Raw genomic sequence first — 72,089 nt, forward strand, 5'->3', positions numbered from 1 at the left:
TACATTTTTAAATGATAGGTAGGGAGTGAGGGCAGCAGCAGTCTGAATACAAAATATAGATGTCTGACTACACCACTAAGTAAACAGACCATGAATTATATCAATAAAAGGCAATAATTGTGCATTGAAAGTTAGTGATAAAGTATAATAATTAGTATACAAATGTAATCAGAGTAGACATGTGTCATCAAGAATCACACTCAGATCATGAACAAAGGACACAACTTCTAGTTTGTTACCCCAATAAGTTATTAAAGGAGAAAGCAAAGAAAACACAGCAAATGAACAGTGGCATGAATTACCATGTCTGCCGCCTTTGCCACGTTGAGTTTAAGGTTATTAAACCTTAACCAATGCAATGTCAGTCTCAGAAAGTAATATAGAGAAATAAGATCAGGCATAGATTCCAGAGAAAAGGAAAGATGAAGCTGCAGACCATCAGTGTATAACTGGTAGTAAGTATTCTTTCCATAATGACCTCCTTCAGTATATAGATCATAAAGTATGGGGAGCCAGAATAGAACCCTGAAGCACTCCACAGTCTGGGGGGAATTGGGAGGGGGGAATAACCCCAGATACTACCCACTGGAAATAGATCAAGAGGTAGGAGGTAAACCACTCATATACAATGCCTATAAAACCACAATAACAATGTGAACAAAAAGGACTCTGTGGTTCACAGTGGTCAAAGCTGTTGAGATATGAAGAAGGACTAAGATTAAATATAACCATTGGTCCTTCATCAAGACCAAGTCATTAACCACTTGAATGAATGTTGTCTCATTATTGTGCCTAAGTGTAAAACAAACTGACATGGATCTAGGTGATCGTGAAAGGTAAGAAAAGCATACATTACTTGCTCATTGACCTTTCTTATAAACAGGAGACTAGAAAGTAAGCCATAACTAGACAGTGTCAAGTGTTGGCTCCTTCAAGGAAATCGGTGCAACAGCTAGAAATCTCTAGTGCTTTTCATGTAAATATAATTTTGTTGTCTGGTTAGTTAGATGCACTGAATGTGCATCATTTTATACAGGCACAACCACCCAGGTACTTCATTTTAGAATTTATGAGCACCTCTATGTAACACAAAAAAGCAACTTTTCCATTGCCTTGTCCAAGCATTCTAGTCAATGCAAACCTAAATTAGGATTTTTTTTTTAGTTATGAGTCAGGTAAAAGGCTTTAATCACAAATTTAATGCAGAATGTAAACTTGATTGGAAAGACTACTGATGGTAATTAAGGTTAGATGTATGTAGCCACCCTGGACTAAATGACAAAGAAAATGTTAAAGTGTATTTAAAAAGAAGAAGTTTGAATCATTGAATCACGGGATCAATCATGTGTCTTTATGATTATGGTATTTAAGCTTCTTTTTAGTTTATTCCATAGGTTCATAGGTAGGTACTAGGCTATCGGCCCAAGAGCCTACATAAGACTAGCCAACAAGGTTCCCTGGCTTTCGCCACCCAAGAAAGTTATTTTTCTGTGCCACTGTTGAGCAGAGACACAGAAGTGATCCCCGGGGTGTATTTCCTATTTCCCATCCACTCATCAAGATTTTTCTTGAAGAGTGCTAATGAAGAACTTTGCTTGACATAGATAGGTAGCCTGTTCCAGAGTATGGGAAGTCTCTGGGAGAGGAATCTATCCCTCCAGCATGTCCTATTTATTGTGGTGACAAGTTTAGTTCCCTAGAGCATGTAGCTCGGAGGGATTGGGATTTCTTTAGGTGTAGCATGTCCAACAGCTCTGGGTTTGACATAGCTTTATATGTTAGGCAGAGATCACCTCGGAGTAGGCGATATGCTTCGGAGTGAAGCTGGAGTTTTTTGAGGCGGTCAGTATAGGGCATTTGTTTGAGGCCAGTAATCCTCTTTGTGAGGTACTTCTGTGGCCTTTCCAGCTGCTGCAGATGTCTTGTGAGGTACATTCCAAAAGGGGTGTTGTACTCTATAATGGGTCTAATGAGTGTCAAGTAGAGGGGAGCAATGACCTCTTTTTTCCTGGATGAGAACCCTTTTATGATGAGGTGTGCCACATAGAAGGACTTCCTGACTACTGTGGCGATGTGGCTATCAAAGGAGAGACTACTGTCCACCTGGGTCCTAAGGTCTCTTATCACACATTCCATGTTAAGTAGATTGCTGCCTATGTGGTAGCTCATGGGTACAGAGTTTTTACCAAAGGAGATGACATTGCACTTTTTGCATTGAACTTGAGGCCATGGCTCTGACACCAGGCATCTGTCTCAGCGAGGCCCTTCTGTAGGATGTCCACATCATTTGGGGACTTGACTATGGCTCCCAGTTTGCAGTCATCTGTGAACTTCATTAGCCAGAGGCCTTCTGTGTTAGCCTGTACTTCAGAGAAGTAGATACCAAACAGGAGAGGTCCCAGGACGGAACCCTGTGGTACTCCATTTGTCACTGCTTTGAGGTCAGATTTAGTGTCTGCAACTTTTACAGTGTGGGTTCTGTTGGTGAGCCAGTTGGCAACCCATCTTGTGACGTAGGGATTTATACCTAGTTTAGTGAGTTTAGCTTTAATTCCAGAATGGGGGATGGTGTTGAAAGCCTTGGCGAGGTCAAGATAGGCTGTGTCAACCACCTTACCCTCATCTACGGCTTTGGTGACTGCCACAAAGAAGTCGATCAGGTTCAGGAGGCATGATCTGCCTTTCACAAACCCGAACTGGGTGGGATCCAGGCAATTGGCAGTTACCAATGTTTTTGTTTATGAGTTCCATGATGATACGTTCCATGGCCCTGCAGACCAGGCTCGTCAGGCTAATAGGTCAATAGTTCCTGGGATCAGTGGTGGCTCCCCCTTTGTGGAGTGGGATAACTGTTGCTGTGCACCATTCAGTGGGCACAAAGCCTGATGTGAGGCTATTATTGAACATGGTGCTTAAGTGGGGAGCCAGTTCGTTCTGAAGTTCATGTAAAACGCAGCCTGGGATGTTGTCCAGTCCCATGGATGCTGTGTTTTTGGCTTTAGAGAGTGCAGCTTTTACCTGTGTAGTTGTGATTACAGGGACTCTGCATTCTTCCTCTATAGATATGGGCCCTTTAGGGGGTGAGAGCGGGGTAAAGTTAGCACTGAACCTATCTGCCAGGATGTTGGCAATATCAGTTGGTTCTGTAATTTTCATGCTGTTGTGCTGTAAGTCAGATCAGATCTGGATGTTGCCATTGAGATTCTTGACATAGCTATAGAATGCTTTGTGGTTGTCCTTAGAAGTAGTGGCGATTTTGTTTTCATAGCTAGCTTTGGAGGATCTTATAAGGGATCTCAGCTTCTTACTGAGGCTGACCAGGGAGCTCCTCCACTCATGGGATTTTACTCTCTTTTGCAACAGTTTCTTCCTTCTGTTGTACAGTTTGTTTATGGTAGGGGACCACCAGATTGGCTTCCTTTTTTTGGAGGATAGCGTCTTGGTTCTGTTTGGGATAGCATGACCCATGCACTCATGTAAGTGCTTATAGAGTGCATTTGTGTAGGATTCAGCAGTTGTAACTGTATTGTCCATTTGCATGGGTGTCATAAAGTTCACCACTTCTGTCTTAAGAAGCATGAAGTTTGCTTTGTAGAAATTTTTTACCATGGTTTCCTTAATGGGGGGTGGGGGCGGGATGTGGATATCAAGGGTGATTAGCTTATGGTCAGATTGGACCAATGAGGAGTTGACTTCAGGTGTGGAACACCAGTCACTCATGTTGGTAATGACTAGGTCTAGGATATTGTTGCCCCTGGTGGGGGTGTGGATAGGTTGATCCAGGGCACTGGAGTTTATGAATTTCAGAAAGCATTTGGTGTTTTGGTCCAGGTTACATGGACAAAAAGTGTGGTATGAGTTATAGCCTGGTAGTGCAGGGATGCTCTCTGGAGCCTTGAACCAGGTCTCAGTCACTGCACAGATATCGATTTTCTCCATTTTAAGGAGTGCCTTGAGTGAGGCACTTGCTGAGATGAAAGTTGTAACTTCACTGAATTATTTAATAAATCATGTTTTATTATTTGTTTTTATCATTGTTATGATTTGATTTGAAGTTGGAAATATCCCAGTCCTTAATGAAGACCTCACAATCTAAAAAAAACATTCAGTCCTAGCGACTAACGACAAAAAATAATCAGCCTCATGGGGTAAAAATCAACTCTACAATAAGTAGATCTCAGGCCAGCAAAAGTCTGGAAGACCAATGAATAAACCACTGAAACTCCAACTAGAAGAATCCATGAAAAAGGATTACCATATCTTGGTAATCTTATCATCAGATAATTATGTGTCTCACAAAAAAGGGGATAATGCCTTCCAAGCACTAAAACAGGATGGGTTGTACAATATCTCAACCACTCATAAGTTCAGCCAGATGATTTGATGTAGCAGAAATCAGACTGGAAACAAAATATAACTCCTTTCATGCCAGTTCTATCAGGAAACAGCATAATGCTACCCTAGAATAATCCTATCCTTGAGAAGACATCCTCCACCATTTATGCTCCAGCATCTGTCCAAGCATGCACAATGATCATAACTCATGGTCAAACCATTATTCTTTCCATTTAACAGTTATGAGACACACAAAAATGATGCAGTAGTATCCAAAGCACCCCTAACTCAATGGTTCTGAACCAAGTGAATCTGGTTCTTCTCTACTGACCATCTCTAAGAGCTGGTCAAGTAAAATAAGAATAGTCATCCAGTTTACCACCCAGGTATCCTAACATATGGCCAACAGCATTAGGAGTTGATGATTTTCGGAGGGCAAGCTTTAAAAGAACTACACAATAGCCTACCAGGGAGAGTGATTCCACCCAAAAAATCCCTGGTTTCAAAGATAAACTAGAATATCAAGTCCATTGAGAGACAAGATTTATGGGAAGCAAGCAGAGTAAATTCAAACCTCTCTTAAAGACCAAAAAGCTCTATGATAAGTTTGCTGATCTCTTCACTGATCCAGTCATTAAGGTAACTCAGGATCAGACACCTAAAGAATGCATGAATTATGCAGTGGAGAAAATAAGATAACTCCTTCAGAAATGCCCCAAGGTAACTTGGTGGATGGTACACCAAGAAGCATACATAGATCACTCTTGCTCCAAGGATGTACTCAAAGAAATAAGGTATAGTATCCCCAACCTGGGTCAGTTCCAAGACTGAAGAAAAAATAAAAGGGCACCCTATCCCCAACTATGTTATTCTTGTCCTGCCTAGGGAGACCTGGAGGGATAAAAACATCAAGATGCAGATAGAAGTTGCAATAAAAGCCAGGTCACACCCATGAAACACATCAGAAAGAATTCCCAACTTGCTTTGCTTTGATATGGTATTAAAAAGAAGATCTGTGGTCAAGGCTATGTTGAGACAGGTCTTGCCTATCAATCAAAGATTTTAACTCATTTCCAGATGTATTGTCACTAGGTAGGGGAACCCACTAACCTAATGATATTTTACTCTTTGGTGGTGCTAAGATATCATATCAATGATCCTACATCTCAGCTAAAGGCACGCAATAAGTGAAAGCCTAACTTCCCTATTCAATGACTCCATGCGATCTTGGACCTCCTACATAAAGTTGAAAAGATGACAGGACAACACTTAATATAAGTTAATAGACAGAAGGAACTGTCAGCTGAATTTGATCCATTGTTTAATGTGTGGTATTACCAGTAGATCACAGTTTACTTGGACTTTACCAAGATCTTTGATTCTGTTCTACACAAGGGGATGGGGAACTGGACTGGTGCATGATTAGAATAGTAGGACATGTAGAATTCTGGTGAGGAAGACAATGTCAGGAATAAAAGAAAAGACCATTGGTGTACCACAGAGATTGGGTCTGGGTCCAGCACTCTTCGGTATATTTTGTTTCTGACATACCTGAATAAGCAGAAAATAGGATTATCATCTTTGCTGGTGTCACAAAGATAGGTATATCAGTGAAGAATGAGGTCAAGAGTCCAGGAAAGAATTTGGAACTGCTAAGTAAGCAGGAAGGTATCATTGATGTTTAATGCAAACAAATTCAAAGTACTGCACTTAGATCACAAAAACCTTACTGTGAAGTATCAACTAGAGGAGTGGAAGTGATGGCAAAAGGACACATAAAGGCTGTGAGACTGCTGGCCACACCTAGACTGGACCACTGTAAAAAGACTGGGAAGGCAGTTACAATAGCAAATAGAATAATAGTGTGTACCCTCAGCTGAATAGACCCCAGAAATAAAGAAGTAATGTTTGCACTCCACTGGGCTTTGGCCAAGCCATACCTTGACTGGTGTGTGTAGTTAATTTTGGATCCCACACAAAGAGGGATGTCAAGCTTTTGGAAGCAGTTGCACATGAAAAGCTGCTAGAAGAGAGCTTGAGACAGAGGTGAAAGGATAAACTCAAAGACTAGAGGACTTGGGCATACTCTCATTAGAGACCAGAAGAGTTGGAGTTATGGTATGGGTTCATAGGATTATTTTAGGGAGATATGAAGGTGTTACCCTGAACAAGAAGGTTGGTGGGAGGAGGAGGGACACACAGGATTGTAGGGATCAGCTAATATTGGGATCTCTTAAACTATGCCTTCACAGATGTGATTATACCACTGTGGAATGATCTTACAGAATAAGTTGTGAAGACAGAATCCACACAGGCACTCAAGAAAGCATAGGACAAAGGGGCATGGCTAGCATGGTCATGGTGTAGCAGCAGATTTCACAAGTTCCACTAAGGAAAATATATCTTCACTGGAAATGTGTTTCATATCAAGAAAAAGTGGATTTATTTTTGCAGAATTTGATAGCATTCAACATTCTCTTCAGGAATATCTACTTATAAATTGAAATTAGTTATAATTTCCAGTCAAAACCTTCATCTGAACAAATACTTCACTTCTGGGAGATTTTCAACATGAGTTATACTAAGGCAAACAGCCAGGACTCCAGTATAAAAAAGGAACTACAGACTTTAATAACAACTACTCAAGACCTCACAACTAAGATTGATATAATTGACTGTAAAATAGACAACTTTAAAGAAAAAGCAACCAAGCAGATGGATATGCTTCATGAGGATCTAAAACAGCAAAAAATTCAAATTACTAGTATTGAGGAATCATTAACAGACTTTGATGGAAGATTGCTAGAAAATGAAAACAACATAGAATTTTTGCTTAAACAAAATACTTTATTACAACATAAACTGGATGATCTAGAGAATAGATCACGCTGGAATAATATAAGGATTTTTGGTCTTCAGGAAAATATAGAAGGAAACAATATGTCAAGTTTCCTTAACTCATGGCTGCCAAAATTTCTAGATTTACCAGATGCTTTATCATTCGGTATAGAGAGAGCACATCGGTCTCTCACATCAGGAAACAGTACCAACAGGAAACAACCTAGATCTGCCATAGTAAAATTCCTATCATCTTCAGATAAAGACTTAATTCTAAAAACAGCCTGGTCAAAATCACCTTTAAAATACAATGACTCTATCATTTGCTTCGATAATGACTATTCAACAATGGTAATTACCAAAAGAAAGTTTTTTTTACCTCTAATTAAAGAACTGAAAAAGGTACAGATTAAGACTTGCCTCTTGTTTCCAGCAAGGCTGAAGATTTTTCTTCCTGATGGACCTTCATTATTTGAGGATCTTGATTCTGCTGTGACATATGTTAAAAAACCACAAATTACTGGAAAAAATAGAAGAGATGGAGTGGGCTAACCCTTCTCTTAAAATAATGGCTCCTAAAACTACATGGAAATCTACTGAAAAACAAAAGAGGCTAAAGAATAAATGAGAAATACAGACTATTTATAAAACAAACTATTATTGTGGACTATGCTTTTATTAACAAGTCTGTTTTGATATGTTATAAATACAAGGTAAGATCTACACTGCTTTTCAAATGTTGCATATATATATATATATATATATATATATATATATATATATATATATATAATGTTTCATTCAAAACTTAATTTGATATAATATAACATACTTAATCTACCATCAACATATTTATAATTAACACTTTAAGTATTCATTTTATATAAGTAAGCATACCATATAAAAATGCATTACCTCAGTATCTGCTTCATCGTATAGGATACTACTTAGCTGTATATTACACTTTAATTTCACACAGCTATAATATATATACAGTTATAAATATTTAATATTCTATGTAAGATAAAATGAAGGGATACATTGGAAAATATAAAGTAAAGAAAAAGGGAGGGTGGGGGGAATTTTTTTTTATATACATATAATTTCCTGTATAGATAGCATATTATACATAAGTCTCTCTAAACTCAAAGTAATAACAATGCATAACATATTCAAAGCCTTCTTCTCTCTTCTAATGCACTTTATTTAAGTCATAGAGAATAACATATTCACATAACAGTTTTCATCTCACTTCTAATCATACAGTACTGGTCAGCACTGAGCATAAACTGTGTTACACCCTCAGAGTAGAACAAGAATTCACAATATAATTATTAAATATGTACATGATATACATTTATTCAGGATAGGTAAATGTTGGAAAGGTAGTGTAGTATCTGTGGGTTTAAAAGCCAGTGCATACATTAGCTCTGAGAAGCTGGGAGATGTTATTGTTTGTATTACAAGGCTTATTATTTATATATTAATCTAAACTCTAGGGAATATATATAGCTAAAAATAAACATAGTGCTTTTAAATGACAAAATAGAGCAGTAGGAAAAGTTACAACATTACTTTCATGCTTTGTTTGAAAACTTTTTTATTGATGACAGTTTTGCAGTTTCTAGTATGGGAAACAGATATACGCTGATTCACATGTATAAAAACGTTTTTTTTTTTTTACTGAAATTCGGCTGTTTCCTGCTGAAAAAATAAGGGAGACAACTTTGAATATTCTCCTTACCCCATGCAGTGCTCTCATGAGCTAATTATTCATTTGGAAAACTTTCTACAGTTTGTGGAATCATCTCTTCTCTCTCTGAACTCCCTCGAAGATGTGAAGCAGCTGGATGATGTCATCACCCTGCGATGAACATTTCCAGGAAGTGTAGAACTGTATTTTAACTGTAACTTGGTTTAACAGTCTTTTTTGTTTTAAATCAACTGTTATTTACTTAAATGATCATTTATGGTCGATGACAAGATTACATATTACAATAACATAATATCTTCATCTTTTGTGACTTGAAGTAAGGATTACAGAACAGATAAAGGAAGAAAATGTAAAAAGAAAAGAGGTGAGAGAAGAGATGGTTATGAGAGATCTGTGTGAGTATTAAAATGTAAATATCTATGTGCTTTATTCTTAGACCCTACAAGTTTAAATACTGATGGCAACATTCATTTATATATATATATATATATATATATATATATATATATATATATATATATATATATATATAAAATATTTTTCTTCTCTCCCTCATCTTTCTTTGAAGTATCACTGCATACTATGATTATGGTTACCATACTCAAAGTTAATATCTTCACAAATTTGTGCAATCTTTATATTTAACTGTCATAAGTAAGGTTATGCATATCATTTCAGAATGAATAACAAAAGTGGTATACTAAAAAGAACTTTGCAAATAAGGTATCTTATTCTGCCACTAGTAAAAGCGGTTGTATACACATGTGTTTATAGTGACTACATCCCATTTGGGGATGATACAATGTTTATTTAAATGACATACTGTTTATAATTACACTTACGTCTTCTAAACAGTCACTCTAACTATAACAATTTACAAGGGAGCCTAACTATGTTAGCCTTGTTTTGCTTTTTTTTCTCTCTCTCTTCCCTCTTGTGTTCATGTATGTAAGTTAAATAAAGGGAAGAGATATAACGAGAGTTACAAACATGTTAATACAAAATAGAATTACATTTAAACAAACCATGGTTTGAACAATAACATTGTGTCCTGGATAACGTATTATGTCTGATAACCTAACAGAAATGTTGTTTATACAAACAACCTGTTATCTATGTTAATAGTAAGGTAGTGGACTAAATTACTTAGTCCTTTTAAATAATCTGTTAGACATTTGCCTTATTTTGGAATGTAAATCATATTTTGAATTTATTAGGTTACACAGGTTTCTTATTAGATATAATATCTATGAACGTATAAACCTTCAGATAACACTATATTAGGACAATTAATGATTTCATAAGAATTTGGTTATCTTAATGTTTTTAACTTAAAGTATATAAAGTATGTTATTAGTTGAGTTTGTACTCTGTTTTTACAGTTTAGGGGTTGATCTCAGTGACAGATGTCATTGGGTTTATTAGGAGGTTATAACTCCAGGCGGGGAGCATTGGGGTGTTTGTTTTTATCAAGTGTATATAATAATTTTTTTTAAATAAGAGTTTTTTGACATCCAGAGTAGCTTATTTACAGAAAATATAGAGAATAAAGCTCAAGGAATACATTTTTTTCCTAAAGACATGAGATTTAATATTTTTACTAGGTACAAATTCATTTTTTGCAAAAATTTTCACATTATACATATGATATTGATATGTTACTAACATATCTTTCAGGTACAATTACATAATATGACTATGTTGAAAGGTATGTCACTTAACATAAATGGTTTGAACAATCCGTATAAAATAATTAATTTATTTAAAAATCTAGCTTTTCATAAACCTAATATAGTATTCTTACAAAAAAACATTTAACAAAAGGTACTATTAAATTTCTAGATACAAATAAATACACAAATATAGTAAGCTCAGAGTGTACAAAAAAAAAGAGGTGTAGCAATATTGTGGAACAAAACATTACCATTACCCAGAATAATCAAAACATAGCAAGACAATAAAGGTTTACTTTGCTTGGCTGTAATTGAGATGGGTAAGAAACTATATACATTAATAAACAACTATTGGTCACCTGGTATTGGTACTAATAGTATTAGACACATATTGAATCAAATAGTTTCACTATCTGAGGGACATATCATTATGGCAAGTGACTACAACTGTATCTTAGACCTTAAAGATACAACCACTTCAGGAAAAAGAAAAATTACAGCACAAGCTAAACAACTTAGAAATTTCATAGACGTATACCTACTCAAAGACATATATAATTTTGAGGATCATAACTCATTACAATACACGTTCTGTTCTAATAGATACAAAAAATATTCTAGAATTGATAGAATATTTCTTTCCACACATATAATGAATAACCTGACCAATAGCAAAATTATATCCTGCCCAATCTCGGACCATAATACTATCATATTTGAACTTAATATTAATAACACCCATAGTGTCCAAATTAAAAGGATTCCAGCATACCTCACACAACTTAAGGATTTTCAATTATTCATAACAGAACAGACACAAAACTTCATTAATATAAACTCAGCATCAGACGCACATGATATATTTATTTGGGATGCCCTAAAAGCATATTTATGTTATTCTTGTCCTGCCTAGGGAGACCTGGAGGGATAAAAACATCAAGATGCAGATAGAAGTTGCAATAAAAGCTAGGTCACACCCATGAAACACATCAGAAAGAATTCCCAACTTGCTTTGCTTTGAAATGGTATTAAAAAGAAGATCTGTGGTCAAGGCTATGTTGAGACATATATGGACAAATAAACAAATGGTTTCATAATAAGATGAAAATATGGGATAATGATATAAGAATAATACAGGATAAACTGGACTCATTATACATAAGTAATAACGACAACTTGTCTTCAAAGAATATAAGGATGAGATATACAAACTAAATGAGGAATATAGATCTATCCTACATCATAAAACAAAGATAACACTAGAAAAATATAGGTTTCTTGCTTATTCCGTAAATCATAAACATCTATCAAACCTTAAGAATAAGACCAAAAGATTAAATAAATATAATTATATTAAAGAAATACATTCCGCAAAAAAGAAAAGAGAAGTACATAGTATACAAGATATATTAGAAGAGTTTAGATGACACTTTCATGAAATTAATAAATCCACACAACAAATTCAAACACAGGATAACATAAGAGATTATATTAACAAGCATATATATAATAAACTAAACAAACAACAAATAGAAGTTATTGATAAACAAATTACTCTATCAGATATACAAAGTCAAATAAGTAAGCTTAAACAAAACAAAGCTCCAGGTAACGATGGAATTATTCCTGAAATATATAAGATAATGCCCAAAATGGCTATTTCTTTACTACACAAACTATATAATTTGGCCCAAAATGATAATATTACACCCCTATCCTGGAAATATACATTTATATCCCCTATTTTAAAATCAAATAAAGACCCAAAATTCTGTTCCTCATACAGACAGATATCTTTACTGAATATCAATTATAAGATGTTTATGAATATATTCTCAGAAAGATTGAAGAAATTCTTACCCCACTTAATAGACAAAGACCAGACAGGATTTATAACTAACAGAAGTACTTTTGATAATATAAAACGAACCCTAGCTATTATAGACTTCTCACAAAGGAAGAAAAGGAACTTATCATTAATTAGTCTTGATATTAATGCGGCCTTTGATTCTATTAACTGGATCTATCTATTTACTCTTTTGGAATGCTTACATTTTTCACATAATTTTACTAATCTTCTAAAACATTTATATGAAGAAACGTATGAATATATCAAAATAGGGTCATATATTTCCAATAAAATATCTATTATAAAAGGCACCAAACAAGGATTTTCTCTCTCTCCTTTACTATTTACTTTGATCATGAAACCCTGGGCAAATGAAATAAGAAACAATAAAGAAATAGAGGGTTTGGAGATGGATAAAGACAATATAGCCAAAATCCAGCTGTTTGTGGATGATGTTCTTATCACCACAAAGGGAAATGACTCCTCATTCATGTCATTATATGAATCAATTAAAACATTTCAAATGATGTCCGGTCTATCATTCAGTGACGATAAAACAAAAATTCTACCCATATATCCTAATAATAAAAAAATTTAAAAAAGGATGATAGGAAATAATACATATCACATTGCTAATGCAGATCAAATCACATATCTTGGAATCATCCTTGCCAAAGACATTAAATCAATAATTCGCTTTCATCTCCTGTTTTGGTAATAATTCAATTAAACTATAACAAATATTTACAAAATATCCAATAATTATTTTCAAAATAGAATGCAATAATATTTACTACTGAAGAAAGACTAACCCTAACTGCGGTGGTGGTGCTGCGGTAGCGTTGTCGCCTCACAGTTAGATGTTGCCTGTTCGATTCTCAGTTAGAGCGTCTTCTGTGTGGCGACATACGTGAATGGGCGTTCCTTCATTGAAGGTTGTGTGTTAGGCCCGGCAAGCCAGTATGTAAAAATCTACTGCCAATCATAAGCAGACCGGAGTTCCGCTGTGGCGACCCCTAAAGACTAAGACTGAAGAAAGACTAACCATTATAAAAATGATAATTCTACCTAAAATCTTGTACATAATACAATCCATTCAAATTCTACCCTCAAAAAGGTTTATAAATAAACTAAACACTTTAATACTAAGATTCTTTTGATCACAAAAAAAAATTAGAATTACTATTAATCAACATACTAACATAGGTTCATAGGTAGGTACTAGGCTATCTGCCTGAAGGCATTTATAAGCCTAGCCAGAATGTGTTGGTTTTCGCTGCCCCCTTAGATTAGTTCCCTGTGCCCTGTCCAGCAGAGCCAATGAAGTGATCCCTGGGGTAAACTTTCTGTTTCCCATCCACTCGTCAAGGTTTCTCTTGAAGAGGGTTAGCAAGGAGCTCTGCCTAATATAGATTGGAATCTTGTTCCAGAGCATGGGAAGTCTCTGGGACAGGAATCTATCCCTCCAGCACATCCTATTTATTGTTGTGGTGAGGTTTAGATCCCTGGAGCATGTGGCTTGAGGGGATATGGTTTTCTTTAGGTGGAGCATGTCCATCAATTCTAGATTGGACATGACCTTGTATGTCAGGCAGAGATCACCTCTGAGTAGGTTTTATGCAACTGAGTACAGCTGGAGTTTCTTCAGTTGAGCTGCATAGGGCATCTGCTTGAGGCCAGTGATCCTCTTGATGAGGAACGTCTGTGGTCTTTCCAGTTGTTGCAGGTGTCTTGTAAGATACATCCCAAATGGGGCATTGTACTCTATGATGGGTCTGATGAGTGATATGTAGAGGGGCCCACTGACCTCTTTCGATCTGGATGCAAACCCTTTTATGATTAGGTGGGCCACATAGAAGGATTTTCTACCCACTTTGGCAATGTGATTATCAAAGGAGAGATTACTATCTACTTGGGTCCCCAGATCCCTTATTACATCGTCTGTATTTAGGTGGCTACCACCTATGTGGTAGTTTGTAGGTACTTTGTTTTTTCCAAAGGGGATGACTATGCACTTTTTGGCATTTAGCTTGAGACCATGGTTTTGACACCAGGTATCTTGTCTCAGTGAGACCCTTTTGGAGGATATCTGTGTCAGCCGGAGAGTCAATTATAGCCCCTAGTTTGCAGTTGTCTGCGAACTTGGTGAGCCATAGTCCTCCTGTACTTGCCTGTACCTCTGAGAAGTATATGCCGAACAGGAGGGGTCCTAGGACTGAGCACTGGGGAACACCATTTGTAACCGGTTTAGAGTCAGACCTAGCTCCTGCAACTCTTACCATGTGGGTTCTGTCCATGAGCCAGTTGGCAACCCATCTAGTGACATAGGGGTTTATGTTCAGGATGGTGAGCTTGTCTATAATACTTGAGTGGGGAATGGTGTCAAAGGCCTTTGCAAGGTCTAGGTAGGCTGTGTGGACCAGCTTTCCCTCATCTATCACCTTGGTAACTGTCTCAAAGAAGTCCACCAGGTTTAGGAGGCATGATCTGCCCTTAACAAAGCCGAACTGGGTTGGGTCCAGTGTTTGGAGGTTTCCAATGTCTCTGTTAATGAGATCCATGATGATGCGCTCCATAGCTTTGCAGACCAAGCTAGTCAGGCTTATAGGGCGATAGTTCCCGGAGTCCGTTGTGGCTCCACCTTTGTGGAGCAGAATAACCATTACTGTGCACCACTCTGTGGGCACCTAGCCTGTGGAGAGGCTGAGTTTAAACAGTGTGTTTAGGTGAGGGGTTAGTTCATCTTTGAGCTTGTGGAGGACGCAGCCTGGGACACTGTCTGGTCCCATTGATGCTATGTTTTTGGCTTTGGAGAAAGCTGTTTTAACCTGAGTGTCTGTGATTTCAGGGGCACTACATTCTTCTGGTATAGTTATGGGCCCTTTTGGGGGTGAGAGGGGGGTGAAGTTTGCACTGAACCTGTCTGCCAGGATGTTGGCTATATCGGTCATTTCAGTGTATTTTGTGCCATTCTGCACTAACTCAGAGCAGATCTGAGAATTGTCACTTAGATTCTTGACATAGCTAAAGAATGCCTTGTGGTTATCTTTGGAATCCATGGCAATTTTTCTTTCAAAGCTCACCTTGAATGATTTTATGAGGGATCGTAGTTTCTTGCTGATACTGATCAGGGATGTCTTCCCTTCTTGGGATTTTACTCTTTTCTGTACTAGTTTCCTCCTTCAATTGTATAGCTTGTTTATGGCAGGGGTCCACCAGACTGGTTAACTTTTCTTGGAGGAGTGAGTCTTGGTTTTGTTTGGGATAGCACAATCCATGCATTCTTGTAGGTGCCCTTAGAGTGCATTAGTAAAGGATTTTGCAGCTTGGACAGTGTTATCCTTTAGCATGGGGGCTTTGATACTTCCCACCTCGGTCTTAAGTAACATGAAGTTTGCTTTTGAAAAGTTTTTCATGGTGATTTCTTTGACCAGGGGTGGTGGCGGAATGTGGATATGTGGATATCCAGAGTGATTAGTTTATGGTCAGATCTAACCAGCGAGGGGTTGACCTCCAGTGTGGAACACTGGTTGCCCATGCTGGTGATGACCAGGTCCAATATGTTGTCTCCTCTGGTGGGGGTGTTAACCAGTTGATAAAGGGCACTTGAGTTTATAAATTCTAGGAAATGTTGGGCCAGGGAGTTCGTACTTGAGTAGTTCTCCCAGTTAATGTTTGGATAATTGAAATCACCCAATATCAGGGTGTTTGGTAGGACCTTTATGTTTCCCAGTGTTTCCAGGAATGTGGAGTGGGGGACCTGGGACATGGTGGGTGAGCTGTAGCAAGCAATAATTTGAATAGCTGTTTTTCCCATTGTTAGTTGCACGTGGATGATCTCTGTAGCATCGTGCTGTGCCACTAACCTGGAAGAGTGGGTATCCTTGATGAATATGGATACTCCCTCGTATGGTATGAGTTGTAGCCTGGTAGTGCTGGGGTGCTCTCTGGACCCTTAAACCAGGTTTCTGTTACTGCACATATATCGATTTTCTCCATACTGAGGAGTGCCTTGAGTGTGTGCATTTTGAGGTTTAGACTTCTGGCATTGAGCAGCATTACCCTCAGTTTTTTGTTACTTGTGCTATTTATGGCGGTGGGTTTGTCTTTTGAGCCTTGCCTAAAAAAGGCACTATGGGGGTGGCAAGAGCCTTGGCCAGTATTCAAAAGCCTAAGGGTGACAGGTGCAAGCCATCTCTAGCAAAGCAGCATGGCTTGTCGAGCATGTCATCCCAAGCTGACAGACACTGGATCCCCTTTGAATGACACCAGAAGCTTAGCCAATTGTTGAAATTGATAATTTTTTCTCTATTGCGTGGTATAATTCTTGGTGAGGGCAGGATGCAACTCAGGGTCAGGGTCATACCAGCCTGGGCTACATGATCAGAGAGCTCCTCCATGTCTCTTTTCATGTAGTCCAGGGAGGTATGGCTCAGATCATTCACACCAACATGGACAATGACAGAGTCATATTTGTACTTGTTCTAGAGTGACCTGAGTACTTGTGTTATGTGGCGGATCCTGGCACCCGACAGGCAACTAACAGTAACCTTCTCCTTGTTCAGCCTAGTGAGTGGGACATCAGTGTGCCTGACTATAGAGTCACCTATTATTAGTGTGCTGGGTATGTTATTTTGCCTTAAGGGCTGTGATTGTGTGGCACACTGGTTTTGAGAAGTATGTTTCATGGTTTGTGTTGGGGAGTGGAGGTTGCTTGGAGGCCTGATTTGGAGGTCTCTGTTGCTTTTCCAGATTTTTATTTAGAGCCTCCAAGTATGTTTTTGTGTATTTATGTGTGTTTTTTGCCAGTGCTGGTTTCATAGGTCTATATGAGACTGGTGGTGTGATGCAAGTAATTCCCTTCTCCTCTTGACTGCCTCGTCCACTCTTGGGTTGAGAGAGCTTAGCCTCCAGTTTGTCTGTATAATTGCATCTCTCGCATGTATTAGTGTTTGGTGGAAGGAGGAGAGGGTTGTCTGTGTACATGAGGCAATTGTAACATTGCCTCAAAATGCCCAGATTCACCAGTTGGGTTGGAGAGTACACCTGAAACTGTCCTTTGGACATGCCTGGATAGGTACAGTGAACTGGTTTACTGATTGGCTGGTAAGGTCGAATAGAGAGCCTTGTCCTTCTCTACAGTATAGGGGGGTCTAGTGCTAAGGTTTATTAGTGCTTGCTATGAGTTTTGGGCAAGTGCAGGGATGAGAAGAATGATTTGAGTGCTTAATTTGAAAAGTTTGTCTAGATCAAAGGGAAAAATTGAAGAGTAGACTTTGTGGAGCCGGAAATACTTATACCCTAGCTAACCGGCGCTGCCCAGCGTTCAAAACCACGCAAATGCGGGTTTTATAGCAGGGAAATAAAAGAGAGAGAAATTAGCCCAAAATGGCCAATAAACTACTAATTACTGGGCTGAAACCACTCCTCCAGGGACAGATAGGCTGCTCAAAGCTCCCTCTCTCACAGTGAACAGAGAAACGTCCTTCTATCCAAGTAAGGTATGGGCAAATACAGAAACTTGTAACACAGCCCTGAATTCAGCACTAACCTGAAAACTGGACTAAACTAGCTTAGAAAGGCAGGAAAACAAGTATATTTTTTTGTTTTTTTGTTTTCAGAAAATAAAGCAGATACAATAAAAAAAACACTTTAAATGCACAGAAATGGCTATCACAGTTAAACAGGTAATTTAAACACAAAAACAATTTTGTTAAAGTGCAGGCAGTAAGTACAATATGTAGCTGAAACAAGCGTTTTAAATCACAGAAACTCTAGAAAATCAGTGTTTTAGGTGGAATTAGCTAAAGGCAGCAAGAAAATGCAGAAAAATGATACTTAATCACTCCAAAGTCTCTCTTTTGTATCTCTGCTGCTGTAGAACTCTGCAGGGCACCAGGCAGGAGCTTGCTGAACAGCTGGAAGAATGGTGGAATAGCCTTCCCAGATCTAAATCTCTATTCAATTTCCGCTATAACCAGATCAATTTCTCAGCTCTTAGATATAACGTATTTAGCTAAATGGAAATCTTTATGGGAAGTATCAGCCATGGAACTTATAACGAGACCAACAACATATCAACTAGAATTCATAAACACACCTTTTATATGGATCTTAAAAGAATATTTTATCACGCATAGTAATCCTAATCATACTGCCAGTTACATACATAATATTATAATTAAATTTAGAAACTTTATATGTAAACATGTTAACAGCTTAAATATAAACCCCTATGTCACTAGATGGGTTGCAAACTGGCTCAAGGACAGAACCCACATGGTTAGAATTGCTGGAGCCATGTCAGACTCCAAACCAGTTACAAGTGGTGTCCCACAAGGCTCAGTCCTGGGACCTCTCTTGTTCGGTATATATTTCTCGGAGGTACAGGCCAACATGGAAGGAATGTGGCTGACCAAGTTCGCAGATGACTGCAAACTGGGCGCCATAATCGACTCTCCAGCTGACACAAGCATCCTCCAAAAGGGCCTCATAGAAACAGACAAACTGGTGCCAGAGCCATGGCCTCAAGCTAAACGCCAAAAAGTGTATAGTCATCCCCTTTGGCAAAAACAAAGTGCCCACAAATTACCACATAGGTGGTAATCCATTAAGTACAGAAGAAGTAATTAGGGACCTGGGGACCCAAGGTGATAGCAATCTCTCATTTGACAACCACATGGCCAAAGTGGTTAGAAAAACATTTTATATAGCCCACCTAATCATGAAGGGATTCACATCTAGATCAGGGGAGGTCATCGTGCCTCTTTACTCATCCCTCATCAGGCCCATAATTGAGTACAATGCCCCTTTTGGGATGTACCTTACCAGACACCTGCAGCAACTGGAAAGACCCCAAAAGTACCTCACCAAGAGGATCAAAGGGCTCAAACAGATGCCATATGCTGCCCGGTTAAAGAAACTCCAGCTCTACTCAGTGGCATACCGCCTGCTCAGAGGCGATCTGTGCCTGACGTATAAAGCCATGTCCAACCCGGAATTAATGGACATGCTGCACCTCAGAAAATCCAAATCCCATTGAGCTAACGCTTGAGAGACTTGAACCTCAGCACTGAAATAAATAGGACATGCTGGAGGGACAGATTCATAACCCAGAGGCTCCCTTCACTCTGGAATAAAATCCCAGTCCAGGTTAGGCAGAGTCCCTCATTGACTCTCTTCAAGAGGAATCTTGATGAGTGGATGGGAGATCATAGGTTTACCCCGGGTATCACTTCTGTGTCACTGTTAGACAGAGGCACAGTATACTAACCTCGAAAAAGGGCATAGCAAAATTAATTTAAAATGGGTGGCGAAAGCCAAACACACTCTGGCAAGGCTTATAAATGCCCTAGGGCAGATAGCCTAGTATGAACCTATGAAATATAAAGACTACTTTTTTATTTCCTATAGCATATACACAAGAGACTTTTGTTACCTCAGATATTAACAAAATTTTCTCAACTGAAAAACAATGAACTTTCAGCTAACTTATGAATACAAGACTAGTTCAATAGATCATATTATACAGGAATATACACTGAATAAATCCTCATGGTTAGATATACAAATACTTATACTATATCTTGATAGTAAGCTAAAACTAGCTTCACCAACTAGCAAACATGACACCAAGATATTATTACAATTTCTTCAATCAACATTATTACACCAGCATACATATTCAAGTAGTCTCTCCTTTATTTATAGACTTTTAAGAGAAGAAACATTTTCTTGCACACATAACTACTGGAGTTATTATAGTTTAATTACTCATAATTACTCATAATTCCCCAAGTGAGCAAGATAAGGTTAATATGCTACAATCAGCTGGGGAAACATCATTTTCTGTGAAATGGAAGATTTACACATGGAGATTCATGAATAGATCCTTTTATACACCACAAATAATGGACAAAATTAATAAAAAACAGAACATCTGTAATAGATGCAACTCTAATGTAGATATTAACTGGGGACATATGTTTTTTGACTGTCCATCCTTAAATATCTTTTGGAATAAAGTAAATGACTTTTTACAAGCACTATTTTCAGACAACTTCATATTGAATAAATTATTAATCATATTTAATACACCTGTTCCACAATGTGTTAGGAAAACCAAATACTCATTACTATGGACTATATTGGCAGTGGCTAGAAAGATCATAACAAAAAATTGGATTTCAAAACATCCTCCTACATTCTCTGAGTTTACTATTTACTAAAATATTAAAATAAGTTAGTAATTTACAGATAAGAACCATAACCTCTAGAACATCTAGAAAGACATATGAACATCATTTATGGGTTAACTTACAAAATATGTTGGAAAAAATGATCATTTTGCATAAAGGTAATTGACTTTCCTTGTCATTCATGGGAACAAGTTACAAAAGGAAGGTTATAGTGTATGTTAATATATAAATACTGGATGTTTATGTACATTAGTTTGCTTGCTTTGTTATTCATATATTCATATTTAAATGCTATAAATACATGTTATCAATTTGTAAATCTATAATGTAAATTATCTTATATATGTCTATGTGATTGTTTTCATTATAATCAAAATCAATAAAACTGTTTAAAAAAAGCATAGGACATGGGGAGAAAGGGTTAATGGGAAAAGAGGGACTGACAAGAGGTGCAGTTTTGTAAAGGGTAGAGTACATAGGTTAGTTATCTTGTTCTGCCATCAGGAAAATGTGAAATGCCTTGCTTCTGCTGATAACTCACCTGCATTTGGCACATTATCCTCTCTCATTAAAGAAAACACTAGCTAAGAAGTCAAAAGTAATTCAGGCATTTCCTATAAAAGCTGACCTTCTAAGAGTTTACAAAACTGAAATCTAAAAAGAAAAAAATGGAAGCACAAATGCATCAGGATGACAACTGCTGATTCACTACTGCTTTGGTTTATGGACTAAGTCCAAACCAATCACTGTCTAAGGAACTCCGACTTACGTGAGTCAGTTAATGTTAAAGCAGTAGAAGTTTAGTACTTAATAAATAAGCACCTATTCAGGCATGTCTAAAAGTCAGCTCCCGGTGTTTTCTCCTGTCTACCTGATGAATCTGGGCATCTTGGGACAATACAGCAATTGCCTCATGTACACAGACAACCCTCTCCTCCTACCACCCAACACTACGACCTGTGAGAGATACACTTATATAGCCAAACTGGAAGCAAAGCTCTCTTTATCAAAGACAGGCCTAAACAGTCAAGAGGAGAAAGTAAACACTTGCACCGCACCACACTCATTACATAGTCCCTCAAAACCTATACCACCAAAACACACACACAGAACCACAAAACACAAACCTACATTCGCGGAGGCTCTCTGTACTAATCTGCCCAAACAACAGAGACCTCCAAAGCAGAAATGCAAGCAATCTCCACTCCCACAACACAACCCAAATGACACATAGTCCACATACTCAGTGTGCCACTCAACTATAGCCCATATGGTATAACGTACCCAACACTCTAGTCATAGGTGACTCTATAGTCAGGCACACTGATGTTCCACTCACCAGGCTAAACAAGGAAAAGGTTACTGTCAGCTGCCTGTCAGGTGCCAGGATCTGCCCCATAATGCACGCACTCAGGTCACTCCACAACAAGTACAAATATGACTCTGTCATTGTCCATGTTGGTGTGAATGACCTGAGATGTACCTCCCTGGACTACATGAAAAGAGACATGGAGGAGCTCTCTGATCTTGTAGCCCAGGCCGGTATGACCCTAGCCCTGAGCAGCATCCTGCCATCACCCAGACTGACACCACAGTACAAGGACAAAATGATTGACTAACAATTGGCTAAGCTTCTGGTGTCATTCTAAGGGAATCCAGTATCTGTCTGCCTGGGATGACATGATCGACAGACCACGCTGCTTTGCCAGAGATGGCCTGCACCTGGCACCCTTGGGATTCCAAATACTGGCAAAGGCTTTTGCCACCCCTATAGTGCCTTTTTTAGGCAAGGTTCAAATGACAAATTCACCACCATAACAGGTACAAGCAAGCAATATCTGAGGGTAATGCTACTCAGTGCTAGAAGTCTAAACCTCAAAATGCACTCACTCGAGGCACTCCTTAAAATGGGGAACATTGACATCTGTGCAGTGACAGAGACCTGATTTAAAGCTCCAGAGAGCACCCCTGCATTACCAGGCTATAATTCATACCACACCTTTTGGCCCCCAAACCCAGACTGAAACACTAAAGGTGGAGGCGTGTCCATATTCATTAAGGATATCCACACCTCCAAGCTAGTTGCTCAGCATAATGCATCCGAGATTATCCAAGTTCAACTAACTCTGGGCAAAACCGCAATCCAGATTGTAGCTTGCTACAGACCCCCCACCATGCCCCAGGATTCCCACTCCTCTTTTCTTGATACACTGGAAAATATTAAGGTACAACCCAACACTCTAAAAATGGGTGATTTCAACTACCCTACCATTAACTGGGAAAACTACTCATGTACCAACTCTTTTGCTCAACGTTTTCTGGAAATCATCAATTCCAACACTTTGGATCAACTTATCCACACCCCCACCAGAGGCAGCAATATCCTAGACCTGGTCATCACCAACATGGGTGACTGGTGTTCCACACCAGAGGTCAGCTCCTCGTTCGTCAGATCCGACCACAAGCTAATCACCCTAGACAGCCACATCCAGCTCCCACCCCCCATTAGGAAAACAACCGTAAAAAATTTCTCCAAAGCCAACTTCACGCTTCTTAAGACAGAAGTGGCAAACTTCGTGACACCCATGCAGATGGACAATAGAGGAACGACTGCTGAATCCTACACAAATGCACTTTATAAGCACTTACACAATTGCATGGATCGTGCTATCCCTAACAGAACCAAGATGCTATCCTCCAAAAAAAGGAAGCCAATCTGGTGGTCTTCTGCCATAAACAAACTCTATAACAGAAGAAAGAAACTGTTGCAAAAAAGAGTAAAATCCCGCGATTGGAGGAACTCCCTGGTCAGCCTCAGTAAGAAGCTGAGATCCCTCATAAAATCCTCCAAAGCAAGTTATGAAAACAAAATTGCCATTGATTCTAAAAACAACCACAAAGCATTCTATAGCTATGTCAAAAATCTCAATGGCAACACTCAGATCTGCTCTGAGTTACAGCACAATGACACTAAATATACAGAACCAACTGATATTGCCAACATCCTGGCATATAGGTTCAGTGCTAACTTTACCCCCCTCTCACCCCAGAAGGGCCCATCTTTATACCGGAAGAATGCAAAGTTTCTGTAATCACGGTTGCACAGGTAAAAACTTCACTCTCCAAAGCCAAGAACACACCATCCATGGGACCTGACAACATCCCAGGCTGCCTTCTACATGAACTACAGAATGAACTGGCACCCCACCTAAGTACCATGTTCAATCATAGCCTCACCTCAGGCTTTGTGCCCATTGAATGGCGCACTGCGACAATTATCCCACTCCACAAAGGGGGGGGCCACAACAGACCCCGGGAACTACTGCCCCATTAGCCTGACGAGCCTCGTCTGCAAGGCCATGGAACGTATCATCATGGAACTCATAAACAAAGACATTGGAGATCTCCAAACCCTGGACCCCGCACAGTTTGGGTTTGTAAAAGGCAGATCATGTCTCCTAAACCTGATAGACTTCTTTGAAGTAGTCACCAAAGCCATAGATGAGGGTAAGGTGGTTCACACAGCCTATCAAGATCTCGCCAAGACGTTCAACACCATCCCCCACTCTGGAATTATAGATAAACTCACTAAACTAGGTATAAATCCCTATGTCACAAGATGGGTTGCCAACTGGCTTACTGAAAGAACCCACACTGTGAAACTAGCAGACTCCAAATCAGACTTCAGACCAGTGACAAGTGGAGTACCGCAGAGTTCAGTCCTGGGTCCTCTCCTGTTTGGTATCTACTTCTCTGAAGTACAGGCTAACACAGAAGGTCTTTGGCTAACTAAATTCGCAGATGACTGCAAACTAGGAGCCATAATTGAAACTCCTAATGATGTGGACATCCTACAAAAGGGCCTCACTGAGGCAGATGCCTGGTGTCAAAGACATGGTCTCAAGCTCAATACCAAAAAGTGCATTGTCATCCCCTTTGGTAAAAATTCTGTACCCATGAACTACCACATAGGCAGTAGTTTACTTAACACCGAAAGTATGATAAGAGACATTGGGACACAGTGGTCAGGACATCCTTCTACGTGGCACACCTCATCACAAAAGGTTTCTCATCCAGAAAAAAAGAGGTCATTGTTCCGCTCTACTCATCACTCATTAGACCCATTATAGAGCACAACACCCCTTTTGGTATGTACCTTACAAGACATCTACAACAACTGGAAAGGCCGCAAAAATACCTCACAAAGAGGATTACTGGCCTCAAACAGATGCCTTACGCAGACCGTCTCAAAAAACTCCAGCTTTACTCCGTCTCATATCACCTACTCAGAGGCGATCTCTGCCTAACATACAAAGCTATGTCAAACCCAGAGCTGTTGGACATGCTCCACTTAAATAAATCCCAATCCCTCCGAGCTACACGCTCTAGGGACCTAAACCTTGTCACCGCAATAAACAGAACATGCTGGAGGGATAGATTCCTGTCCCAGAGACTTCCCATACTCTGGAACAGACTACCTATCTATGTCAAACAGAGCTCCTCATTAGCACTCTTCAAGAAAAATCTTGATGATTGGATGGGTAATAGGAAATTCACCCCGGGGATCACTTCTGTGGTTCTGCTTGACAGGGGCACAGGAAAATAATTTTCTTGGGTGGCGAAAACCAGGGTACATTTTTGGCTAGGCTTGTATAGGCCCTAGGGCCAATAGCCTAGTACCTACCTATGAACCTATGAACCTAAGTAGTAGTTCACCCTGAAAAGGGTCACATTCAGGTATTTGTGATTACAGTTACCGTTCTCCATAAAAGGTCAGAGGAAGATGTCTAGGACTTAAGAAAATTGGGATGGAGTGATTAGGAGAATCAATGAATTATAAAGCAGAAAACAGACCTGGCAAATCAAGGAAAGATAACCCAACAGTTAAAGAAAGGAATGAGTACTCAGAATTCCAAATGCATATTCCTTTCTCTGGGTGGGCAAATTCTCTTCTGTGAGGAATATATAAAGAACATAACAAATCCAGTTGCATTCTGTATGATATGAAACCGGCCGAGGTATAATGAGCTGTCACATGTAACAAATGTCTATTTTATAGGAATGGAAAACAGAGGTAATCCAGAAGGCTTGAATCAAGTCTGGTATCCCCTTGTGACCCAGAGGGTGACATGACTAACAAGAAACAGAGTACAAAGGATTAGTCCAGATAAAATCACTTTTTACTAGCAGATCTAGGAGACTCTCTCTCTCCCTATTGGAGGAATAGACACCTTGTTGAAGTTCCATATAATTTATTCAATTAAGTTGGTAGATGCAGAGTAAGGATACTCATCCATCTACCTACTTAGTTGCATAAACTACTTGGAACTTGTGAAGAAAGGAGATACTGCCAGCACAGCTAGCTGGAAATTTGCAAATAATTATATGTCATTGGTGAATATCAAAATGATTTATACAAGATGCTTGGGTTACAAATGTATTAGAACTGCATGTCATGTGTATATCAAACTTCTTGTACAGACGTGAGTGTTGAAAAGTTATTTGTAGAGTGATGTGTTTGAAATGTAACCATAATGTGCCCTACTGAAGAGAACAGAAATGTACCTGCACTACTGTAACTGTTTACATGTATATGCATAACAGAGGAAACTGGAGGGTTAACCTCAGTCCAGCAAACTTTAGAAAAATATCTGAAATTAAATTACTTTATAGGCTATGCAATAAAGAGGATATCTCTCAAGTTTCAATGCAATTAGAGACACAAAGTCTGTACTAAGAAGCTTTCTGTATTGTCCTTGGAGGGAACTAATTGCTACTTTTGAAGCATGAAGGAATGCAATTGTTTTATAACTTCCTGCATCAGGCAAAGATCTGAGCAAATGCTCTTGTCTGTTTATTTTCACAGGTAGATGCTAAATGCTGCCAGCTTCTAGCAATGGGGGTTTTGGCCTGGGAACTAGAAGTCAGATGACCAGAAATAATGACATTCTGCAAGATATCCCAGCAGTAATATTTTAGATATTAATTTCAGAAGTCTCTTAGTGAGATGGAGCATTCTGCATTCTGTCTTGAACCTAACAACAACAAGAAAAAACATTCAACACATCTGCCTTGTTCTAATGAAGTAAGTTTCTAGGGAACAGTATAATTCTCTTAGATACAGTCGGTAATATAGTGAAGTTTAGTTTAAATGTTTTTCTTTATTTGTGTGAGCCTGTACTGCAATGTTATTTTAAATATTTCCTGCGGTTTTGAACTCTGATTTCACTGTGAATACATATTTAGTATTGTCTTGTTCTTTTATTATGTATTATTAAAGATATTTAAACCTTTCATTGTGGCTGATCTGTATAGATATTTAAGTTTTGGGAGTACTTGCATATTTATTTGGTGACACAGTGGGCCACTCCTAATAGCCTTGCTCTTTGTCAAACTACCATCTGTATGTATTAATATTACACAGTAAAACTGGAGACCCTTTGTTAAAGACCTCAAAGTAGCTAATAAGGAGTGACTGGTGGCAGTGGAAACTACCTTATAGTCTGGGCAGAAGGGGGCATAGCTAGTAAACCTGTGCCAGCCTTTCCCATGTGTGTGTGTGTGTGTGTGTGTGTGTGTGTGTGTGTGTGTGTGTGTGTGTGTGTCAGCTACTTGGACAGTGACACAAAGCACTGGTTGGACAGAGAGGGTACTGGAGTTCTTGGCTTGTCCACTCAGCTGAGATCACAACTCTACAGCTGTGCCAGTGAGAGTCTTATTGGGGATCAGGAGGAAGGTAAAGGAATCAGCACCAGACTGACTATGGTCTCTGTGTGCTCCTAAGGGAAATTGCACTTGATGCAGAGAGCTGCATCTGGAAATACTATGTGTGTACTTGTCATCCTCCATCCTCTCAGTGAACATTCCTCAGAGTGGCCAGTTGTTAGGACTGAGTCTCCTTGATTACTGGTCCAGTGGTGGGTCATCACAGAACTTCAACAAGGTGTCTTTTATTCCTTCCACAGGGAGGGTATCAGAGAGAATCTCCTAGATCTGATAGCTAAAGTGATTTTATCTGGACAAATCATTTGTACTCTGTTATTTTATAGGAATGGAGAGTCACCTTTAAGAAAACTGGTCTTATAAACTTGTATTGGTAATAAAGGCAACAATACATTTTAAGTAATAGTGATATAAAAAAATAAGTTCTAGAGCCTGCTCATTATGAGTCTTTGCAAAATAGCAGTTTAAGCTCATATCAGCACAAGCAGGAAGGTTTCACCAAAGTGAATGCACTCATATTGTTAAGTTGTCAAAATATCAAATACTCTTACTTGTAGCAAGCCCACTAACCCAGAAAATATGAGTCTGTGATGTTGATTTGTCAGATTCTGGGATGGGATCAGACATCAGCTTGGCTGTCGGCAAGGGGGAGATGGACTTAATAACCTCAGAGCAGTTTCTTTCTGTGGAGAAGGTGAGTGCTGACTGTCAGGCATTCCAGGACCAATAACTCCCCTTAAGCCAAGCACCATTTTTTTTCTTGGCATACAGGAAAATTCTAAAGCACTGAAAACTACACATATTAATGCAGGAAATATCTGAAAAAAGTAATTTAATTCATAAACAGAAACAAATCTACCAGCAGATATCCTTGTACTCTTAGAAACTTACTTAGACCATCTGATTCTTGTAATGGTATCACTCTTTCTTATTATGCCATTCTTATGTGTGATAAAACACATAAAGGCACAGAAGGAGTTGCGATAATGTATAAAGACAACTAAATATACTTTGCCTCCAGCAAACAAATCCTAGCCTCTCATCATGATTCCATTGTAACTCACATTAAAATCAGTGAAAGAGCACCCCACCATTGTTCGCATCTATATTCCACCAATAAAAATTACACAGTAAATCAGGAAGCCTTGCACTGGCTAATCTTGAATCAGAACTCAGAAGTCATCAGTCTAAGAAATTTTATATTTGGTTACTTGCCAAGAGATTACCTAGATTTTCCTTATGACATCTTTACAGTTTCTCTAAAATGATGTCAGAATCAACTAGAAAGGATAAGGGCAGTGGTAGGGAAAGTCTACTTGAATGGCTTTTAGTTTCCTCGTCTCCTATAAAGGTGTCCTATCTGACTAGCAGTGATCTTCTTCCCATATTTGCAAATTGGAATCACAAAAAAATTAAAAAAAAAAATCAGAAGTTTCAGTTTTTAAGCAACATCACTAAATGTGACAGTCAATTTCTAAACTAATGTGGTCTTCCTTAAATGCTTTCCCATCACATAAAGCTGTGTTTTACTTTAATCAGGTCTTCCTATCCAGTCTCATCAAATTTGCACCTTTCCACAAAAAATGTATTTGCATAAAATCACTTTCATGAATAATACTAGAAATTAAATTAAAAAAACTTTATGTCTAACAAGGATCATTTGAGGAATTCAGGTTGTGCCCAACTGGAATTAATGTAAAAACAGCCACCCTACTTGGTAAAAAATTCTATTTTGCTGAACAAAAGTGACAGTATATGTCTAATCCCTAAAAATTATATTATCTTTAACACTCTGACTGCTCAGATACACCATTGCCTTTCCCATAACTAGATAATTACACTACTTTAGAAAAATTTTCTGAACATTTCTTTAATTCCATCCCAAAGCTCATTGCCAAATCCTCTTCTTCCCTCAATACACAACCCACAGATGACAAGTACCCCACATTTCCCTATCCTAACAGTTTTTACCTCCATAATCTATAAGCGTCTCATGAAAATGAAACCAGGATCCCCTGCCATTGCTAACCTCCCACTAGAACTTAAGGTTTGCTCCTTCCACATCATTAACACATCTGCCATGCAGGGTATTGTGTCTCCCTGCTTGAAGCCATATTTTGTGGTTCCCTTTCATACAGGTGGCCCCTCCACTTTCTTAAAAAAATTACCATCCCACTTGCTTTACATCCTTTGCTTTGAAAAACAATGGAAAATGTGTCCATAAACAAATCATTGATTACCTCCAAGATAATGGTCAAGGTCTACTGTCACTCATTCATTATGGTTTTGGATCTAATAAAGATCCACAAAGCACTTCTTAGCTTGGTTAAGCATATATGTTCTGAACTACACTCTAGAAAATATGTTGGAGGAATACTTTTGGACTTGTCAAAAGTTTTTTATGCTGTCTCACATGGCAGAAGTATTCTAACACTAGATAACATTGGCTTCTTAATAGGTGCCATTAGACAGTTCACCAGTTACCTAGACAACATATTACAGTTGGTAAAACAGAAATCCACTACTTCAGTTCAAATGACCCACTGCCATTGGTGTCCCACTTGGGACAGTGCTTATTTTTACCATCTTTTTCAGTGAGCTAGAACTCAATACAGGAATTTCAAGTTCATTCAATATATAGATGATTTCATCACTGTCTCTAGTACTTCTCCAAACAACTTTCAATCATTTTTCCCACAGCTGAGCTTTTGATAAACAGCATGGGTCTACTCCTAAATGCCACAAAAACATTATTAATTCCCTTTCTCTCTCTCTCTCTCTCTATATATATATATATATATATATGTATATATATGGGTCTATGTCAAAAGCTTGAGTTTGCAGAAACTCAAAATTCATACTGTCAAGATGATATGATAGAGTTTCTGAAAACTAAAAATTAAAAAAACAGCAAAAATCTACCTTTTTTCCATACCCCCTGCATATTATATATACCAGCTCTGAGATCGCACTACAGTGGGGGAAAAGGGTAAATTCCCTGATCCTCACTGTATCACATCTCCATTCAAAAACTTTGAATTTTTGGAACTTTGGTCATATAGTCTTCACAATATGAATTTTGAGTTTCTGAAAACTCAACCTTCTTCAACCTTATTTACTTGCTTCCCCTTAAAACTTGTCAGATCAAGCCAAGGGCTTAATCCAGTCATTCCCCTATGAAAAAGTAAGAAAAAACACATATTTTGTCCAGGCTTTCTACTCTTTTAACAATGTTTGCAGTGCCTTCATTTCATAAAACTAAACCTGAAAAAAGAAAGAAGAAAAAGGGCACCAGTTTACTTTAGTGGTCCTATTACACACAAAATAATTGAACAAGATTTACTTTATAACATGCAGCATATGTCATGATTTATAAAAAAAAAAAAAAAAAAAAAAAAAAAAAACAACTGTTTACTTACAATTATTCCTTTCTTCCCCTTTCCCTCTCCTTTATGTTCTCCAAACATCAATGACATGAAGTAGGGCATATGTTTTGGAGTTCCCTACAAGTTTAACAAAGTCAAGTAAGTCCAATATTTCCAGTTTTTCATGTTCCACTATATTTCACAAATGTGAATGATGCTTTGTAATCCCACATTTATTCATTAATTTCCAAGTTGCTGGTTGTTTTCCTGTTGATCTCCATCTCCCAACTCCAGTCTCTGGTCTATTTCCAATGTACTCCAGGTTCTGCTAGTCAACTCCTGTGCTTTTTTGTTTCTCTCAAGCATTTTCTTTTTTATCATTGGAATTCACTACTGGCATAGTCTCTCTATGAGCTTTATCAGAAGAATAAGAAGCAGAATCCCCTTCTGATTGATAGCTCACTATGTGTTGACAAACTTCTGTATTTCCTCCTTAACATGTTCTGCATCTAAACATGACTTTGACCCTCCAGGAAAAAAAATCTGAAGACAGCTGGATAGAGCAGCTTGAATCTTACACTTGCTTCTTGACATTCCTTGATTGCTGGAGTAAATTTATTCATCTTCTGCCTGCTCTACAGTTTGTAACCATTTTCCACAAACACACTATTGTCTCCAATTTTTAGTGCTTTGTCCTTCTGACACAGTTTTGTCAGAATCAACTATTTCTGCTGACAAGATTGTAACTTTACTGTTAAAATTCTTGGCTGCTTTCTAATAGCCAGGTTTGGAGCATACACACAATGTGCCCTTTCAAGTAACACTCCTACTGTGGAATACCAGTCCACTTGCTTATTTGAGCTTTCATAAAATTAATACAGTCTGTTCCTTCCAGTTTCTTTGGTACAGCAGAAGAACTATGTGCTCTGTCCCCTAATTCTACCATTTTTGAAACATCTCTTTTTAAGCTGTCAGGTTTTCCTTACATTCTCTGTCCTCTAACTATACCATTTTTGAAACACCTGTTCTTAAGCTGCCTCATACCTAGCCAATCTTTTCTTCATTTTGACCTCAGATTTTTGCATTTTTGTCAGCTCATCTGAATATCTGCTTAAAGTTTCTTACATTTTTTCCAGCCTTCTGTTATTTGAGATTATATACTCCTTCAGTGCATCATTTATTTTACTCACCTCTGAGCATATTTGACTTCCTTTTTCTTCTATATTACTAGATGTACAAAGCTGGAGATTGGACTGCTTTTTGCTGAACAGCTACAGGATTTTTCCAAGTCAGTGTTTTCTCCATATCTTTTCTGATTTATTTTCTTTCAGGTTCTCTAAATTTCTTCCTTGCTGGCATCCAGGCAATGCACTTACTAGCAAGTAACTGAAATGGACCCAAAAAGACACATTCACTGGCTGTGTTTTCTGAGTTTCTGCTTTCACACTGGGAAAGCTGAAATTAAGCTGTTACTGTGCAGGCATCCTGGAAGTCCTCAAGTAGTGAGACTGATTGACCAAAAATCCAGACTTGCACATGTTAAGTCCAAGATTGCTGTTAATCAGGATCTTCCCTTTTTTTCTGAGCTATAGTGACCTTGAAGTTAGTATATACAAGTTCAGGGGATGTGGGGGCTTGCCCCCCTGTGAAAACAACTTTAAATGACCAAGTATCACAATCAGTCAATTTACAAGAAAACAGGGATTGTGATAATCGATGAACAACAGCTGCACAGAAAGATTTTAAATTTGTATCTCTAAATGAAGTTATACTACAGCAACAACAGTTCCAAAAGCAAGATCCGAAAACCAATGCAAACAATCTAATAAACCTTCAAGATATGGTAGACCATTGACGAAACCAGGCAGGTATATGGACTGTTTCAGAGTTAAACATTATTCCAAGAACTGAAAAGTAGCATTATTACAATGTATTTGATTTATACAGAAATGTATTATCATTTATTCATTTTCTTTTATTGACTTAGTCCCACTAGGCACGGAGAAACCTAAGGTACTACTTATACAGACTAAAAGAAATTTGACCAAGACAATGGGGACATTCCCTTATTCTTTTTACAAAGAGTGGAACATTTCCTGACCACAAAGAAGGAATCACAGAATATACTGCAGCAGTCAGAGAGGGTTACAGTATCTATTATAGGTGTGTTGACATATTCATGCAGCAGTGATGTCCAGATGCATGCTGGAGGTTGAGAAATTAAACCACAAGGAGGTAGTTGATATGGTGAGCAGGGAATGTGAAATAAGTGGGAAGGTGGAGCAGTTGAAGGAGTGGCGAGGGTGGAACATGGGGTGTTATGGAATGTTAAAAATTAGAAAGGGAGTACATAGGAAAGTCAACATGTGGGAAAGAAAACCCTAATGTTACATTCATTAAGGGGATTGAATGATAAAAGGAGGTTGAGATTAATTTTTAAATAAAATTAAAATAAATTGAGGCAGATACGTGTTGTTAATTACACAAAGAAAAAATGGGGAGTGGGAAAAGGAAACAATATTTTTAACAGGAGAAGAAAATGCTTAATATATGGCTAGTTTAATAAAAGAGCATTACAATATATTTAAGAAGGTAGAGAAATTGCAATAAGGCAAATTCTTGTGATAGATAAAAATGAGGAGCAATACAGGTTGATTCATTTATGATGGCTTAAGAACAAAGTAGAGGAAGTAAATTAAAATGTTTGATAGATAAAGAAATTACTTATTCGGATGGAAAATCTGATGTGGATGATAGTAAAACAGAGTTAATGAAAGTATGTAATGATTAGATTTTGTTAAAATACACTACTATTAATGTTTTTGATTTAAGGAATGTAATTAAAAACGTGAAAGAAAAGTTTTCTTATGTTTGTCAAAGTAGGTTTGTAGCAGTATCACAAAAGTGTAAGACTGAGTAATGGAAGGCCTGTACAGAGCATGCATATTTAGTTATACAGGTAGGAAGTGAATGAACAGGAATGGTAGGGAAAAGAAATAAGGGGCGACCTCAAATGTTAAAGAAAAATAAAACAAACTTTATTTTAGAGCTGAAGCAATTTGTAAAACCACAAGTTACACTTAAGGAATGTTTTGAATTACATAAGCAGTGGCGGAAATTTTTGAAGGAGCAGGAGCAGGCAATACATTTTCTGTTCACTAGAAGTACAGGCAAGAAAATAAATACCATGAAGAAATAAAGGGAATTGGAAATAAAACTGTACAATACTTGGAATTTCATGTAGTATATTGGAAGTTTATGTGAAAAACACCACAAAGGAATGTACTGCAAGCTTTTAGTAAAAATGTTAGACGATGTATGAAAATCAAAAATAAGATAAAATCAAACCTAAAAAATAGAAGTGATGAATTCAGCCTCATGCTAGCTCTGTTATACATTGGAGACAATATGCCATACAAAGAAGCCAGCTCAAAGAAATCATACAAGAAGGTGTTGCCACACTACAGCTTCTGTTTTTAAAGTATAGACATCTTGTTTTGGCATTAATAGTGATGCTGTAGCACTGAAAGTCAAAGGAGTTTTGTTCAATTATTCATGATGTGATATCTGACTTAGCAGAGAGATTTATACTCTGTTCCAAAGGAAAAAATGTATGTGCCATGGAAGGCACATTCATGGAAGGCAGGTATAAATATCTCTGCTAAGTCAGATGTGCATTGTGGGACTGGGACATTGTAAACAAAAAAGAAACATTTAGATATACATTTCAGAATAGGCATGGTATCTGCAGATGAGGTTTTACAATATTTAAAGGATTATTGTGAAACCATTTTCAGTTTGAAAAAAAGACGGATGTAAGACATATAGGGACTACTGGGGAAGGGCATTGGTGAACTTAAAAATAGAAAATGACATTGTTATGCATGTTATACATTTGTCAAATATATTTTTCATATAGACTCAAAGAGTGTGGTGACCGATTCAGGACAGCCAAAGCATTTCTGTATGGAAGTGAGTCACTTATTAACAGAGATATGACAGAAAGATGTCGCCAATGCTTGGGAAATGGGCACTTGAAAAGAGGCTGTAAGCTTTTCTCTAGAATATATAAAGAAATGTCACATTTTTGGCTTTACTGCCCTCAGACACAAGGTACATAAGGGCAACAGCTCGAACAAGTAGATGTTAAAATTAACTGTCCAAGAAAATAAAGAGAAAGGAAAGGTAATATAGCAAAGACTTTTTGATCTCTCAGTGGCATTTGATACTATACATCATGGGATCCTAACTATACATCTGCTGGTGTGCTGCGTGTTATCTGGTGCAGTCCTTAACTGATTTGTGATGTATCTCTCAGATCATACTCAGCATGTGGTATCAAGGTCTTATTCTTCTAAATGGAGTTTGATGTGATCCAGGGCTTGATTTCATCCCTTTGGTTATTCAGGATACACATGTTCCTACGAATGGAGGTCATGTTAAGGGTAAATTCATATCAATCATATGCTGATGATATTCAGCTTTACCTCAGCTTTACTCAAAAAAGTGTGCCTCAGTTTTCTTCTTTACAAGACTGCTTGGATATTATCCTTGATTGAACGATGTTAATTGACTGAAGCTCAGCTCATCTACTGAGATAGTGCTGGTTCATGCATTTGGTCATCCCTGAAGCTTTCCTCAGCTATCACCACTAATTACCTGTAGTGACATCAACTGAACTTTGTTTCATATTGTCCATAATCTGGGCATTGGTCTAGATGACAGGCTGACCCTTAGGGACCAGGTGTCAGCAGCTGTGAACATTTTGCATTTCTGTATGAAGAGTATTTGTCCAGAACAAATCCTGATTAAAATTTTGAACTTTGGAGCATGATAAATACTCTGGCATAGGCACACCTCAGTTACTGCAGTGTTCATTACCTTAGCCTTTCAGATAGTGATCTAGCCTACCTGCCTGCTGAACGAACAAAAGTCTGTGGCCAGGTTCTTGACTGGAATGCCTAGAACTTGTCACATTATTCATGTAGTGTCAGACCTATGAGAATACCTCTCAGCCTGGAAACATCAGAAATCTGGACAAAGGCCCAGTGAGAAATAGGTAAAAATCTGTATGCTGATTAACATAAAATGTGCATACATAATTATGTAACCCCACCCACTACAATGTAATTATGGGATACCAACTTTCAAATGCAAACTGAAGAATAGACAACCAAAATATGGCCCCAGACCCTGTAGTAAATGGTAACCAATTTTTTGAAATGTGTAGCAATGATGTTCACTGAGAAGAGACAAGATGATGAACCTTAGTATTTTTGTTTTTGGTGACTTGCAGTACATGGGTTTTGTGTTAAAAGTAGGACATTTAATGGTAGGCAATATACTAATCTTAGCAATATAATATTATAGTTTGCTAGGACCTCCAAAAATAATTTTCTATGACCTACTGATCAGTGGCATAGCTAGAGTTTGTGCCACTCAGGGCTGTCTGAGTTTGCTGTCCTTCCTCCTCACAAAATCATGGTCAAATAAAGCCCCCCATACACAGCCCTCCCCCTGCAGCCATTCCAATGTCCCATTAATTGGCTATTTTGCCCCATATACCATAAACACAGTAATGTGCATACTGCTTTACTTCTACAATGATTATTTGGATTTCATTTAAAACTTTTATTTTACATTTTATAGCACAAACATTAATAGACATCTGCTAAACAAAGCAATACAATCTCACAATGAAAATAGACTTAATATTAAAACTTGTCTGCCCTTGAAACTCACATTCATTGAAACAGCATTGAATCCCACATTCAAAGAAAATGCATCTAGCCAGTGGTAGATAAAGATTTCCTTTGGGCTGTTTCAAATCATAGGCCCCCTTGCACATGAAACATACATGTGTTCTTTGATATACCTCCCTGATTGCATTAAATTATATTCCTTGTATAATACAGCACACTTGTTCTAGCGAGTTTTAAATTTATTGTTTTGAAAAATTTTCCAGTAAGCAGTGAAACAAAATGCATGAACCAGTAATAATGACAAAACTGCCCAATTCAGAACATTTCCATGATAAAAGTCTACTCAAACTTCTACAATCCAAGAGTATCAGTAAATTTGCACAATCTCTGCAAAAGTAAAAGTCATCTAAATAATTCACTGTTTCATCTACAAATAGAGTGCTTGTTGGCCTTGAGGAATAAATTGCCTATGTTACATTAAAAATATGATAAGCTAGTAATACTGCAATAGGGAATGCATGGCAAACTGATAACAGGTTCATAGTTACTAGGTATCTCTGCCAAAGAGGACATTCTCAGCACTGCAGCATCCACCTCCTTTAAAAATACAACACAGTAGAGTATCAGCACTCTATCTACATGCTGTGGGAGTAGAACCCACAGCCTTCTGCATCAAAAGCAAGTATTCTACCTGTTGTGCTACTAACAACAAACACAAACAGACTTGGCATAAGCAGTACTAAGCTTCTCTCCCCCTGAAGAACTATGCAGTACAAGAAATCTGGAAAAAGCCAAAATTTATTGGAGGGGCAAAGACCCAAAACCAGGGACACATTTTAAACATTGCCTGTATAATATTAGAAAACTTGCTAGAATAAAATGTTTTGTGTTACCATACGTTTCCTGAAAGATAGGAAGACTGAAACTTAAATGACTATCATTATTTAGTGAATTCAGTTCTCACCGATTTGCCAGAAAATCACAAATTTTAAGAGGAACAGACCACAAGTATGAGCCAAAAACATTCCAAACATTCTGCAAAATTCTAGACAGTTGACAACTAGGGACTTAACTCCTTGAATCACAAGTGGTGGTGGTATGGGTAAAGAATTTAAGCTTTTGCTCCTTGTACCTGCAGTACAGGGTTTGAGTCTGAGTAACTCTAACCACCAGTTATACCTAACTGGAGCATTTCACACACCCATAATAATCAACAAACACACACAATAATCAACAAATGCAGAGTTCTAGCCACAGCATAATAATCAACAAATGCAGAGTTCTTGTTTCACGCATACATCAAATTCAGAGTTCTAGCCACAGCAGAATAATCAACAACATAATAATCAACAAATGCAGAGTTCTCTTGTCAGCTTACATTCACACTGAAGAAAGAAAGACTGCCATTAATTATGTGCCATTTCTGCAGAGTTTCAGCTTACAAATGCAGACTGCTGTTTATAGAAAATTAGATATGTGCCATTTCTCTTCTTCTCTCACACTGGAGAAAGAAAGAACGCCCGTGGACTGGTCTGACTCAGTACAAATGCAGATTTCTCATTTCAGCTTACAATACACACACATAGTACAAATGCATTGCAGACTGCCAGTTACAGAATTAAATATAAACGTGTAGCTTATATACATACATACACACAGTACAAATGCAGACTGCTGTAACCCATTTACAGAAAATTAAGTACAAATGTGCCATTTCTCTTGCACATAAGACAGAAGTTTCTCTCGCTCATAACTGAAGGAAGATTAGAAAGATCTGCTGTTGTACCTTGCTTGATCCTAAATAAAAAATGCAGACTGGTCCGAGACTCGACGCTGCAGCAAGTTAATTTAAAAAACTGCTCTGCATTTTCACGTCATCATGCATTCCCTGTATGTGATGACGTCAGTAACAAATTCATTCAAAAAAAAAACAGGAAATTCGGAAATTAAAGGGGCCACGCAGGAATTCATGGCATCCCAATATTTTGCCCTGAAAACCGGTAATTACTGAGGAATTCTGTACGATTAAAAGGTATGCCTATGAGTGCTGCTGATTACAGCATAATGTGTATTTAAGGTCCTTACCTTCACTTTCCATGCTCTACATGATCTGAGTACTGCTTATTTGAATGAGCTGTTGAGGTCTTATTTCCCTGAAAGGTCGTTCAGGTCATCTGGAATAAGGCTGTTGGGTGTTACAAGGACTAGGTTGGAGATTTCTTGCAGGATTTCATTTTCCTACCTTGCCCTGGTCTTCTGTAATCAGCTACCATCCATGATTTGGTCATGTGAGTCAGAATCGACTTTTTGCATAACATTTAAATTTTACCTTATTAGTAGAGTCTAATGTGAACCAAGAAGGGTTATTAACACATACTGTAAAACGATTAATTTCTGATTTATTTTATTTTATTTTACATTTGTTGACCGGGAGTATCCATCTGAGCAGAAGCCCTTTTTCAGCAGAGGCCCAGGGAGAAAAGCTCCAATACATATAAGATAATTACAGTAACAATAAGACATTTAGTAATTTGAGAAACATAAGATCGACAGATAATATTAAAGTAGATACAATCAAACATTTCAGTGGTCCTCAAGTTAAAACAATAATTTAAAAAGCAGGTTGAATTACAATTAAAGATAATACAATCAGCATTTCAGTAGTCATCAAGTTATACAATAATTTAAGAAAGCAGATTGAGTAACAATTTAAGTTAGGCACAATAATAGTTACTCTAAAGGCTGGATAGGAGGATTATTGTCAGGGAGGGTATGAGCAGTGACAGGTCCAATTTTTTTAAAGTAGTCTTTGGTAGCTAGTTTAAATTGTTTGGGGTTTGCCAAGTTTCTTATGTCAAGGGGGAGTCTGTTCCATGCAATAGAGGGGTAGTAGCTATAAAAGTTGTTGCCAGTCTTAGTATTAGGTTTGTGAACCTTTAGTAGGTCTAGGTTTGTACTTCTGAGTTGTCTGGTAGGACAGTAGTAGGATATGAGAGATGATAGAGCTGGGCAGAAAGATGGTTGATAAAGGATGGAGTGTATCATTTGTAGCTGACTTTGGAGTAGCTGGTGGGCTAGTTCAAGCCAGTTTAGGTATTTGAGAGAGAAACAGTGATGAGTTTTATATGAGTGTTGGGCTGCAAATCTGGCTACCTTGTGATAGGTTGTTTCTAATTTCTTAAGTAGAGTTGGGTTTAGATTAGTAAGTATTTGGGAGCAGTAGGTTAGACAAGGAAGAAGATAGACATGGGTAAGAGTAAGTTTAGCTTCAGTGGTAAGGAAACTGTTATTTTGGACAATAGGTGTAAAGTGAGTTGGTAAACATATTAAAAAGTAGAGGTCCAAGAATGGACCCTTGGGGAACACCAGTTTTTATGTGAAGGGGGAATAAAGTGCAGAGTCCCACCTGACAGCCTGCTGTCTGTCTGTGAGATAGCTAGAGAACCATGCCACTGAGTCAGAGGAAAAGTTGAGGTCTGAGAGTTTAAGTAATAAAGAGTGAGAGACAGTATCAAAGGCCTTAGAGAGGTCAAGGAATAGGCAAGATGTGATTTAGTGATTGTCTTTGGCTTGTGAGATTGTATTGAAAAAGGATAGGAGAGCTGTGGTAGTACTATGCTTTGGACGGAATCCATGTTGGTTAGAAGTGAGCAGCTTTTCTTGTAAGAGATGATCCATTACTTGTTTTTGTATACATTTCTCAAGTATTTTTGAGATAGGGGAAAGTATAGCGATAGGTCTGAAATTAGATATTTCTGTAGAGTTACTTCCTTTGTGAATTGAAAGAGTATAGAACTGTTTCCAGATAGCTGGAACTTTAGATTCAGAGATGGAGCGATTAATAAGGATAGATAGTGGCACAGCCAGGGAGTTTGCAGCAGTCTGGAGAAAGTATGAGGGACATGATAAGCTGATTCAGAGCATGGTTTGAGTTTAGAGAGTAGAGCTTTTAAACAGTAAGTAGGAACAGGTTTGACAGAGAAGGAGTTATTTGAGTTAGCAGTTGGGAGTGGTTCAGGGAGGTAAGAAGAGTTGTGGATAGAGGGGGTGGTGTTAAATAAGTTGGAAATAGATTCGATTAAATATGCGAATTGTGTAAAATGTGCAAGTTTCTATATAGACATGACTAATTGTAAACTTAAGGAAAGGATATCTTCACACATATCAGAAATTCATAGGGGGGTTGAGACCAATGCCCTATATAAGCATATTATAAACAAAGGGAATGACCATACATTTAAATTTAGGGTTCTACACAAGATTTATTCAGATAAAAGAGGGGGTGATATTATAAATAAAACTGAAAGGGCTGAGTACAAGTGAATAAACTATTTTACAGCTGATATGCCATTGGGCCTTAATAAAGTCAATAGCATTAAACCTATATTGAAATTAAAACATTCTTATGTTTAGTTATGTTTAACTGTGCTATTCCTTTTAGACCTGATGAGTGTTTTAATATGTTTTTAATTATTTAATTGAATTTGTAATATGATTGGTTGGTAATGATTATCTAAAGAATGGTTTGAACTAAGCTTTTTATGTATTGATAAAGAGTGCTTGACTCGAAAGCTTTACACTTTTAATAAATTTATACTGTGTGGAAGTTCGTGCCTTGGTTTATTCGTTTTGCTATATTTGGGACTTGCGAAGGCATGTTTAGCTGTTTTTTTTGCCCTGTTGTTTCGTTGTAGCAGAGGAATTCTCTTTGGCTACAGAAATGGAAATGGAGGCATTGTCTCCCGCTCCTGCAGCCAAAAAGAAATCCAATGTTACCCCTTTAGGCCAATTAGAAGGGCCAGATGCAAACACTGGCATGGGGGTACCAACTTTAGATACACTATTACAACTGACAGTGTCCAAATAATAAGAGATTGGAATGTTTATAATATTTCATCTTTGTCTTTGTCCCCTGTTGAAACTGATTTGTTAAATAAAGACTTGGTTTTTATTCCTAGTCATCTGATTTCTAAAGCCCAAAAATGGTTATCGGATCATCATTTTTATCAAAACATGTATTTGGATCATACCCCCAGGTTTAAGGTGGAAATTGATCTCTTTTTAAAAGTAGCTTTTGAAAAAGGCATAATCAATATGGAAATTCTTTATCAGCTAACAGTACAGGATCCGGTTAAACAATATTTTTATTTATTACCAAAGATCAACAAAAATTCTGAATGTCCACTCGGTAGACCTATTGTTTCAGGTAGGGGGTTGTTAATGGAGCCATCGTCTTTATTTCTTTCACAATATTTGAAACCATTATTAAGTTTGGTACACTCTAGTATTCAAGATACAACTGAGTTTTTAAATTTTATTAACCAGAAGCAGTTAGAGAAGGGTTAGTTGTTGTACACTTTGAATGTTAAAGCCCTTTATACTAACATTCCTCACTGGGCTGGTTTGACGGCTGTTGAGTATTGGTTGAATCGGACCTTGATATATAGCCCAGGATTTAATGCATTTTTATTGTGTCATACTGAACACATATTAACTAAAACTGTGTTTTATTTTAAGGAGGAATGTTTTCTGCAGCTTAGGGGTACAGCTATGGGTGCATCTTTTGCACCCATTTAAGCTGACCTTTTTATCGGCTTTATTGAAGAACAAATTGTCTATGATGAGGGTCATAATACTTATCTTGAATCAATGGATATTTGGAGGAGATACCTTGATGATTGTTGGCTTGTCTGGAGATCTGATGTTGCATATTTATTTGAGTTTGTGAGGTATTTGAATGACAATAAATGGGGTATTCAGTTTATACTACATCATGATCCCAGACAAATTACATTTTTGGATGTGCTGGTCAAGTTGGATGATGATGGTACTCTAAGTAGTGGTGTCTTCAGGAAATTTCCTCAAGTTAATAACCTTTTGCATGCTAGAAGCTGCCATCCCCCACATATAACAAGAAACATACCCAAATCTCAATTCCTTGGGTTAAAACGGATTTGTTCCTCTGAAATAGTATTCATGAATGAAGAAAATGATATGGTTAATAGGTTTTGTGATAGACGGTATCAACATTCTGAAATATTGGAGGTTTGTACATCTATTCAGAATATGGATAGAGAACAACTATTAAGATATAAACCTAAAACAGATCCAAAGGTTTACTTAGATTTACAACTAGTTTTAGCAGTAATATATGATTCTTTATTGATTTGGTTCAGAAATATTGGAATACTTTATTATTGGATGATTATATTTGAGGGATTTGTCACCTGCTAAATGTTTATTTTCATGTAGATGGGGCAAAACATTGGAGGGCTGGTTTAACCATTATAAGAAAGGGGATCATGTTAACCTAGCCTCAGATCAATTAACATTAGGGGGACAAGATATAAGGGGGTGTCAACCTTGTGGGAATTGTAGTTGTTGCAAATATGTCTGCAAAACTGAACAATTCTTTTCACGTAGAATTGCAATAGTGATTGGATTGTCTACTTGATTACCTGTACCTGTTCAGCCTTTTATGAGGGGCAGACATCACGTTCATTTAAACTGAGGATTTCTGAGCAGCTTAATGATATTAGGTGTGCTTGGACATGGACAGCTTTATATAAGCATACTAGGAAGCAAAATGCCGCTAGGTTTCAGTTTGTAATTACTGATAAAATTACATTGAATAGGAATAATAAATGTGGATGGCATACCATACTGGATAAAAAAGAAAAAAGGTTGGATCATTAGACTGGGGAGGGGGGTTATTTTCTCCAGGGCTCAATGAACATTTATAGGTAGTCAATCACTGCTTTGGGTATTTAAACTGGATGGTATGCTGTTTGTGTTAAATCCACTGATGAAGTCTAGATTGCAGAAGCCAGTATGCAAATGATGAAATAAAGGTTTAACTGTAGATATTGTGGAGTATTCACTGATGGTTGTGTGCTGGCAGTTTTTGTGTTTGCCTGGAATTTTTGGACCATAAGCCGTGCACCTTGTCGTACTTGCATGGATTTTGTCTCTGCTTTGAAATAGGGACGGGCCATGAGTGGGATGTTATTTATACTCTTAATAAATGGGGAGGATAAATATATTAAAGGATAGTATATGAGATGCTAGGCACAAAATGGTTAATGATTCTTATTTTAATTACACACGCAATATAATTATGATTGCTAAGAACCCAGTGTGAATGATGAAAGCAATAGGTAAAACAGAAGAACTGAAAAGACTTGTTTCAAACATAAATGAGATTGGTCAAAGCACATGGTTGGGTAGAAAAGTGACAGTAGGATGAGCGTCTTCTTCTTCGGCTTTTCCCAGTTAGGGGTCACCACAACAGATCACCTGTCTGCTCATGACTGGCAGTGGAGTTTTACAGTGTCAAGTTGCCAGCCCACCGCCCAGCCTTCCACAGAAGGCACACACATGCCTAGGGCCAATTTAGAGTGTCCAATCCACCTACAGCATGTCTTTGGGATGTGGGAGGAAACCAGAGCACCCGGAGGAAACCCACACAACCACAGAGAGGACATGCAGACTCCACACAGAAGACACCCCAGCCGAGAATCAAACCAGAGAACCTCTTGCTGTGAGGTGGCAATGCTAACTGCTGCACCACCGCGACAGTAGGATGAGCGTATTTTAATAAAAAAAGAAGCTATGTGCTAAGAATATGTTTTGTTTAAGATGGGGTAGGAAATAAGGAATGGGCAGATGTATTAAAGAAATTAAATGATATAGTGAAAGCATAAAAATGTAAACAACCTTAGTGAAAAATTATAGTTAAATACGATTCTGTTTGGGAAGTTTAAATTATACTGGAGGAATTCTCTGTTTTCCTGAGGTTTTTGAGATGGAAATATTAAGAATATTTTATCAATTATTCAGGGTTTAAGTCTTAATCCAATAACATGCGGAATTGTATATACTGAAAAGGAGGAAGGCAGGTTAGATGTTATAAATCCAATAGTGCTTTTAGACTCACCGCATTTTTTTATATTATATATTTTAAATTTATTGAGTGCAAGTGTTGACATTAGCGAAGAGTTTATGAAGTAAATATGCAGATTATCCATAAAATTTAATTATGAATAAAGCAAAAATGTGAAAATAATATGATTATGAATGACTATGTTAGAAAGACAAGGTAGAAGAAAATGGCTATACAAGGTATAAAAGAAGAAAGAAAGAAAAAAATAGTTTAAATAGATTTTGAACTTTTTTTGCATAAATTGTTGGGAAGGACTCACTGAGAACATAAATAAAGAAGAAGTATAATGGCAATATTTTTATGAAGGGAATCATTACAGAAGTTGACTGTAAAAGCTGAGATGAAATATAAAATAATGGAAGACAGGAAGTGCAATAGAGATGATAGTAATATATATGTATGATGCCTGTTTTATAGAATGTTGAAGCTTAGGAGGACTTTTAGAACAAAACAAGATGAAAGATTAGCGTAAAGAAATTAGAACAGCTACATGTAGAAATAATTATGGGTGGATTTTATGGAAAATAATATTAAAACATAGATATTTAGGATAAAGTATAAATGAGTTGTATCTGAGAGGGCTGGAATGAAAAAAAAATGCCAATAGGTATTATATAATACAGTGTGGAGAACAGAAGAGGCTTTGGATAAAATAAAATGTTGGTTATGGAAAAGTGCTGTCTGGATAGCAAAGTATATATGAAGTATTTAAAACAAAGAAGCTATAATAAAATGTATAAAACATGTATGTTATATCAACTTTTTTAAATGAAATGTGTATTTATTGATTGATTTATTTATTTTGCTTTAAATAAGGGTTAATTAACTATATCTAATATAATGACGTGTGTTTCTTTGACTCTAGAAGAAATGCAGAAATGCAACTGAAGTACACTCTCTTTTTTTCAATAACAGCCATGGATCAGTTATACACACCCGAGCTACCAGCAGCTTAAGCAAAGAGGGCCTTGGTTTAATGTCTCATCCAAAGGATTGCATTTCAGGAGTACAGTATCATCCACTTGCTGTGAAATAGTATCATTAATGGAAAATCCAAGCACCTTCTATAGGAACAGGACCCACAGCCTGCTGAAACTCTGGTATCAAACAAAAGTGTCTTACCAGTTAAGCCCAATTATTTCTTACTTGATGTAAAAAGCCCATAGCATACATAATATACTGCTAAGGTCAATTTACAGTAGTCGATCTGATGTACATAATTTTATATATATATATATATATATATATATATATATATATATATAGTGTACTTTGAAAGACTGAACTCAAATGATCACAATTCAAAATACCAAAAACATTAATGGGAACATGTAACACAAAAGCTGGAAATAGTCATTTAAAAAAGCTGTCATATATAATAAGTGAGAATGATAACTTTTTATCATAATGGTTGCACTGTCCATATTGTTTTGGAACATGAATGACTTCACGGGTATAGATAAAAAGGTAATTGTACTGAATTATATTTAAAAATGCAGAGTGCAAATAGCAATACTACAGGAGACACATTTGTAAAGAAGTGAGCATGTGAATTTGATAAAGAAAGGATTTTGGGGTGGATATTCAGAAGAATATCAGGGACAAAGGAAAAGGGGAATATGTATAGTAATTGCTAGAGGATCTCAGTTCCAATAGTGATAGAAGAGGGAAAAAGATAATAATGGCAGATTTGTAGTAGTAGTAGTAAGGGGCTACTGCCAAGGGAGGAGAATTATGCTGGCATGTATTTATATTCCACTGAAAACTGCAGTTATGAAGCTTAAGAAACTTTTGAGAGAAATAATCAACTTCCATCAGGGAATATTACTTATAGGTGGGGATTAGAACTTCATTTGTAACAATGAGGATGTATCCGGGGGGCCCTAGAAGGGAAATATAACAGATGAGGGTAGATTTCTGAAAAAAAATTATGAAAACGTTTAGTATGGAAGATGTGAATTCAGAATTAGGAACTCAGAGAGAATTTACATATTATTCCCCAAGGTACAATAATTGGGCTAGACTAGACAGAATTTATATTTCACAAGAACATGTGCATTTAATTGAAAGCTTCAACATACATCCTATTTCAGATCATGCTCCAATAACAATTAAAATAAAATGCAGGGTAATAAACTAAAAATGAGACACTGGTGCATCCCCACCCACCTACCTTTAAAAAACAGCGTAATTTATGGAATAGGTAGTGGAAATTATTTGGGAGTTATTAGAGAAGATAGAAATTTTTTCAGAAGGTAAAACTAGTGAGTGGAATGAAATGAAGTGGAGTTTAAAATAGGGTAGAAATAAAAGAAAAAAAGATATTGTTAAGAATAAACAAGAATTATTTAGAGGTGTTGGCAAGGGTTAATTATTGCAGAATAAGGGAAATCTGACACAGCAAGAAAAGGCATAACTTCAGAGTGCTAAAGAGAAAATAAGGTAGTATCTGGATAATATGCATGAGCTTAGAAAGATTGCTATTAAGCAACTATTTCTGATAATAACTCCAGAGCACAAAAGGTTTTAGCACAATGACATATGCAAAAGATAGTAGAAAGTGTTGTTGCCAAACCTAGGGAGCCTATTAACAAGAAAAATAATCAGAGATCATGTTGAGTTATTTAGAGATATTTCAGAAATTTTATGAACATTTGTATAAAGCCAAGAAATATTAAATTAAGAAAGAACACAAATGGAAATATTTGTGGAAGACTTAAGTATTCCAATGTTAGAGGTAAATGAGGCTCAACAATTAAAAGCTAAGACGAGATAAAAATGGTGATGTGTAATCAATCTGCTGGAAAGTATCCAGGAATAGATTATATTCCTGTAGAAGTCTGGAAGCTAGGAGGGAAGAAAGTTATAAAGATTTGAAAGGTGTTATTTAACAGTAGTTTAAAAGGAGTTGAAGCACCACCATTCTGAAAGAAAGCTGTAGTGGCTGTAATACCTAAAGACAGTAAAGACAAATCTGATCCAGCTTCATATCGCTCCATTTCAGTTTTAAACTATGATTATAAAGTGTGTACATCTGTTATAGTAAAATGAATGGCAAAGGTGTTGCCAAAATTAATAGATATCAATCAGTGTGTTTTTGTGTAGGGAAGACAAATATATGACAACATTAACAGAACAATGATGATCGAGACGGAAGCAGAATGTAAGAAAATACCACTGTTATTGTTGGGTCTTGAAGCACAGAAAGCATTTGACAGCATAATCTGGGATTTTACGAGTAGGAAATGGAAGCATTTACATTTCCTGATGCAATAATAAGGTTGATTAGGAAGATATATGAGGGATAGTGACAAAAATCAAAGTGGGATGGTTCCTCTCGGAAAAGTTGTGCCTGAATAGAGGAACCAGACATGGGTGTCTTCTTTCCTCTGTGTTATTTGCGTTATATTTACAGCCATTGACAAAGAAAATAAAGGACTCAGAAATTCAAATATATAATTGGAATAATAATCAAGAAAAGCTGACTTTATTTGCAGATAATATTATTTTGTACCTGTTAAAATAGAAAAGGGCATCTCAGTGTTGTAGAACATTCTGAGACAATTTCAAGTCTTTTGGGAATATAAAATTGATGAAGATAAAATAAAGGCTATAAAATATTTACCCACACATGAATTGGTTCAGCAATACCCATATTTATGGGGACACTATAAAATGAAGTATTTAGGAGTATGGGTTAGGAAGGATTCTGTTACGGTAGCTAAGGAGATGTGGGAAGAAACTAAACAAAAACTGAGAAACTGAAAGTTCTTGTTTATGGATATGGATAGCAAGATAAAAGTAGTTTAAATGTTTTAGTCTCTTTAGTTTTATATACAGGCCAGGCATATTTTATCAACTAGAGAAGTTGTGCATCGTAATTAATAAAGAGTTGAAGAGTTTTATCATCACGTTGGATAAGGTGATCTTTCCAAATAGTTTAGGATTACCTGATTAAAATAGATATTGCAGAGCTACACAGTTAAAGATCATATACATAACACAAACAGAAATATATATTTCAAAGTGTAAAGGAATGATGATGATGAAGCACAGGGGAAAGTTTAGGTGAACTGTAATAAACAAATAAAAAACAAAACCTAATATCCAAGGCAATGCAGCTTTAATTAAACAAAATACACAGTTACCACTTTCAAATCCAAAACATTTGCCACAAATGGCAGGCCAAATTAAATGATTGTAAATTTCCAAGTATCAATGATGCAATGAATTTCAAGGTTGTCCTTAAAGATAAAGCTTTGAAACATCTTGGTTTGTACCTAGACAGGTACATCCAACAACTGGAATGTCCACAGGGGTACCTAACTAAATGAAAACAGCATAAGTAACATGTTGTACTGAAACCGCCTCAAAACTTTATCACTGTATTCGGTCTCCTACATCTGTTGAGGGGACATCTATGCCTGGTATACAAAGCATTGTCAAACCTCAGCCTTAGGGACCTCCTTCATATCCGCAAAACAAACATTACTAGAATTACTCATTTTAAAGACTTAAACCTTGCCTGTGATATAAATAGCATCTGCTAGAGAAACATTATGCATCCCAAACACTAGCCCTTCTGTGGAACAGGCTCCCCAACCATGTGAAGTAGAATTCCTCCCTAACCCAATTCAAGTGTAACTTGGACAATTGGATGGGGAACAGAAAATTAATTCTTGATTTGGCACCTATGTCTCTAATGGACACAGGTAGATTGTAAATGTTTCATCTCCCAGGCTCCTAATTGTTAATGTTTAATATCTGAAGCCCCCTCCTTACACTTTTCAAGGGTACCAGAAGTTGTCTAATATCTGGGAATGCATGTCTAGGCATAAAAAGGATCTAGTTGTCATTAGTCAATACACATCTAAGAGCCTATTAATGAATGTTTTGGATTTGTTCATTATAGTCGTGTGACCAATGTAGTTTTCTTTAAATTTGAAGATTTGTTGTATTGCACTCAGTCTGAAGAAGCCCTATCTGAATGAATGTGCTGTGTGCATTTTGTTGTTTTATTAAAATAGCCTTATGTATATATATAAAATGTTACTTAAAATAAGGAAATAGGGGCTGTAGGAGATGTTAGATACGAGGAATATACCTTTAAATACTAATAAGGCAGTTACAGTGATTAGCATGCATTTTAATACACAAGCAATCCAGAGTATTTGGTTTGCAATGTTAGACTTCGCTATGTTTAGACTTCAGTGTCTGACTGTGTCTTATTTATTAACTCCCACTTTATTTTTTTTTCTTTGTGTTGCTTTCAAGTTGTCTCAGACCTACAGCTGTCTGTTTTCTCTCTGAAAAGAATAAACAGACTTGACAAATATCCCATTTAGTATATGAAATTCCCAGAAGAAGGAATGTCACCCACAGACTGGAAACCATATTAGGGGTGCACATATCTCCTTCCAGGTGTGAAGCACTGCATCCTCCATCTTTGGCACTACATTCTAAGATGATCATTAAATGCTAAGATTTTCATGCCATAGTTGTTGAGCCACTCAGAGTGATAGAAGTATATCCCTTATTATGTGAGAAGTATTTCCCTTTCTGTGTGAGCCACTCCCTTATTTATTTGTACAACCGAAAGTACCAGTTTCATATCCATCTGTACATTGTAGAGGATGGACTGCCTAAAATGGTTGATCCCTACGTGAGCAATGTCCAGAGCATACTTCTCATTGTGAGATATATATGTATGTGTATATACACAATTTAGTTTTCTTACTCTATATTTTAGTTTCAGGCAAGCACGTTGCACCCTTTTCCATACTATGAGATGAGTGTCTGGTCATTTTATCATGGAATTAATAATGGCAAGAACATTGCCAGCGCCTTGTGAATCATCATGGTCTGTGTTCCACATGGGTATTTTTTAGTATTGTACATGTAGGTTTTTCCAAATGCACTCATGTCTTATTTTTGTGATTTGGAATTTTTTTATATTAGAAAGGTGGGAGGTTGGCATAGTGGTTAAGGCGTTCACCTTTATAGGCACAAGGTGCGGGGTTTGCTTCTCCCATGGGTGTTCAGCTAGGCTTGGAATGGCCTACAAGATTAGCCTGATACTAATTTAGCTAGGCTTAAAATGGCCCATAAGGGTTAGGTTCATAGGTTGGTACTAGGTTATCGGCCCTAGGGCCTACACAAGCCTAGCTATAACAATTCCCTGGATATTTCTTCCCACAATATTTACTTCCCTGGCCTAGTACTAATCTATGAACTATGAACAAATACTTTCTGTATCTGCTTTGTGTGAGCATGGTTACAATGAGAGATTATTATAACAGAATTGATGAAGGTTTTGTGTGTCAAGTTCATCAGAGCAGAAAATGTGTTAGATATGAGGATAACTGTGGACCCACAAGGATTTATACCTGCAGAGATATTTGCCTCCAGGATACATAAGTATTTACATCTCACACATACATTTGTGTTTAGATCAAATAATAAAGGATCTCTCTGACCATAAACTAGTTGCTACCTTGCCTGAGATACAATTTCTAAATCATGATAAGAATGTTAAAATTCCTGAAGAGTTTTTATAGTTTATTATAAGTGACATAATTTCCTCATGACTTTGATTGCATTTATTTATTTAGAATATGGAAGTTTTGGCGTTACTGATATTCTTGCATAAGACCTGGTTAGACAGAGATAAAACAGACACCAAGCGTTGTTGAAGGATGGTAAGATAAGCAGTTTGCTGTTGAAGTTTACATAGTAGGTACTGACTTACCTGTACTTCATTGTGACATATGTGATCAAGGGTCTGTACTTTGAATTTTGAATGTTTAGGTTTGCTTTATCACAGTGTGTTGTGAAACAGCAGTGCATTCTTGTGCCTTTTCTTTTTACCATTTCACCACTGTAGTATAATGTGGAGTGAATATATATATAGGATCTAGGGGGTGGGGGCAAACTCCTCATATGGAGATGGGGGGGGGGTTACCCTTCCAAAAACATTTTATTTTTTGTGGGTTTTTTTATGTTTTTCAAGTTATGCTTTTTAGAATTGAATTTTTGGAAAAAGCATACCTTTTTTTGCTTGTCAAGCATAGGTAAACCATATGTACCAGACCATGCCAAAATGTATCGACTAAATACCTTGCTTTCATGACACTCTGAGTTCTCCGACTGTCAAATTCTGTTCTGTTTCTCTTATGACACATGTAGTCATGTATACAGCCACAGTTTGATTTTAGGTGGAAATGTCTAATGATGTTAAAATGCCCTTCTTTACTTGGGTATAGTATAGTAGACACATTCTGTATTAAAATAATTACAAGCACAGTGAGAACCAGCCAGATGCTGGAAAAATATATTTGTAGACCTAATATGCTGAGTACACTGTATGACTGTCTTTGTTTTATGTTATCAAAAGAATTAAAAAGAACTGGCAACAAACATCAGAATGCACTTGCTACCTAAGACAGAAGAAGTTAGTTGATTAGGAATTCAGAAAAGTTGCCAGAGCTAATAGCGTTTTTTAGAAGATTAAACTCAATGATTTTAGTTAGTGAAATATTTTCTTAACAACTTGGTTTATAATTCCTAAAACTGGTACTATTACACCATGTAATTTTGGAAGACTATATCATCAGGTATATTACATAATGAAAATGGAAGCGATTTATAAATAACCTTAGGATGCAGAAAGAAAGGAAGTATGTATAGTAAGTCTAAAGTGAACAAATATAATTGTTATTATTTTGTTAATGTCTCCATAATGGGAATGTGATCATTTATAACAGCGGCACAGTGAAACAGATAAGCTATGCTGTTGCAGTACTGAAATTAAGCTTCTTTGTAGCACTGAATGGCTGTGGAAAACAAAAGCTAAAGAAGTGTTTATTAACATAGCTTTATCGACCTTGAGGTTTTGTTTTTACACTAAGCAGCAGAGAATAATAAGTGCATTCTCATCTACTGCTCACTGCTCTAAGCTCTAACACTTTAATAATAGTCAATGAGAAATCATCATCTCTCTCCTTGTCTAATGAGTTTTGTAAGGATAATGTCGCCTGCATTTTTGCTGAATCTGCTGTCTGTAGGGAAGCCTCAGAAAATATTGGCTGCCTCCCATCTTGATAATGGTGAGTTATTTCAAGGGCATTTGTATGCAGGGAAAATTGACTTTTAATGCTTTAAAGTTCAAGGTACTTAGGAATGTACATTGACAGTAATGTTCAGACAAGACTTAGGTGTCTGTATGTCAGTTTTAATATAAGCAGAATTTTTTACAGTATTTTCTTGAAGTGTTCAAACTGTCAGCAGTGTAAAAGACTGTGACACATGTTCAAGACAGCTATAATTTCATCAGTATATTAGTGTCACTGTAAATCAAGGGATAAAAATACATTGGATTACTGATACCATACCAACTACTTTTTTCTTGCTGTATTTTTATAGTCACTCACTAATGTTGTAGAGTTTTTAAAGTACACTATTGTTTTATTAAAGTCATAGCCGTGTAATTTAAATATACCAGATGAGTTAAGAAATTGTTGTAATTTTAGCTTTTGAATCCAGAGTTAGGGGTCGCCACAGCGGATCACCTGTCCGCACATGATTGGCAGTGGAGTTTTACAGTGTCGAGTTGCCAGCCCGGCACCCAACCTTCCACAGAAGCCACACACATGCACTCATGCCTAGGGCCAATTTAGAGTGTCCAGTCCACCTACAGCATGTCTTTGGGATGAAACCAGAGCACCCAGAGGAAACCCACGCGACCACAGGGAGGACATGCAGACTCGGCAGAGAAGGCACCCCAGCTGAGAATCGAACCAGGGAACCTCTTACTGTGAGGAAGCAATGCTAACCGCTGCACCACCATGGCCACCCTAAGATGTGACAAAACTATGATACACTAAAGAGGAACTGCATCCCTAAATAGATATGTGTCTGGTTACTTTGGAGCAGGCTATGTAGGCTGTTATCCAAGCAAATAATGCCTGTGTGGGTTTTCTTCATGTGGTGCACTTTTTTCTCACCTCCCAAAAACATGCTTTTTGGTTACTCTACAATGTCCAGATATGCTTTGACATTCATTTAGTCCTACCCTGCAGTCTGGCTAGGACTTGGCTGAAAAGGGTCAAAAGGCCTTAGAATGCTGAAAGAATTAAGGTACATAGTAAGTCTAAAGCGAACAAGCAGATTGTTATTATTTAGTTAATATTTCCATAACCGAATGTGATCATTTATAATTAAGGTGCGTTATCAATGATAAATAAGCCATTTAAGTGGAGATATTTTTAAAATATGCAGCTATGTGTTAAATACTTATAACATTTGTGTGGTCAGGGGAAGCTTGGTGACATAGTGGTAAGTACTGATGCCTCACAGCACTTAGCTCTCCAGTTTAGCTATTGGTGGGGTGCCTTATCTGTGACATTTGTATGTCCTCTATGCACCCTTGTGGGGTTGACTGGAGGTGCTCATTTTCTCCCATATCTCAATGGCAGTGAGTAAGTCAATTAACAATACATGATGGCTTAAATGTGCATGCAGTGTGTGTATATAAATAATCATTCAGGATCATTCCCTGCCTTACATCCTTTGCTTGCTGGAATAAGCTTAGGCTCCCCTTGACCCAGAACTAGAGAAAATGGATATTGGAAATGGATAGATATTATGGTGTCATACTCTATATAACATTTCAAACCAAGCTTATAACTGTAATAAACACATGTATTGATTTATTGTTTAAACATATAGTCTCACTGAGCTTGGGACTCTTTTTTACAGGGGGGATCTGTGTGACTGGATACCAATAAAACAATTCAACACTTACTGCAACGAGAGGGCAGTAGAGTACATCAACATAGTGCAGGCTGTAAGTATACTACTGTTTGTAGGAGTAGTTAATATAGAATAACATAGTGTGTGTGTGAGTATAACAAAAAAGAAGATACACATATGATATATTGTGTAAGAGAAAAACATTATACAGACTGTGTACAAAGTGTTAGAATATTTACATAATATGAGCAACTTTAATAATGTGATTATCAATGAATCGTAGTATAGTTAGGAGATACAAGGGAACAAAGAGACAAATGTCAAGAACCAAAATGTAATGTTATGAGCCAGACAAACTATATGCCATGAGGGATGCAGGCGAAAGAGGGTGGACACTGTGCATTAGAGAGAGAAGAGTACCGGCAATAATGGAGGACAAGAATGAGTAGAATGTGGTAGTTCCACCAAGAGAGTGGACTAACGTATAAAGTCACTCAGTACTCACCTTTATGCATTATTATATCAGCATGAGTAAGCAATCAGGCTATATAGAATATGTACTTTAATGAAAACACATACACAAACACACACACACTCACATATTCACTTTCAGGCATAGACTGCAACCAAACCACTGTGCTTACATGCAAACACCTTCTGGAGTGTTGCATAACTTTTTTTAAAAAATATAATTAAACATTTACTTAAAACATACAACATTACAAGCATCCTTTCCATCAATTAATGTATGACCTTCAAAATATACTACCACTGACCTCTGAAAAAGCAGAAAGACCCGATTATGATAGCAGGTGATTTTCTAAAACTAAAAAGTATAATAAAATGTGTGATACGCACATCTATAAAACAATTCATCTTTTCTTGCAAACCAATATATGTACTTCTGCGTATCTGAAATGATATGTGCAGAAAATTATAAATGTACAAAGCTGACTTTTGATAATGTTGTGTGACAGTTGTTATCTGAAAACCCTTGTATCTTAATGTAAGGGATTTGAGCAGTTAAATCCAAATGTATGCATTTGTTTCAAGTTTACATCTGTGTCTGTACATAGTTATTATAGTCTACTAGTTTTTGTCTTTCTTCTGCCTTCGCAACATCCATTGTGTACAATATCTACTGCAGAACAGGGGCTAGGTAATTCATAAACACAGTTCACAGTTGCATAAATACATTCTGTGCACTGTGGTTAGTACACTGCCTGTCACTGTCACATTTCATAAAGACAGATCGCAGTAAGGTTAGATGGCATGCAGGCAAATGGCAGTTTCTGTGACTGACATGACAGAACGTATAATAGAACCTAGTTCTGTAGTACACACATCAGTGCTAGCCTGCGAGCAAACTCACTCACTGCGTGATAACACTACGCAGTGCATCAAGAACTGCTGCTTAGCATGGAATGCTATCTGGCTAGGTAGGTACATTGTCTTGGAAAAGGGTAATGTGCATTATGGACAGATAAGAGTATCACATTCCCAGGGGTATTCAGCCAAACATGTGACATGAGAATGTTTATTTTACCAAGGAGTATTATGATCACTGTATCCAGAAAACTGCTAAATTTCTATAATTATGTACTACTGCATTCTTATCTTTGCACATTGCAGTTGTGTTTACACAGTAACTCATGCAGAAAGTTGAGAAGAAAGCACAAACCAGATTAATTATAATCCATGAGATCATCATGATTTACTCAATCATCTGAAGAGTTCAGTAAATGAGTTAATATAAGAAAGTTTTTATAAAGACTGGTTTATATCTCAGAATCACTGGTCAATTACTAAGAACACAAGTCCTGAGTTTTAAAGCCCTGTCTTGACTGCATTGCCTGGAATTATCAGTGGCAGGTGTGGTGCTGGGAACTGCGGTTGATTCATGAAAATCACCACATCAGTCACAATGAGAATGATGTCACCTAATCAAAGAGATACATCTCCAGAACAAACTAAAATGAACATCTGAACAGTAGCACAATGGCAACATCAAACATACAAGCCAACACTTCTGTTTTAGTATTCACACTAAAAGAACTAATTTTACAGTTTCAAAAACATAACAGCAGGCCCCAGAGCCAACAGTTCATACACTTCAATATTTAAACCAATGAAATAAATGTAGTTACTAGACCCTTGCAAAAATACACCACCACTTCTAATAACTTCCTCAAACCGTACCCATTCTAACCCATTTTATGTGGAGTGCAAAGCATTCTACACTCCTAATGAGGAGGGGAACTCTTCTCACCCACCATTGTATTATAATCATCTCTTAGAGGACTGTGACGTTTCCTGAAATGAGGCAAATTTGTACAACAGATAGTGAAATGTTGTATTTCTTGATATGATGACTGAAAATACACTTGATAATAATGTCACATGGCACTTGTTAGGAAAAAGAAATCTTACATGCATGGTACTGTAATCTCTAAGAAAAACAGTAGCATAGATTCCAGCAGTAACAGAGTTTGAGCCTATGCATGTGAAATGAGTGTTTCATGTATGAGGCAAGCATTCTCAAACTACATATTTAATCCATTTCAGGACTGAGGGGGAGCCAGAGCCTACCCAACAGTCTCTGGGTACAAGACAGAGAAACTAATCCTGGACAGGACTCCAGTCTGTCAAAGGCTATATGCACACATGCATACATACACACAGAGACACAGACACACACACACACACACACACACACACACACACACACACACACACACACACACACACACACACACACACACCTGGTCCCTACAACTTATAATAATTTGTAAGACGGCCAATTCTAATGCACCATGTCTGTAGGTTGTGGGAGAAAACCAGTGCCAGGGCATAAACCTATGCAGATAGGGATGATGGTGTACCACTGAACTGCCCAGTTATGGAACACGTTCAGCAAATCTGACATTTCAAAAAGTAACATACTTTTTTAATGTTTGGGTATTTCTTTAATTTATTTTAAATTTTGATTGACTTGCAATGTTAAACTGAAGTCTAAGAAAACTAGTAAGCATGATGGTGAAAAGTTATTTTTACACTTTTGTTTATTTCTCCCGCAGCCTAAAACAGGGCCTTGAGGAAAAAAGTACTGCGTCTTTAAGGACAGATGTCACCTATCATTCTTTATTACATTAACAGCATCATTTGTTTCTGTATTTAGTGCTTCGCTTTCAGATTGATTTTCATTCAACCATTCATTTGGAGCAAAATGTGATGTGACATTGAATATCTAATGTATCCGTTGGAATGCCCTCTCATCTGTAACTTCTCATTCTCACCTCCCTTCCTATGCAGCATATGAAATTAACTGTAGCAGTCTCTGGTCAGGAGTCTCGCACACTGGAAGTCAGCCAAAGCTTTAGGGGGTTTGATGATGAACAAAAGGTCCATTTCCATGACATGCACATTTTAATTTGGCACTAAAGCAAGAAAAAGAGTAAAATATGTAAAATGTCACTTTCTGACAGGCAGGAAATTAGAATTCAATCCCCCGAGAACTAAATGGACTTTTCTGCTTCTATTCACTAACTATGACAAGGTTAACATTTTTCAGTTTAATGATCAAGGACATTAAAGTGCGCATGTGAATGCCAAAGAAAATAAGGGCCAAAGGGTACGAACTGAGTATTGGAGAGGTGCAAACAGAGCTGTTTATATCACTTTAGGAAGAACTAACTTTACCATGCAATGGTCTGTCTCATGAAAAAAAAATTGTCAGGATAAATTGCATTAAGGAAGCAAATAATTAAACAGGGCTCATCTTTCAAGGCCTATTGATATATTTATATTGCAGCTAATCTGGGCTGAGACAGTAACCTGCAAATAAACTACATCCTGTTGGCCTAACTTGATTTCTACAATTTCCACTGACATACTGCGCAACTCGGAGCAGGTCACTTAGCCAAACCAGGTTCATCCCTAAAAAGCATTCCTTCTACTAGGTCTTACTAGCTTTAGCAAAGTGTTAAAGAAAAGAAGAGAAATCTGAAGACTAAATGCAAATCATAAATGTTTGCCTGCCATCTAGTGGGGGCAACATTGCACTTGTGACTAAATGAGAACATGTGCTTATGCACATACACACACACACACACACACACACGCACACGCACACGCACACGCACACACACACACACACACACACACACACACACACACACACACAGACAAACACACACATACACACACACACATGCATCCTTACATGACTGGCAAGAAATTGTTAGGAAAGTATTCAGAACATTGGACAGAAGATTACACTGTCTGTACAGGTTCTATACAATTTAGTGAATATCAAAAATGTCCCTGATTTTAGTTCAAAATTGTATTCTACCCTTCTTAGAACCGTTTTTTTTTTTTTTTTTTTCAGAAAGAGTGGTAGTCTGTAGTTAAAGAATAATGATAATGTTTAAATTTACAGAGTTATTTTACTTCAGAAAATACATGTTATCCCATATCCCCATATCCTGTCCACATCTAAGCCAGTGGTACCAATTTTTAAAAAGTGATATTGATTTATTGCTTTTGACCCTGATTAATTTTGACTTCACCCTTGATACTGGAGATAAGAAGCTGAGAGCTGTACAGTGTCATGTTTAATCATAGCCTCACCTCAGTTTCGTGCCCACTGAGTGGTGCAAAGCTACAGTTATCACACTCCACAAGGGGGGATCCACCTTGGATCCTGGAAACTACCATCCCATCAGTCTGATGAGCCTTATGTGCAAGGCCATGGAGCGTATTATCATGGAACTTATAAACAAAGACATTGGCAACCTTCAAACACTGGACCCCACCCAGTTTGGGTTCATGAAGGGCCAATCTTGTCTCCTGAACCTGATTGACTTCTTCAGATCAGTCTCCAGAGCCATGAACAAGGGTAAGGTGGTCCACACAGCCTATCTAGACCTTGCCAAGGCCTTTGACATGATTCCCCACTCTGGAATCATAGATAAACTTACTAAGCTGGGCATTAATCCCTACGTCACCCAATGGGTTGCTAACTGGCTAACTGATAGAACCCACACTGTAAAAGTAGCCGACTCCAAATCCAGCTCCAGACAAGTGACAAGTGGAGTACCTCAGGGCGATAGCTACACCAACCTTGTGTTAGTACAATGGGAGAGGGACACATTGCTGCAAGCTAATGAATTTTGTGGACACATAGCATGGTATACACGTTTTGTGGACAACATTTGTCTACTATGGAAAGGATCAATAGAGACACTAGAGAGGTTCATAGAGTATTTACATCATTCCCCAGATTTTTTTAACATTTACATATAAATATTCCATGGAAGAAATAGAGTTTCTAGATGTCATGGTTAGAATAACAGAGCTAAGTCATTTACGAACCAGCATGTATAGGAAACCAGTTCGTAGAAATAATTTACTACACAAAAACAGCATGCATCCTAGACAAATTTCAAAAAATGTAATTAAAGGACAGCTGTATAGGGTAATGCAATTGCATAATGATGATGGACAACTGGAACTAGCGACTGCATCTTTGAAACAATAATTTTTAGATAGAAGTTATCGTGAAAAGGAGATAGCTATTATGCTGTGACAGTGATGTAAATAGGCTTAGCGACACAACATTATTAAAAACAACTGGAATATTTTGAATACCATTGATGAACTGAAAAATGCTATAGATACTACACCACACTTCTCTTTCCAAAATAAGTAATTGAAAAGACATCTTTGCTATAACTCATTAATTTGAATGAGAGATTAGGATCAGATAGGATGGGAACTTGCAAATGTAGGAATTGTGCATGTAGATATATTCACACAGGATCCAGTTACATATATCCCTACAGTAAGTTTAAGATTGAAACAGATTTCTATGCAGACTGCAGGACTAGTAATATTGTTTATTTTAACTATTGCCTAAAGTGCCATCCCTTTTATATAGGTAAAAGTAATAGGCAACTAAGAGAGAGAATTTTAGAACTTAACAGAGACATTAGGAATGGCAAGGACAACAATGCTGTAGCCCTACATGTTACGGAGCACGGTACAGAACACAGTTTTAGGTTTCTAGTACTAGAGGTAATAGCTGAAGGGATAAGAGGAGGAGGCATCAAAAATCGGACAGAATTAGTACAACAATAGTGGATTCTCCTCCTTAATGCAGATAGAACCCCTGGTTTGAATGGGGTTCTTTCACTGAAACCTTTCCTTAAAGCACATGCCTCAAAACATTAATTTAGATTGGACATAATTTCTAAACAGATTTTAAACAGTTAGAATGCACTTATGAAGTTTATAAATTTTAGGATTTACATTTTTTTATATCTAACGGTATATATATTTTTTATATATACTTATATCTTTCTGATTGACTTTGAATAGGTATACTGCATTTATGAAGTTGTTTCTTTAAGAAGTGTGGGTTAATACAGTCCTAATTGGAGTTAATTGGTTTTTAATTGTTTGTACTCATTTTACTTGTTTGTGTTTCGCTATTTAAACAGAGTTTGTATTTCACAGAGTGAGTATGATGAAGCGATTTGAGCTATCATAAAAGTGCTTACTTTTATTCTGAATAAATTTCTCTTTGTCTAGCTGAGTTGGTCCGGCACTTTTTTGTTTTATTACTTCCTCCTTAACTTCGAGGTTGTGCAATCTCAGATTTAGTATATTTTGGGAAACATGAGTGTGGTGTGCAGGGGTGGGGGTTGTAGTTTTTCTGCAAAAATGCTTTTTATGTCTGGTACTGTTAAAGTCAACAGTGTGGATTTTCGGCTTAACAGTTTTGCTCTTTCATGCACAATGTTCTACTGATCCTGCAGTGTCAATGATGTGGAGGTCAGAGAAGTTAATCAGTATTTCAGGCCCAACAATGCAGGTATTTTCAACTGTGAACCAGCAGAAGAAGGCAGCCAGATAGAAAATACAAGCCAACCTCAGGTGACAGCCACCAAAGTCCAGAGAGCCCGTGTTTTAATCTACACATGCATAGATATGCACACAAACAAACACACACACACAGACAGATGCACACATACACACAGAGATGCACACACACACACACACACACACACACACACACAACCACACACACGCACACATTTATGCATGCACACACACACACACACACACACACACACACACACGCACACACGCATACACACACACACACACACACACACACACACACACGCACACACACAGATGAGCACACGTGTGTACACATACACACACACACACACACACACACACACACGCACACATGCATGCACACACACGCACACACGCACACACACACACGCACACACATATGCACGCACACATACACGCACACACACACACACACAGCCTGGTAAAAGATAGAGAGCTCAAAACAAAACTACTGTTGGAAAGATAAGACATCACGTGAGGTGCTCAGATTTAGTAGAATGAGGGAATAAAGACCGGTTAATAAAAACATAAATACACTACAAATGTGTGGGTACTAAGATAGTCTGAGGTATTTCACTAATTTGCCACTAAGCAGGAAATGATACTAAACCTTTATGCTTAGGCAGACATAACCACATCCAAGTTCTCATGAAGGAATTTTATGCAGGACTTTTTAAGCTGCTTCTCACAGCAGGTCTTGTACTTGTTATTTTGCATGTCTTTGTGAAAAGATTTTCAGAATAAATATTGACTAAGAGACTTTGGAGGATAAGAGTGGGGTCAATATGCCTTGGCACCCCATTGTTCTGCAAAGTATAACATTTCTGGTCCCATGCACAAAACTGACAGAATGATACCCATGAGGACAGACATGCAGACCTCTTTTCTGTTTTGAATGGATGTCATATAGCTACATGAGGGTAACAGATAGTTACAGATTATGTTACACACAATGGAAACTTTGTAAGTAACTGCACATTATAATTCCTTATGTTGTGTAACTGAAAGGATATTATTTACTTCCAGGCGTTGGGTCACACTTTATTTTTATCTTTTAATAAACCTGCTGCCAGTTTCACAGAGAGGTTAGATTGCAAGCTCTAAATGAGCTTAGTACCTCTAACAGACGTGGTTTGATCCCCATATTGTGTGCTTGAAGTATGTTTGGCCAAGCGAGTAACTTAACTCTGTCAAGTATTTCCTGATTCCCTTTGAAGATAGGTACATGTGCTTAGTGGGATTTGCCTGCTTATAAAACATAAAAGACCTCTATTATATCAATGTAGTCAGGCCACAACACCACTGGGGTTTGTTAAGTTACATAGTAATGTTCCTTTGATCATCTCAAAAATTGTGCTAAGCCAAATGACCTAGGATGTGTATGAAACAGTTTTCTACCAGCTCATTTTCCTGGTTAACAAATAAACAAAAATGAATAAAATAAAACTACAGTGGATGGACATATTTCAGGATCAGTTAGATTTATGTAAGTGAAGGTACTAATGAAAAAAAATATTACTTCTGCAGAGGTTTACAGCAAAGTAATGTATATGACAGTGGGAAAACAAAAATATGCTGTTGTTTGCAATGGAAGGAGTTGGTGCCAAAAGGACCACAGTGTTACACCTGTGTGAAAGACTGTTGTTCAGATGTACACATAATTATATTATGGGCCTTTCAACTGCCCCTAATTTTCAGGAATCCTTGAAGAATGTAGGTTTGTTCCTCATAAAATCTATAATTTTTAAAGATAAGGTGTGGTTTGTAGTAAAAAAAAATAACAGCAGTCATTAAAGTGACTTCTTTTAGTTCAGAAAATGCATGGTAATCTAGGCCTCTTGTTCTAGCCAGTTTTATAACCAGTAGTAATAATATAATAGTAAAACTGCCCCTGATTTGGGACCTTTGTCCCTGATTGTTTTTGTCTGTAACCCTGATTCTAAAAATAAGAGGCTAAGAGGTTCGTGTAGGTTATTTATTTATCTAGTTATCCATCCACTTATTTATTTATTTATTTGTTTATTTTTGTTGTCTTTGCCTCCATTGTCTGTCAGTCATCAGCCCCACCATCCAATCAACCCCTCTGTTCCCTCTCACCAGGGCAGACCAGGAGGGTGCATTATTTAGACAGCCATGGAGAGTGTTTGTTGATTTTCTATTTGTGCCCTTAAGCTCCACATGCTCCTAACTAAGCACCAAAGAGAAGCATGCAGTAGGCTGACCGCTGACCATTCCTTCCAAGCATCACACTCTTTCTTTCTGAAGCATGAGCGATGATTTCTCCAGTCTCCATCAAGGTAACTGGCCAGCTCTGTGTGGCTGACAATGCACACAACCTTCATTACTCCACAGGAGAGGAGAGCAGGACATGCCTTTTCACTCCATCCCTCCCTATCTGGCTAGACCAAAGCCACTACCACTAATCAAATCCCAGTCACCTGTGTCACAATCAGGACTCCATCCTTAAGCAACATGAAGCTAGGCATGTAGGTAATTTAGTTAGTGGGATGTATGAATGGTCAAAACCTTGGCATCAGGGAAATGAAACTGGGTAAAAATAACTATATGTTGATTTCTTTTTTCTTTTTATTTTATTTTATCCATTTGTTAACTGGGTAATGCCATTACATACAAGCCTCTTTTCAGAGGCATCCAGGGAGCACTGCTTGGTTAAGTAGCTTGCTCAGCATCGTACAATAGGAAAATGAAGACTGATGGATCTAAACCACAGACTACAGTATGAAGCTTCTTAGATAATATTTTATTCAGCATGATAAAGATATTAGTTTGATGTCTGTCACACAATGTAGAAGTAATTTCCCCAATACCCACTCAACGGTATCTATGCAATGACAGCAAAGGCCATGACGGAAGTAATGATGCTGGAATTACATGCAAATGGAAAGTTACATGTTAATCTAGCATCATCCATATATTAATAAGGTTTATGAATGCTAAAACAATTTAAATTCATTTTAGGTTTCAGAGGATATATTGGCAATTAAGTTTTCCTTCATTTAGAATATTATGAATGTGTAAAACAGTGTCTCTACCCAGTCTTTTTAATATGCACTTCACATTCTTACCTATATCTGTATGTGAAGCTGTTTTTTTTTCATTATATCACTAACACAGTGCATCAAAAATACTTCAGTAGCCCAGTGCAACCCTTTAAAGAAATAGCAATGTGATGGGAAAGTCTCTTACACTGTCAAGTTTGGTGCTGCAGATACCAAAGACAAAGATATTTTGGCTGAAAATGAAAATTCTGCAAAGGATGGATATATTTTAGCATGCAGCACTGCATTTATAGTGTCATAGGACCATTTGCACAGTAGTAACCATGGTCTCTATCTACGCAAAGTCATTTGTTCCGTTTCTGCTAAATGTTTATATCTTTCAGTCATTTGCAGATAATACTAGTTAGGAAAACAGAAACATATGCTAAAACTCATCAAAGTAAAGAATAAATTCACAAAATCTGTCTAAATTATGTATCTAACAAACAGCAGCTACCTGTCTGTCCTTCCCTTACCCACTCTTTGATTGCAGACCTGCTGTTCTGTGCCATGAGGAGAAAATCCTAACTGGAAAGTCATCAGGTTGATTTAATTGATGTTATTGTCAGAGAAGATGGAAAATTTGAGTGGTAATGTTTTTTTTCTTAATTTTTTTCTTTGTCTTCCTCAAAGTTAGTATGGATATAGTTGTGGGCTTGGGGGGCTTGCCTCCATATTAGGGGTGCAGGGAGTGCCCCACTACAAAAAAACTGTATGTTTTGCCACCTTGGTAGTAAAAAAACATTATTTTGTGTGCTTTACAACATTGGGAATCTTGTTATTTTGAATTGTAGCCTCCCAAAGTTTTGATTATTTTAGGCTCATTTAATCATGTGTCAATTAAACAAGGCATGGCTATTTTTAATAAATCCAATTTATAATACATCAGCTTGGATATGAAATTAAAATATGAATACAGAGTATAAACATTCAATACGCAGAAAAAAGGATGAAATGTTAAAAAAGGCATTATGGAAAAATATTATTTTGTTACTGCATGAGAAGGTGTAAGACAAGAAATAAAAGCAAGTATTTTTTAAAGGCAGGAAATGTATAAGGAAATGAACAAATGGAGTGTTAGCATCTATTGGCTTATTTTTAAAATTTGTCAGTGAAAGCAGACATAAAATATAAGCAGGTAAAATTAATTATTTTGTATAAGGACATGGGGAGGCAATGTTAAATCATGTAATTTTATAATGCAAACAAGAGCAGTGTTTTGAGGATCTTGTAAAAAGAAAGAGTTGAAAGAGAAAAAAAGGATGTATGTTTTGTGTTGATTTGTAAAAAGGAAGGACTGAAATAGAAATATGGAAATACATTTAGATATTATATATACCTAACAGAGGAAGAAGAAGAACTGATAAAATGATGTTAAGTAGTGTATGTTTATAATAGAATGACAGATCTTGAGACCTGATGATTAATAAGAAATGGAAAATTAGAGATAATGAATAAAATTCCATTTTGATTATGAAGTAAAGGGAGAGGATGAGCAAATAAGAAGTGTTTTAAACAGTAATACAATAAGGCATGTGTGTAAATATATATATATATATATATATATATATATATATATATATATATATATATATATATACAATGTAGTATATTATTTATGATTTTAACAATGTATATGCGTTCAGGATTTCTGAAAGTTACATTTAAAGTACCACTATTTTTTGCTGATGATTACCTGTGTAATGGGAAAGTTATAAATAAAGAGATGAAGCATATTATTACTATTATATAATTAAACATGACAAGAAGGATTGTGGTGGAGTTAAAGAAAAACATAGACTGGTTTATGGTAAACTAAATAAAGGGAGCAGATAAAGAAACATGGTAAACTGTATAAACATCATTAAAACTATGTCATTATTTACTCAGATTTATACATTTGCTTGATTTACATATTGTATTTAAATGTAAAAATATATACTTTTTCCATGGGATCTTACAATCACCTGAGATAACAGCAACTCAGGCTGATGGGCCCTTGGTTTCACATCTCATCCAAAAGAACACACATTAGGAGCGTTGTATCCCCTTTATGGTGCACTACAGTGTTAGTAGTAAAAAATAAATCCAAGCATCTTTGTTGAGAGTAGAACCTAGAACTCTGATAAAAAAGCAAGTGTGCTACTGGTTGATTCTATGGGATTGCCTCTGATTTGAATAAAGTTCAGTGCTCATCAAGGAGAAAACTACATAATTTATGAAACATTACCTTGGAGCGAATATATTGGCACAGCTGCAGAGGCTACATAGGTAAATATTAGGTTAACTGTGGAGACTTTTGCAAGCTTAGCCAATAAACACAAGTCATATTCAAACCCTGTATCTTGTATTTGAAGTAAAGACTTTAACTATTATGCCAAACCCCCCTCCCTGCACTATTAGCAATGTAAATGGAGGGATAGTGGATGTTGGTAGAGGGTGGATTTCAGTATGAGGTTAGAAACCAAAGTATGTCAGATGATAGGAAAAGCTGTATACTGAGTGACTCTAGCAAGTCCAGGTAGGCGGTCTTTTTGTCCTGATTCATGGTGGGGGACCTGTAGCTAGCGATGATGTGGTAGGGTATTTTGCCGAAAGTTATTTGGTCTTGGAGTAGCTCATGACAGTCATACTGTTTTACCAGTCTCAAGGTGTATATGGATTTAATGAAGATGGATACATCTCCACCTTTGTTTCTTTCACGCTCGTTTTGAGGTATAAACATGTGAAAGGCATTGTAGCCTTGTACGGCTGGGGTATTCTCTGCAGCCTTGAACCAAGTCTCAGTGACTGCAGAGACATCAGCATCTTCCAAGGTGAGAAGTGCTTCCCAGGGAGTGTAGTTTACTGTTTAGGCTCCAATAATTAAGCAGCATGACCCAGAGATTGACTCTAGTGGATTTCTTTACATAGAATGTTTTGTTGTTTTGACATTGCCTAAAATGACATTATGGGGAGGCATGCATCTTTACCAGTATCCGAAAGCCTTGAGGAGACAGGTGAAGGCCATCTCTGGCAAAGCAGCATGGTCTGTCGACCATGTCTTCCCAGGCTGTCAGATACTGGATCCCCCTGGGCTGACACCAGAAGCTAAGCCAATTATTGAAATCAATCATATTTTGTCTGTATTGTGGCATCATCCCAGGTGAAGTTAGAATGCTGCTTAGGGCTAGGGACATATCTGCCAGGGACACATAATCTGAGAGTTCAGTCATGTCTCTCTTCATATAGTCCAGAGATGTACGTCTCAAGTCATTCACTCCAACATGTACTATGACAGAGTCATAACAGTAAGTGTTGCTGAGAGACTTGAATGCATGCGTGATTTGACAGATCCTGGCTCCTGACAGGCAGCTGACTGTTACCTTCTCCTTGTCCAACTTGGCGAGGGGGACATCTGTGTGTCTCACTATTGAGCTGCCTGTGACTAGGGCATTAGGTTTTGAGGTTGTAGATCAGATTGTAATGTGTGTGTGTGTGCTATATCTTTAAGAAGCATACAAGGTTGTGCGTGCACTTATAAATTCCAGATATGTGCAATCCCTAGCACCATTTTGTAAAAGCAGCCAGAGAGTGAGCATGTATGATCACAGTTGTTAGTTTGTATATAAGTTACTTAAGTCATAGTCAGTAACCCTCTATAGTGATGTGTTTGTACAGAATAAAGCTGCTTAAACAGAACCCACAAAAACTCGTTTATTCGTGTACCAACACGAAAGCAACAGAGGTGTTTTGCCTTAGGGGCTTAATTGTTGAGACACTATGTGTATTGTTATGTGTAGTGGTGGATTCTGTTCATGTACCAGTATGTGTAGGTTGTTTGCTCTTGGGGGGTCTCTGATTATTTGGTATGCTCTTAGTGAGTACCTCCACTTATGTGGGTTTATGTGTCTTGATCTTATCTTGTGTGAGTGGAGAGGTGTGTGTGCTGACAACCTGTTTGATGTCTTGTTTATTGTTATGCGTGAGGTCTGATTCTAGTTTCATAGTATAGTTACATCTCTCACATACTGCATTTGTTTGCATTAGCAGCAAGTGGTTGCCAGTATACATGAGACAACTGCTACATTGCCTCAGGATGCCCATGTCAATCAGAATGGCTAGAGAAATGTTGGGAAACTGATTGTCCATGGTAGCATGTAATTCTTAAGTACTAATTTGTGACAAGGAAAATTAGATCAGTTATTGCTCTGGGATTAACAAGGGGGCTTATTCTATAGAAAATCAGGGATGAAAAGTAGGGTGACGCTGCTCAGTGCTCAGCCGGGGTGCCTGCATTGCAGAAGTGTGCAGCTGCATTGCCTGCAGAGCAGCAGGGAACCGCTGAGTGCAATCTCGGAGTTGGTATATTAAAGTAGCAGGGGGTGTGGGGGGTGCAGCCCCCCACATGGAGGGTGTAGGGGGGCTTTCCCCCCTGCTTATACTTAGTGAAAATTAATATGGTTTCTGTTGTTTAAAGTCAGTATATGTATTTTTTGTGTTTTCAGGCTTTTGAGTTTCAGGCTTTTGACTTTTCAGGCTTTTGTTTTCAGGCTTTTGAAGTTTCAGTCATATGAAGGGGAACTGTTTGGATAAAACTTTTCTTATTGAGCCCTTCTTAATGTAAAATGGATGGATTTGAGTTCCATAAGAGACATGGGGGCTAGATAGGAGGTACATTTGTGATTTCCCATCTAGTTGTCAAGGTTTTCTTTGAACAGGGTCTGGGATGAACTCTGCTTTACATGAATGAGCCTATTCCATAGCGTGGGGATCCTTTGGGCACATATCTGTCTTTCCAGCATGTTCTGTTTATATCACAATATATCTACCCAGTTTAAATCAAGCAGGTCTTCTCTTAGATCATTTTCTTTTAAACTGAAATGATCTTCATTGTTATCGATTTCCTGCTCTTTCTTGTTATGTAGCCCTACCTGGAATTTCATGCGTCTTCTACAGAAGTTTCCAGAACATTGCCTTGTGACATATCTTCTTCATATGCATCCTGCTACACCATCTGGTGACTTATTGGGCTGTCACGTTACGATATGTCAAAGTTTCACCACTAAATCCTTCACATATGAGTAGGTCTACCACTTCAATTTCCATTTCTTTAAATGCTGCCTCACTAATCTTCCATTTTTCCATTCCCTATTTGTAACTTTATTTTTTGTATTGAAAAATTCATTATGTCCAGTTGTCTTTTCCTGCATTTCTCTTCAAATATCGTAGGGGCTGCATTTTATGTATTGAATAGTTTGGCTTTATTCTCTGCATTAAATATCATACCATATCAGATCTCTTTTCTTTACCATGTCCACATTTCTTTTTTATATTGTTCACCATCTTCTGTTTTCACTTCTTTATCTTTTCTCACTTCTTCTTTTTTTCCTTTTTTCTGACAGCCCAATATTTTTTTAATCTATATAATGTTCTCCATGACCTGCTGCATTAAGGATCTTAAATTATCTGTAGATTTTAACAGTTTTTCTTCTGTAAGTATTTTTCTTTCATCTAATTTCTCTCTCTCTCTCTCTCTTGTTACATATGCTGTTTAGAGGTGTGCATGTTGTAACACATGCATGAAAACTACATTAAGTACATGATACCATGAGCAGCAATGACAGTGGAGGTTAAAGGTAGGCAAAAAGAGGAAAAAGCCTCTCCTATCCACTGGATGCAGCATACTGCCATAGGGTTACCACATGTCCCACTTTGCGAGGGACAGTCGCTCTTTCGGCAGTTGTGTCCTGCAAAAAATTGTAAAAATGGCAACTGTCCTGAAATATTAGGGCAACATTATTTCCTATATTTTATGTAATAGTTGCATAAAACAGTTATTCTGTATCTGAAACACCTAAATGTTATAAGAAACAGAATAAGCAACTAAAATGCTACAAGAATAAGCTTTTATTTAGGCAAAAAAGTGAAGTTCTGTCCCTTGTACTGGCCGTGGGTATGTTTTGGCCTGCAAAATCTGACGTTTGTACCACAATTGCCCCACTTTGGCCATCTGAAAAGGTGGCAACCCTATACTGCCACACTCTTATCTCCTGAGTATCTTGTTGTAGAGATAAGTGAATAGCACTAGGTCACAGACAGAAGATAGTGGACATTTTTTGGGACAGGAGCCCACAAAAATATATATATATATATATATATATATATATAAGATTTGATTCATGAATGGACTTACCCCCCTTTCACAGAGCTTGGTTTGCATGTTTGTGATTGTGTAGCAGGTACAGTAAGAATTCTGGCATACTTCTGACCCAGTTGTGGTGCAGACAGTAGCACGGCCGAGGGACTGAGGATGCATCTTACTTTTACATGCTTTAGTGGTCATATCAATGGAATCATATTCATTTATGCTTCACTGATCAATTTAGGAAATCTTACTCATCTATGATTTAGTAGTCACCTCAGGAAATCTATGACACATATACAATTCAGCTGTCATATCAAGGATTACTTAAACATGTGAGACACACAGCATGTATATCATAGTCTGGAACCTGTGCAGAAGATTAAGGCTATGATCTGTCACCAAGAACATAGCACGTATAGCATAGTCTGGAACCTGTGCAGAAGATTAAGGCTATGACCTCTCACCAAGTTATTTCCTCTAGTCCAGAGTCTGATTCAGCCTCCATTTGTATACTGTGCGACTCTGAGTCACTTAACTAGACCAAGCCACCATTGAAAAGGGAATACTACTGATTAACAGATACATAGAAAAAAATTTATGTATAATGAATTGTCTCAAAATTATTTAAAACATGCAGGATACTAATACTGCAAGTTGTAAGATAATAGATCCTCCACAAACCATTAATACTGAGAAAGACCTAAATCTAGCCAAGCCAAAATGAATGTGTTCCTTAACTGTTGTTTTTTATCTAGTCTGCTGGAAGTGGTCATTTTAAAACTACTGGAACCACTGTGAGCTACCTGCTGCATTGTTCCACAGAATTTAGTCTGAATACAATCTACAACACTACAGAATTGTGTTTGTACAGGGATGGCACACTATATAACTAAGTGTCACTGTGAGTTACTTGCTGTATTGCTTCATTGAGCCCAGTTTTCAAAATTGCAAACTCCATTAAACTGAGTGCTGGGACATCATGATAAGAATATTTGGATCCTTACTTTGAGTATTCAGTATTCAGTTTATTCCTGGCCTTATCTCTAAGTAATTTGAAGTGGTATTTTGAATTCCCAAATGGTAAACAGCAAAAACTCAGAAGAGTAGGTTTTCTTTTCTACCATTGCTTGAGAATGAAGAGAAATCAGATTTGTAAACTACTCTAGGTCTTTGAGGGCTATCTGGCTTGGAGCATTGTGTACATACATAATGCAGCACAAACTGAGTGGCAGTTTGTTTTCTATCGTTTGTGGCAGTTTGTTATCTATTATTGCTTGTGGTCTTGGATCCTGGGGTTTGAAAATGTCTGTTATCCAAAACTGCTGTTTTACTTTATGGATGCTTTATTGCAGTGTTGCATGTCTCCTGGTTATTTTTAGAGCTGACCATCGACTAGGTTAATATTTTCTATATTTATTAGAGAAGCAGGGGTGTAGTAGTTTTACTAGGTTAATATTCTCTATATTTATTGGAGAAGCAGGGCTGTGCTACTCTGACTAGGTTAATATTCTCTGTATTTATTGGAAAAGCAGAGGTTTACTGCTTTGACTAGGTTAATATTATCTATATTTATTGGAGAAGCAGGGGTGTCCTGCTTTGACTAGGTTAATTTTGTCTACATTTATTGGAGAAGAGGTGTACTGCTTTGACTAGGTTAATATTCTCTATATTTATTGGAGAAGCAGGGGTGTGGTACGTTGACTAGGTTAATATTCTCTGTATTTATTGGAGAAGCAGAGGTTTACTACTTTGACTAGGTTAATATTATCTATATTTATTGGAGAAGCAGGGGTGTGGTACATTGACTAGGTTAATATTCTCTATATTTATTGGAGAAGCAGGGATGTGCTACTTTGACTAGGTTAATATTCTATATATTTATTGGAG

Source organism: Protopterus annectens, chromosome 12.part0 (genome assembly GCF_019279795.1).
Source record: "Protopterus annectens isolate FY-2018-M chromosome 12.part0, PAN1.0, whole genome shotgun sequence".
Lineage (NCBI taxonomy): Eukaryota > Metazoa > Chordata > Ceratodontiformes > Protopteridae > Protopterus > Protopterus annectens.